The sequence below is a fragment of the Moschus berezovskii genome, chromosome 6 (genome assembly GCF_049115385.1).
Source record: "Moschus berezovskii isolate FMDL1 chromosome 6, NW_MosBer_1.0, whole genome shotgun sequence".
NCBI classification, from domain to species: domain Eukaryota; kingdom Metazoa; phylum Chordata; class Mammalia; order Artiodactyla; family Moschidae; genus Moschus; species Moschus berezovskii.
The window spans coordinates 48699859-48760806 of NC_142465.1; the positions used below are offsets into that span (position 1 = coordinate 48699859).

The 60948-nt window shown below is 40.1% G+C and overlaps 1 protein-coding gene across 2 annotated transcripts; it reads right to left on the reverse strand.

Annotated features, from left to right (window-relative positions):
• Nucleotides 1-36813: 36813 nt before the first annotated feature.
• YEATS4 (YEATS domain containing 4) lies at nucleotides 36814-60574 on the reverse strand. 2 transcript variants are annotated; one of them, XM_055395846.2, is made up of 7 exons: nucleotides 60300-60574; nucleotides 57120-57239; nucleotides 54706-54772; nucleotides 54509-54603; nucleotides 49554-49646; nucleotides 49375-49462; nucleotides 36814-37468 (listed from the first exon to the last, which is right to left on the reverse strand). In XM_055395846.2, exons 1-7 carry the CDS (start codon nucleotides 60348-60350, stop codon nucleotides 37299-37301), a joined length of 684 nt encoding a protein of 227 aa, XP_055251821.1. In that variant the 5' UTR covers nucleotides 60351-60574; the 3' UTR covers nucleotides 36814-37298. The 2 variants fall into 2 exon arrangements, with proteins under 2 accessions (XP_055251821.1, XP_088693131.1); XM_088837005.1 differs by lacking the exon at nucleotides 60300-60574 and adding an exon at nucleotides 59968-60251.
• Between the last annotated feature and the right edge of the window lie 374 nt (nucleotides 60575-60948).

The window sequence follows — 60948 nt, forward strand, 5'->3', positions numbered from 1 at the left end:
TAATGTTTAAAGTCAAGGACAGTTAAATATTTACTTATCCTAGGAGTTCATTTACTGCCCTTGAGACCTTGTTTCACCTCCTTTAAGAGTATTTAAAAAAAGAGAGGCAGATTTTTGATAAACATCCATCACAGATAATAATTTACTTAAAACAGAAAGCTTAAAAAAAATCAGGTACATCCTTGCCTATGTTTGAAAGAGAATTCAAACTCAAGTGGGATCCACAAATATATATGTATTTCAAATATACAATAAGAAAACTGATTCTGAATAATAGAATCTTTGTCTTACCCTAGAAAACTGAAGTTGAGGAAAGGGTATGTGCTAAGTGGAAAGAAGGGGATAATTCCAGAGCAGCGTGAGTGAATAAAATGGAAATTGATCAGGGATAGAGAAATAGCAAATGCAAAGTGGTCCTTTAGGGAATTGGCTCTGGTTTCCCCAGAAAACAGTGCGTTGCTTGGTCAAGCCATTTGGAATCATGGTCTATCGGGGTGGAAGGGGAAAAGGAAGGGAGTGCTGGCTTGTTTTTCTTTGATCAAACTAGACCACACAGACCTCAAAATGATTCCTGCAGCTCCAATCATTGCATCTCCACAGAGCAACATCCAGAAACAGAGGAAGGAAAGAGACAATAGAAACTTTCTTCTCAAGCATTTCCTTCTTTTCAAACAATTCTTTCTTAGAGGCTCCTTGTATGCATCCTTTTATACCCTATTAACCTAAACTGGGTTGCACGTCCCAACTTAGATCAATCAGTGAATACTGCTATGTTTAAAACAGATGACCAACAAGGTCCTATTGTATAGCACAGGGAACTCTGCTCAACGTTAGGTGGCAGCTCAGATGGGAGGGCAGTATGGGCGAGAATGGATACATGTATATGTATGGCTGAATCTCTGCCATCCACCTGAACTATCACAACACTGTTAATTGGCTGCTGTTGTTCAGTCACCAAGTTGTGTCCGACTCTCTGGTACCCCATGGACAGCAGCACACCAGGCTTCCCTCTTCCTCACCATCTTCTGGAGTTTGCCCAAGCTTATGTCAATTGAATTGTTGATGCCATCCAACCATCTGATCCTCTATCACCCTCTTCTCCTTCTGCCTTCAATCTTTCAAAGCATCAGAGTCTTTTCCAATGAGCTGGCTCTTTGCAGCAGGTGGCCAAAGTATTGGAGCTTCAGTTTCAGCATCAGTCCTTCCGATGAGTATTTAGGGTTGATTTCCTTTAGGATTAACTGGTTTGATCTCTTTGCTGTCCAAGAGACACTCAAGAATCTTCTCTAGCGCCACAGTTTGAAAGCATCAATTGGAGTAACTGGCTGTACTCTCATATAAAATAAAAAGTTTAAAAAAATCAGTGGATGGAGAGACAGAGATTGTCATTATTAACTTCATCAATCAAGATCTATCCTTCATGACTATTTTTTGCACATAATTAACTGCAGATCAAAATTGGCCTCCTTCTTGACCTTCTTGCTTCTAGCCAATATGCTCTTTCTAACAAACATGTTGATGATGTCACTGTCATGCTTGATGTTCTTCTAGGGCTTTTCCTCATCTATAGGCAAGTCCAGGTTCCATGACCATTCATATTTCTTCATGTTAACTCATCAATTTCACCTCCTCTCACTCTGCAAAGGGCACTGTGTTTCAGACACATGGAATTAGCTGGAATTCCAAGCACACATCATGCCTGTTGTTACCTCCTGTGTTTTCTGTAGTCTCTTCTGACTTTCCCCATTATCTTCATAGCAACTACAATTGAACTTTCAAACATAGACTTAAATGTGCCCTCCTCAGAGAGCCTGCCAAGACATTCCTCCTTTTTTCTCAATAGCATCACTTTTATGACATTGATAGCCTTGTGGTAATAATGTATTTCTTCCTCTACCCCCTTAATCTGACTGGAAATCCCCAGGGCTTATCTCAGCTCCCAGAATGCAGAAGCCACTTGAAACATCTTATTAAATGGAAGATTCCTGTAACTGTATGTGATCAATCTCAACCAGATCTTTATTTCTTTAATTTGTCACTTGGTGAAGCCTGACATCAGGGACTATCACAAACACTCCCCACTCTCCCAAGGCCCAAGTGTAGTCTTCACTTCCCTCATCCTCAACAGGTAATCTCTATTTCTTAGAGTCCATAGATGACATGAAGTTCAAAGTTTTTAATCTTCCCTCATTTGCCTCAACCTCCATTCCCAACATTTAACATTTCTCTGTTTTCACTCTCTTCATTGCTGTCACCTGAAAGGAAAAGGTGTCTGTTTTCCCTAAAGATCTCATGCCTCTGACCTGCTCCTTGGACTTCTTGCTCCAGAATCTTTAATCATCCCTTTGACACCAGCTAGCATTCCAGTCTCTAATTCACCCATCAGACTGGTTACTCTTGTACTGCCTTATATACAGAAGACTCCTGTCCTGTGGTCAGTGCCTTCAAACCTAGTAGAGGTTGCTAGAACTGGTGGCTCAGAAACCAGATATAATTGATAGACGAGTTCCACTTGACTCCCATGGAGTTTTTCCATTTGGGAAATTTAACTTAAAAAAAAAATAAGGATTTTGGTCTTCTCTGTAAAGATCAGACAGCTGGCTGCCCTGGGCCAGCCTTTCCACATGGCAACAATGGTCTAGGCACAGCTGCTGTGGATGGGGCATGTGATCAGTAGGTCATCTCAATCTCCTCTGACTCTCTCTGCTCACTTCAATCACCTGCCAGGGCTTACCTGGTGGCTCAGATGGTAAAGAATCCGCCTGAAATGCAGGAGACCTGGAATCGATCCCTGGGTCAAGAAGATCCCCTGGAGAAAGGAAAGGCTACCCACTCCCGTATTCTTGCCTGACGAATTCCATGGACAGAAGAGCCTGGCGGGCTACAGTTTATGGGGTTGCAGAGTCCGACATGAGTGAAGTGACTTAGTACACACAGTATATCACCTGCCAGGTCCTTATAAGCATTTGAATTTGCAGTCCCTTGCTGGAGTTTGATTTTATCCCTGTCTTTCACCTGGAAGTTCCCTCTTGAAAGGAAGGGATTTTCCTGGTGATCTGCTAGTGATGAAATACAACAGTGGATGCTCCATCCTCGTTGTCCTTGAAGTTTCTACATCTCTCTATCCTCTCAAGAGATCACATCCAGTTTGGCTTCCTTAGCACATAAGCTCCTGGTTCGATGAGCTCCATAATGCCAGTTTTGCTGGCTATTTTATTTCCACCCCCTACATGAAAGCTTTTCCTAAAATTCCTATTATTTTCTATCCAGGGTCCCATTCATCTCCAAGGGTTCATCAAGTCATGTGACTTTTGCCATCCATTCCTTTATTGTGAAGAGTTGCCAAATATCTCTGACATCTCTTTCTCATATTCTTTTCACAGATCTCCAATGATCGCTGGAAACATCCCAGGATGTATTTTCAGCATCGCAGTTTTAATCCATCTGATACACAATTCATTATCTTGCCCTCCACCTCTCCTTCCAACTACCCAGGTGCTTAATTAACTGTTGATGGAGTTTTCACTGCAATGCAGTTTGCAAATCACTCCACCCCTTTCCTTTGATATCCAAAGCATTTCTTCAGGTCCTCAAAACTCCTGGCCTCCCAACTGGCCTCCCTGCCTCCTGCCCCTCATTCCTGTCTCAATCCTTATACCCTGGCAAAATCATCCTTCTGAAACAGTGCTGTGACTATGCCTTTCTACTGCTCTGCATTCAGTAGCTGAAAGAATGAAACATGCAGTTAGTCAAGGTTCCTGTCCACATTCTTCTCAGCAATCCAGTTACATTTAAACCTCAAAGCAATGACAGTTCATCCTCCCCACACCATGCTTGGTAGATCAGAAACTTTTAGTAGTTCGCCATCTTTTGAAAAAGAAAATCTAAAACATGACTTGCAGCCATTCAAACTCAATTAGGTTTCCAACCTTTTCTCCCAACCGCTTGCTGACACCTACCTAATGTCACCTGGGCAACCTGAAATTCACCAGACAACTTGAAGATACCTCATGCTTTCTCCCTTTGCTGATGCAGGTCCATTGTTTGTAAGGTTCTCCCTACACCTTTCCAGGCCCATCTCGTCTGTTTCACTGATAATGCCACCTGTCACACACATTCTGACTTTGTATTTATGGCCAGGTCTTCTCTGAGGCACTGTCTTGCATGCTCCTTGAGAGCATCTTTCATCCCAACGGAGTATTTGGCACATGGCACCATTTCAATCACCATTTAGACAAGTCTTCTATAACAGCAGACATTGAGCCAGATGCTGGCATCCACATGTGGACAAGGCACAGCCCCAGCCCTGATGGATTTCTCAAGCATGATGACCACAGTAGAGGTACACACAAAGTAAGGAGGGATTTATTCATGGAGGGATGATTAAGAATGGGAAAGTGAAGCCTCACAGGATGCGATACTTGAATTGAGCACCAAAAAAAGAGAATAGTTAGAGAGGTAGGTGGGAGAAATGTTTGCAGTGAAACTTAATTGAGTTCAGTCACTAAGTCGTGTCCGACTCTTGAGATCCCATGGACTGTAGCCCACTAGGTTTCTCTGTTCGTGGAATTCTCCAGGCAAGAATACTGGAGTGGGTGGCCATTTCCTCCTTCCGAGGCTCTTCCTGACCCAGGGATCAAGCCCTGGTCTCCTGCATTGCAGGCAGATTCTTTACTGACTGAGCTACAAGGGAAGTGAAACTTAGGCCAGGCATATTTAAAACTTATTGGCAATGATGATGCTGATAAGGTAGCAAGGTTGAAGGGTTAGCCCAAATATATTTAGATCATGTGGGTTGTACTTTGATATAAAACAGATGAACCAGAGTTAAACGTTACTCAAGAATGGATTCTATCAAGAGAAATATGTGGAGGAAAAACCAACTGAAGTCACTCAAATTCTTGGTTGTTAACTCCCTCTAACACATACATCATTTTGTTGATAGGTATATATTTTAGATCAGCAGTTATTTATTGACACTTTAAAAAGAGGGATAGAGAATTGTCAATCAAGATTTGGTGCAGATCAGAAAACAAGTGCCTTATACAAATTGAAAGCAGAGTATCTATAGTCCAAAACTGACTTAGATTTTGGAAGTCTTCCATCCTCCAAACAGGACTAGAACAGCATTATCACCTGCCAAGGCTGAAGTCACTGCTAATATGGCTTCCTAACACAAGACAATCACCAGAAACTTTTTCAGAATGACCTTTGATTTCTTCACTAGAATACACAGCTTTATTTGACTAAGATAAACAAAAAAAGTCAGAAACTTTAAACATAACTGACTTTATTTGACCATCTTAACCGACATTTCTTTCTATATGAGAAAAGATTCCCCATCAGCACTTTTTAAAAGGGACATCTGGCTTCAAAGCTTTTACTGTTGTTGTTTGTTTTTTTTTTTCCTATTGCAAAAATATTAAGTAAAGCATTTCTGGGGAGGCATGCAACAAAAATGCCAGCATCAAACTAAGCCCTGCTGATTTGCACTGGGACTGTTTCCACAATAACAAGTGGTTGCTGTTATTTTTACAGAGACGCCAATAAATAAACAGTCCTAGAAGCACAGCCGGAGAAGGCAATGGCAAGCCACTCCAGTACTCTTGCCTAGAAAATCCCATGGATGGAGGAGCCTGGTAGGCTGCAGTCCGTGGGGTCGCTAAGGGTCGGACACGACTGAGCGACTTCACTTTCACTTTTCACTTTCACACATTGGAGAAGGAAATGGCAACCCACTCCAGTGTTCTTGCCTGGAGAATCCCAGGGACGGGGGAGCCTGGTGGGCTTCTGTCTATGGGGTCGCACAGAGTCGGATACGACTGAAGTGACTTAGCAGCAGAAGCACAGCACATGGACAATGATTGATAAAATGAAATAGTTCCCCACTTTAAAGCTAGTCCTAAAACATCACAGAATTCCTAGTGGAGAACACAGTAATTAGACTTGAAAAGCAAAGAATTTAGTCACAGAAGTTTTAGCTCCCACCCACGCAGCCTTTATGCTTTAGTAGCTGGTCATCCTTTCTCATCTGCCCCAAAGCTTCATAGGTATTCAGCCAAAATCTGATAATTCAACCATGATCAAACTAGGATCTAACCTTCCATCTCCCACCAAGTGTATTTTTACCATCAAAATTAAGCAATGGAAGTCGGTCAGTACATAGCCCTGAAAAGGGAGTGGACTGTCATAGGTCCCTTGTGATATTGAATCCAGACCTTGGTGAAGCCCGCCTAGGTCATCTGATGGTGGTGGGAAGGGTGCAGGGAGGTGGGCATGGAACGTGACCCACAGTGCATATCGAGCTGCCCTTTGAACCACATCAATGGAAATCTTTCCTTACTTGTGATAAGTGCCTTCACACACTGATAAGCACCATTTGGAAATCTTCACCACTCTGATAAACATCACAAGGCCACTGTGAGTGTTACTGCATTCTGGGTCTTTCCCTGGGATCAGAAATCACTTTGCAATAAGCCTCTCGGGCAAACTCCAGTTCCCTAGCTAGAAGACTGTAAATATAATAATCCAGAGAATTTCTTTTTTTTGTTGTTTGCTAGATAGCAAATTAAACACAGCAGAGGATTAAAAAACCTCAAAATTGTTTGTTGTTAATATTGTTTTACTGGCAGGAGAACAACTGATTACCCAGTTGAATTCTTTGTCCCTGTTTGCTCTTTGAAGCACAGCGTACAGGTGAGGGTTAGTGGGGGCATCCTTAAGAGAGCACGGAAGCTGGATGCGCTCTTCTTTCACTGAGGGGGGACTGACTGAGGGTCTGGAAGGTGCCAGGCCTGGAGGATCGGACTGCCTTTGGCTTCTAAGGCTGGTGTAATGGCTCTGTTCTCACAGAAGTGCTGACAGAACATGACAAATAGAAAACAGATGTGAACTGACCTTCCAAAAATGTATTTCAAGGCTTCTTAATCTTCACAGGAATCTTTCAGAGTGAGAGGTGCCACCTTCAGGCAGTGATGCATATGACATTGAAAGAAGGGCTGCTGTTCCCGCCTGGGGTCCCCACTCCCCTCTCTTATCCCTCCCTTCCTGCATCGACTTTCAGACATCTTTCCCCTCCCAGTCTGTTTCATCTATGGCCATCTCCCACCACCCGCGCTGTTCCCCCACTTGTCCCCCCAACACATAAGATCTTGGCTTTTATAGATGTACCACCTTTTACCAAGCATTGAGGCCAGTTCACTCTCAATTTTGCTTTGAAACCATCACTGTCACTGGGTCCATTACTAGCTCTATATATTTTTGTGACATGAAATGTTGGTTTGGAACCACTGAGTACACTGGACTTTTGTCCACTTAGAAATACTGGAATAGTGGGGTACAAAGGCCAAGCAGGGAAACAAGTTCTCCTGTTCCTCTCTTAAAGCCTTCAGGGCCCCTGGCTCTGAGGGCAAAGTACCACTCCTTGTGCACGTGATGCGGGCTTGAACCATGCATGATTCTGTGGGTTTTGAATCGGTCTGCTTATGCTCTTCATGAACATCTGTCTGCATCCTGCAGGAATCTGGGTGGGATTTCCCAAAATTTTGCCCTTCCAAGAGCTATGATACTTAGTCAAAGACCTTTTTTCCTTGACAAGTTGTTAATATCTCACAAAACAGTTTATGGCAACATTGTCCCTGAGAAAGAAAAGTCACATAAATTCATTCCAAGTGACGCTGATGAGCAATCAACTGCATCACCCTGGTTAATCCCAAGCCAGTCTGGCTTCAAAGTCTGGTCACTTCTCAGTGGCCCAAGCTAGCTCAGACCCTGGAAATCTGGGGTATTATCTGCTCAAGAAGTCAATGCATTCTCCTACTTTTGGACATCACATGCCAAGACATTCCTATCTTATTTTGAAGTAAACCAAATAGAAAGTTCTGGACAGAAGTGGATTGAGTTTGTGGAACTCAAACATTTGAATCTTTTTCTATTCCAGTATCACTTAAGACTAAATCATTTGTTCAATTTGTAGGACAATCAAAAATGCATCGTTTATCAGAACATGCCAGACTTCCGTGATGGTAGAGTGGATAGGAATTCCGGGATCACTTCACAAGTTAAAAAAAAACAAAAATTTAAACAACAATGGTATTTTCTTTTTTGGGCTTGGGGGAAGGGGTTGGTTTTGCTGTGTCGTTGCTGCACATGGGCTTTCTCTAGTTGGGGATAGCGAGGGCTTCTCTCTAGCTGCAGTGCGAGGGCTTCTAATTGCAGTGGCTTCTTTTGTTGTGGAGTATGGGCTCTAGGTGCATAGCTCCAGTAATTTGAGTTGTGAAGCGACTCTATTTGGGGGACACTCATGAGAAAAACTTCATGCTCAGATGTGAATTGGATGGAAACGAGTCCTTTTTTTATTATTCATTTATTTGGCTGTGGGTCTTAGTTGCGGCCCTTGGGATCTTCATTGCGCTGCTCAGGCTCCTCTCTTAATTACAGTGTTTCGGCTTAGCTCACTGCAGCATGTGGGATCCTAGTTCCCAGACCGGGGATTGAACCGTGTTCCTTGCACTGGAAGGTGGATTCTCAACTACTGGACCACCAGGGAAGTCTCTGAGCGCTCCTGATTTAAATGAGATAGCATAGCAGGGATCACATCTGGATAAGGTATTAAAGAAACTGTATAGATAACTTGTTTGTCAATGTGTAGGAATAGCTGGAAAAGAAGATTGATAATGGAGAACTCTATTTACCTAACTTTATAATGCATCCCACCCCTAACAGCCCTATCATTGAATGTTTTTTGACACTGAATCAGCTTCAGTGTCACTTTCTCCTTTCATCCTTTCATATGTCCCCTGTGACTCTTTTATATAACATCCCCATCATGCCCACCATCTCTAAGGGAGGCAGTCTGCAGCCCAACCCCATGAGTTTGAATTCTTACTTTGCCTGATTGTGCAAGTTCGGGCTACTCACCTACCCTCTCAGTGTTTGACTTTCCTCACCTTTAAATGGGGACAACAGTGGCACCTGAGCTCTCGAGGTATGTGCATATTAACTGAGAAAATACCTCTCAAGATCTTAGAGCCAACCTGACTTGCAGCAAGCCCTCTGTCCATGTTAACGATTACCATTAGCTGCTTATAGCAGTAGGGGAGGGACGGTTACTAGGCTGGTCACTACAGCGTTCTGGCACACAGCCAGTATCTATGAATGTTTGCTAGATAAAATAAATCTCCTGTTGCACAAGCATAGCACATCCTCAGCTCCCAAACCCAACCACCATCATCTCTTGTCTGGATTCTAAAATGAGCCCCCGATCCATGTTCCTGCTTCTCTCCTTTCTCCCCTGCAGTCCAGTCAGAGGGGTCTTTTGCAAAAATAAGTCAGATTGTGTTGCTTGTCTGGTCTTCATGTCCCTTGGAATAACAACTAAAGACCTTGTAAGGGACACCGAGACCTTACATGGCTTGGCACCCTATTATCCACCTAACCTCATCTTCCACTCCTTTCCCCTTGCTCCATCGGCTCCAGCCACAGTGACCTCTGGGGTCCCCTTGAACACACCAGGAATGTTTTTGCTTTAGGGAGTTTACCATAGCTGTTCCTTCTGCCTGGACCACTATTTCCAGAGACAGTTGCTAACTAAACCCACCCCCTCCTCTATGCCTTGGTCTAATGCCACCTTTCAACAAGGCCTACACAGATCACCTATTTAAAACGGCCACCCGACCACAGAAAGGAAGAAAAAAGGAAAGGAAAGAAAGAAGAAAGAGGGCAGGAGGAAACTTTTGGGGGTGATTAGATATGTTTTGATATTGAGAGCAGTGATGGTTTCACTTGATCTATACATGTCTCCAGACTCATCAAGTTTTATACTTAAATATGATTAGATTTTTGTATGTCAATTATACCTCAATGAAGTAGTTTTGTCAAAAGCAAAAAAATAAAATTGCCACCTTATCCATACACATCCCAATACTCCCAACCCCCTTACCTTGCCCTGATTTTTTTTAACTTAACACTTGACTTAAAGCTCTAGTTAACTTATTTATCATTACTGTGTTTAGTGTTTATTTCTGACTTTCTCTTTTAGAATGCTAATGTCACAAGCACAAGGACCTTTGTTTACTTGTTGATATATTCCCAAGTGCTTAGAACAGTATCACATGGCACACACAATAAATATTCTTGAATCAGTGGTTCCATATGCATGCATATGTACAGCTGTGTATAGTTTTAGTTTGTAGTTACTATGGGATGGTAAGGTTAATAGGAGACCAACCCTTCCAGGTGAGAAAAGCAAAGACTTCTTCACTTACAGTTCTGACATAACATCCTAGATAGATAGATTTCATCTAAACGGATTTTTTCAACAAAAGGGGCATGGTGAAAGCCCCATGTTTGTGGGAACTTGACATTATCTTTGGCAGTTTGGATGCTCTGCCATCTAGTGTGAGCCCCACATCTGGTCTTGATGGAATGTCCTGATTAGTTATCAGATATGCCCAACCGGTCTGGGGACTAGCTTTTCAGTTCAAGTCTCACCAAAGACAAATGGTTTCACACTAGCAGTTCTACTGAAATCCTCCTCAGGCTGTCTCTATCCTCCTGCGGCTCAAAAAAGCATTCTCCCTTATAGTCGGTTTTGTCAATCTTTTCCCCTATTGATTACTAAGAACAAAGCAATCATTTCTTAAGTTATGATTACAAATGCTCATTTTGACTGAGTATGTCAGTCCTAAGTGTTCTGTGGTACATGCAATAATTTTTGTCCTACTTCTATTGAAAATAAACTGTAACAGGAATACGTTATTGTATAGAGTTTACAGGGCAGATCTGGGTTCAATATAAGAAGATATAATAAACAGGTAAAGTATAGAATGGGCTGACTCTTAATATAAAGCATTTCTTAATCATTGGAGATTATTTATATGAGATGTCCAGAAAAGGCAACTCTATAGAGACAGAGAGGAAATTAGCAGTTATGTGGGGCCAAACGTGGGAATGGAGAGTGACTGCAAGTAGGGACAAGGTTTCTTTTAGGAGTGATGAAAATACTCTAATATTAGATTGCACAGCTCTGCTAATTTACTAAAAATCACTGAATTAGATACTAAAATAGGTGACTGTTATGGCATGTGTCTTAGTTTGCTAAGGAAAGAATACCACAGACTAGGTGGCTTAAACCATAGACATCTATTTTCTGAAAGTTCTGGAAGCTGGAGTTCTGACAACAAGGTGTCAGCAGAGTGGATTCCTTGGTAGGGCTGTAAGGAAAGAAGCTGCTCTGAGTCTCTCTCCTTGACTTGCAGGTGGCCGTCTTCTCCCTTTATCTTTGAACCATCTTCCCTCTATATGCCTGTATCCAACGTCCTCTTATAACGACACCAGTCATATTGGTTAGGGTCTAAGCTGGCTTTAGAAAAGGCAGAGGAAGCAGAGATCAAATTGCCAACATCCGCTGGATCATGGAGAAAGCAAGAGAGTTCCAGAAAAACATCTATTTCTGCTTTATTGACTATGCCAAAGCCTTTGACTGTCTGGATCACAGTAAACTGTAGAAAATTCTGAAAGAGATGGGAATACCAGACCACCTGACCTGCCTCTTGAGAAACCTGTATGCAGGTCAGGAAGCAACAGTTAGAACTGGACATGGAACAACAGACTGGTTCCAAATGGGAGAAGGAGTATGTCAAGGCTGTATATTGTCACCCTGCTTATTTAACTTACATGCAGAGTACATCATGAGGAACGCTGGGCTGGAAGAAGGACAAGCTGGAATCAAGATTGCTGGGAGAAATATCTGTAACCTCAGATTTGCAGATGACACCATTCTTATGGCAGAAAGTGAAGAGGAACTAAAAAGCCTCTTGATGAAAGTGTAAGAGGAGAGTGAAAAAGTTGGCTTAAAGCTCAACATTCTGAAAACGAAGATCATGGCATCTGGTCCCATCACTTCATGGGAAATAGATGGGGAAACAGTGGAAACAGTGTCAGACTTTATTTTCTTGGGCTCCAAAATCACTGCAGATGCTGATTGCACCCAGGAAATTAAAAGACGCTTACTCCTTGGAAGGAAAGTTATGACCAACCTAGATAGCATATTAAAAAGCAGAGACATTACTTTGCCAACCAAGGTCCATCTAAATATCCAATAAGAAAAGAATATGGTACCTGGGAGGTCCCAGGTGGTCCTGTGGTTAGGACTCAGTGCTTTCACTGCCAGGGCCTGGGTTCAATCCCTGGTCAGGAAACTAAGATCCCTGAAGCTGTGCAGTGTGGCCAAAAAAAGAAAAGTATGGTACAGTCAGAATGGGATAATAGTCAAGTCCTTGCTTATGGTGTTACTTTTTATTATTGTTCTAGATAAAGTTCATGCTATATAATAATAAGTGAAAAAACCAAAAAACTAAAGCCAGGTGCAAGGCAGTTCACCAAAAAAGAAACTCAAATGGCCAGTACATACATAGAAAGATATTCAGTCTCACTCAGAATTTAAAGAAATGCAGTTCGAAACAATGAAATATTTTTCACCTATGATTGGCAAAGAGTTGATCAAAGGATAGGGAAACACCCTAATACACAGTTGTTGAAAGTATAAACTGATAAACTTTGGGGAGAAATTTGGTACTATCACTAGATCTTAAAAATATTAAAATTTAAATATTAAAATGTAAAATTAATATTAAAATTTAAAAATTGGACCTAGCAATGTTACTTCTAACAATTTTACTTTGTTTATGGCAGAAAGGGAAGAGGAACTCAAAGGCCTCTTGATGAAAGTGAAAGAGGAGAGTGAAAAGTTTGGCTTGAAGCTCAACATTCAGAAAACGAAGATCATGGCATCTGGTCCCATCACTTCATGGGAAATAGATGGGGAAACAGTGGAAACAATGTCAGACTTATATTTTGGGGCTCCAAAATCACTGCAGATGCTGATTGCAGCCAGGAAATTAAAAGACGCTTACTCCCTGGAAGGAAAGTTATGACCAACCTAGATAGCATATTAAAAAGCAGAGACATTACTTTGCCAACCAAGGTCCGTCTAGTCAAGGCTATGGTTTTTCCCGTGGCCATGTATGGATGTGAGAGTTGGACTGTGAAGAAAGTTGATTGCCGAAGAATTGATGCTTTTGAACTATGGTGCTGGAGAAGACTCTTGAGAGTCCCTTGGACTGCAAGGAGGTCAAACCAGTCCATTCTAAAGGAGATCAATCCTGGGTGTTCATTGGAAGGACTGATGCTAAAGCTGAAACTCCAATACTTTGGCCACCTCCTGTGACGAGTTGACTTACTGGAAAAAGAGTCTGATGCTGGGAGAGACTGGGGGTGGGAGGAGACGGGGAGGACAGAGAATGAGATGGCTGGATGGCATCACCAACTCGATGGACATGAGTTTGAGTGAGCTCCGGGAGTTGGTGATGGACAGGGAGGCCTGGCGTGCTGTGATTCATGGGGTCGCAAAGAGTCGGACACGACTGAGCCTCTGAACTGAACTGATAGAAATACATATATATGCAAAGATGTTCATTATAGCACTAATTGTAGTAGGAAAAATATTGAACATTCAAAAAGTGAAACATAGGCAGTTCTCAAAGTAAATGATTTAGAGTTCTGTGTGCTTATTTGCAGAGACATTTACATTAGTTTCAAGGTACAGCCAGGAGCACAAAAGTCACCTTAGATAACTCAACAGAGGGAATTTAACATAGGAATTAATTGCAAAATGAAGATTCAGTTCAGTTCAGTTCAGTCGCTCAGTTACCTTTGTTGGCAAAGTAATGTCTCTGCTTTTTAATATGTTGTCTAGGTTGGTCATAGCTCTTCTTCCAAGGAGCAAGTCTTTTAATTTCATGGCTGCAGTCACCATCTGCAGTGATTTTGGCGCCCAAAAAAGGAGTCTGTCATTGTTTCCATTGTTTCCCCTTCTACTTGCCATGAAGTGATGGAACCAGATGCTATGATCTTAGTTTTCTGAATGCTGAGTTTTAAGCCAACTTTTTCACTCTCCTCTTTCACTTTCATCAAGAGACTTTTTAGTTCTTCTTCACTTTCTGCCATAAGTGTGGTGTCATCTGCATATTTGTGGTTATTGATATTTCTCCCGGCAATCTTGATTCCAGCCTGTGCTTCCTCCAGCCCAGCGTTTCTCATGATGTACTCTGCATATAAGTTAAATAAGCAGAGTGACAATATACAGCCTTGATGTACTCTTTTCCTGATTTGGAACCAGTCTGCTGTTCCATGTCCCGTTCTAACTGTTGCTTCTTGACATGCACACAGGTTTCTTAAGAGGCAGGTCAGGTGGTCTGGTATTTCCATCTCCTTCAGAATTTTCCAGTTTGTTGTGATCCACACAGTCAAAGACTTTGGCATAGTTAATAAAGCAGAAGTAGATGTTTTTCTGGAACTCTCTCACTTTTTTGATGATCCAGCAGATGTTGGCAATTTGATCTCTGGTTCCTCTGCCTTTTCTAAATCCAGTTTGGAACATATGGAATTTCACAGTTCACATACTCTTGAAGCCTGGCTTGGAGAATTTTGAGCATTACTTTACTAGCTTGTGAGATAAGTGCAATTGTGTGGTAGTTTGAGCATTCTTTGGCATTGCCTTTCTTTGGGATTGGAATGAAAACTCACCTTTTCCAGTCCTGTGACCACTGCTGAGTTTTCCAAATGTGCTGGCATATTGAGTGCAGCACTTTCACAGTATTCTTGAAAGTTTGTTTTCACTTTTAGGATTTGAAAGGGCTCAACTGGAATTCCATCACCTCCACTAGCTTTGTTTGTAGTGATGCTTCCTAAGGCCCACTTGACTGCACATTCCAGGATGTCTGGCTCTAGGTGAGTGATCACTCCATCGTGATTATCTGGGTCATGAAGAACTTTTTTGTATAGTTTTTCTGTGTATTTTTGTCATTTCTTCTTAATCTTCTGCTTCTGTTAGGTCCATACCATTTTTGTCCTTTATTGTGCCCATCTTTGTATGAAATATTCGCTTGGTATCTCTAATTTTCTTGAAGAGATCTCTAGTCTTTCCCATTCTATTGTTTTCCTCTATTTCTTAGCATTGATCACTGAGGAAGGCTTTCTTATCTCTCCTTGCTATTCTTTGGAACTCTGCATTCAAATGGGTATATCTTTCCTTTCTTTGTTTGCCTTTTGCTTCTCCTCTTTTCATAGCTATTTGTAAGGCCTCCTCAGACAACCATTTTACCTTTTTGCATTTCTTTTTCTTTGGAATGGTCTTGATCAAATCAAGATTATCTAAGCCATTTCTCCTACTCTTTCTGCTTTTCTTTGTGTATCAACTTCAACTGCTCTCTATAGACCAACTTTCAAATTCCTCTCCACGCACATAGATGCACCAGCTACAGTTCAAGCACCAGTAATGGTTGAAGATAATCCCAGGAGATAATCGGAGTCAGATAAATCCAATCATTTCTAGCCAGGGGCAAGGGCCACAGGACTCACCTCTGTGAGTAGAGATTGTAGTTCTCACCAGAGGCACCTGCCATGGGAAAAGCCTGTCTACTCTTAACAACATGGGAAACTAGACTGGCACTGATGCTATCTATCAAAGCAGGGAATTCATGATGGGGTGAAAATAGGGATGGAAGATGGTAACTTCAGTTTTGGACATGCTCAATAGAGATGCTCACAGGACACCCAAGTATACTTTAGGAAATAAGTGAATGTAAAGTCTGGAGTCCAGCATGAGAATCTGGACTAGAAATCCAGGCTTAAGACAGTCAGCACAAAAAGTGTTTGAAGCCATGGTTATGTGAGAAAAAAAAAATCGCTAGTTTAAGACAGAACCCCAGAGAACAGAAAATACAGAATAAACACAGTAAGAGGAGACACTGAGAGACTGAAGAACACTGCTGAAAGGACTGGCCAAAAGAAAAAGAAACAACACAGTAAAAATCATGGAAGGAGAAAGATGTTTCAAGGGAAATAAAGTGGTCACTTCTACTGGACAAGAAAAACTCTGAAAATCTCCCAGTTGGCTATGACCCCAAGGCTCTGATGATGGACATCAGAATGAAGGAAAACTCTAAATGACAATGAGTTTAGGAGGTCAGGAAATGAATTCCTCATGATTTAATACTTTTGTAGCCACTCATGAAGCAGCAAGGTGACAAGCATTGGTGAAATTAAATGGAAGGAATTAGTTCGTGTGCTTTTGCTTCACAGTTCTCCAGCAAATCTGTACTGTATAGAGTAACTTGGATTGACTTAGTTAACTGGGGACATTTATAAAGCCCAATCTCAGGTTTTTACTCTGAATTCGCAAAGCAAATGTTAGAGCTCCCTCTTGGGGTTGGCAACTCTTGTATATTCCTCATCTTGGAAATATTAAAAGGATCAGCAAACTGTGGCCCTGTGGCTGCATCTGGTCCTCTGCCTCTTTTCGTATGGCCTGTGAACTAAGGATGTTTTTTCACATCTTTCAATGTTTGGAAAAAGAAGAAGGAAAGAATTATTTGACATAAAACTTATATGACATTCAAATTTCAGTGTCATTAAACACATTTTTGTTGGGAGACAGTGCTCATCTGTTTCAAAATAAATGCTTTCATGCTACAACAGCAGAACTGAGCAGCAGTGACAGAGGGTATATAGCCTGCAAAGCCTAAAATAGTCTTTTTCAGAAAACATTGTGGAGCCCTATTCTAGAAGATTGGACAGGGACTTCAGATTGCTCTTTAGAGATACAAAGATAGTTTAGTTTTTGGTCACCGAATCTCAATAAAAACATTGTATAAATTTGTCTAATCTTCAGAAATTGTAAATATAGGAACAACCCTAGCATGAATGGACCCATGTAAATAAATGGCTCCATTTTAGGCCAAATCCAAGAGTACTTATTTGTGATATTATTTGTACTTATTTGTGATATCTGGAAACAGAGCTGGGCAAGACTCTGTGCCTAGCACTGGGACAGGCTAGAGTGAAAGTGAAAGTCGTTTCAGTTCAGTTCAGTTCAGTCTCTCAGTCGTGTCCGACTCTTTGCAATGCCATGAATCACAGCACGCCAGGCCTCCCTGTCTATCACCAACTCCCGGAGTTCACTCAAACTCATGTCCATCGAGTCGGTGATGCCATCCAGCCATCTCATTCTCTGTCGTCCCCATCTCCTCCCACCCCCAATCCCTCCCAGCATCAGAGTCTTTTCCAGTGAGTCAACTTGTCGCATGAGGTGGCCAAAGTATTGGAGTTTCAGCTTTAGCATTAGTTGTGTCCAAATCTTTGCAACCCCATGAACTGTCCATGGAATTCTCCAGGCCAGGATACTGGAGTGGGCAGCCGTTCCTTTCTCCAGGAGATCTTCCCAATCCAGGGATCAAACCCAGGTCTTCTGCATTGCAGGCAAATTCTTTACCAGCTGAGCCACATGGGAAGCCCAAGAATGCTGGAGTGGGTAACCTATCCCTTCTCCAGGGGATCTTCCCAACCCAGGAATTGAACCGGGGTCTCCTGCATTGCAGGCAATTCTTTACCAACTGAGCTATTAGGGAAGCACCGGGACATATTAGAATAGATGAAAGGAAAGTCAGAATCTGCAGTTAGACTTGTGCTTTCATGGGGAACAGATCCCATGCAGGCGCTGGAAATTAAATGGCAGAGAACAATAAAATGCCAGCAACCATTTATTCTATATGGTAGGCACACCAAGTGTTTTACATTCTGTTATCAAGACAAACAAAACTAACTGTCCCCACCCCGCTTTTTTTTTTTGGCCAAGAGTGAAGTCTGAAGGATGGTGATATAAGTATAGGGTTAACATGGAAATGTTAACCCTATGTATGCATGGTTAATATGCATACATATATATGCATATATATATATGTATATATATAGTCATATATATGTAGCAGGACCCAGCTGTTCATCTACTTCAGTTTTCCCTTTTCAGGGATGTGAACTACAGCACAAAAGAGAAGCGAGCAAGATGCTTATGGTAGTTCAGAGGAAGGTGAACTTACCTGAGAGTGGGAAAAGGAAATTTAAGTCTGGAAGAAAGAAAATATTTTAACAAAGAAGATGGAGAGGGTGAAAGACAGAAGAGTGCAAGGTACATTTAAGGAACAGCGTGAAGATCCTACTGGTTGAAAAAGAGGGTTTTTATAAACTAACATTTTAACTTACAACTTTATTTCCAATTTGCATACAGGCCCTTCCAACCATGCCTAACTGGTGGGGGATTGGGGGGAGCAGTCTCTTTAGGTTCAACCACACATTAACTTAGAACTCGACTGTAAACTACTCTTGGATACTCCAAAAGGTACAGTGCAGGAACCACACAGATTGCAGCCAGGGCATGGGCAAGCACCCCTGGAAGCCCTGGCTGCAGACCCCTGAGTAGTACTGCTTAGGCTCAGGGAAGCAAGCATGGAAGCTGCCTTGGTTTATAGGCCTCACTCTGTACAGGAACTAACATCTCTTCTAACAACTGCACAGGCATTGTTTCCAGGTTCCTAATTACCAGAGTCACATCACACAGGGAAATCCAAATACAGGACTTCTACTAGGGATGGAGAAGTTCTGTCACTCTGGAGGTAGTTTACCAAACAGGAGTCATTTATCCTAGGTCCAGTGTTGCCTAGCAGCATGGTCGACACATTACCCTTATCAAGTTGCCTGAGAAACAGAACTAGAAAGTTAACCAAGGGTCTAATTGTTAATCAGGAAGGGGAAAGGTTTTGTTAACCCATCTTCCCCAACACCGAATCCAAAAGTAACTCCTTTTAATAACTTTTCTAAGAATGAACATAAAATTGTGTACATATAGGTAGGCGTTTTGGGCTTTCTAGTAAAGAACCCGCCTGCCAATGCAGGAGACATAAAGAGACAAAAAGACATGAAGATCTTCCCTCGCTAGGGAAGATCCCCTGGAGATCTACTTAGCAAATAAAATGGTTTATTTGTTAATTCAAACATTGGCTACCTACTCCGGTATCCTTGCCTGGAGAATTCCATGGACAGAGGAGCCTGGTGGGCTACAGTCCAAGGGGTTGCAAAGAGTCAGACACAACTCTGCAACTAACACTTTCCTTTTTCAGGAAGGCATTTAGTTTACATCCAATTTTTCACTATTAAAAGCAATGAATATTTTTATGTACATATGACAGTTTTTTAGCAGTGAAATTATTTGCTTAAATGATAAATTTAAAATTCCTAACATTAAATTGCTGTTAATTTTACTGTATACCAAAATATCAACAATGTGTACAATGTACTTTGCCAACAAAAAGTCCATCTAGCCAAAGCTATGGTTTTTCCAGTAGTCCTGTATGGATGTGAAAGCTGGACTATAAAGAAAGCTGAGCACCAGGAGTTGGTGATGGACAGGGAGGCCTGGCGTGCTGTGATTCATGGGGTCGCGGAGAGTCGAACACGACTGAGCGACTGAACTGAACTGAACTGAGCACTGAAGAATTGATGCTTTTGAACTGTAGTGTTGGAGAAGACTCCTGAGAGTCCTTTGGACTGCAAGGAGATCCAACCAGTCCATCCTTAAGGAAATCAGTCCTGAATATTCATTGGAAGGACTGATGTTGAAGCTGAGACTCCAATACTTTGGCAACCTCATGCGAAGAGTTGACTCATTGGAAAAGACCGTAACGCTGGGAAAGAGTGAAGGCGGGAGGAGAAGGGGACGACAGAAGATGATATGGTTGTATGGCATCACCAACTTGATGGACATGAGTTTGAGTAAGCTCTGGGAGTTGGTATGGACAGGAAGGCCTGGCATGCTGCAGTCCATGGGGTCGCAAAGAGTCAGACATGACTGAGCGACTGAATGGAACTGAACTGAACTGAACAATGTATGAATACCAATTTCCCTTCACTCTCCGTGACATTGTATATTAAAAATCTTTAAATGTTGTCGTTATAATAAATAAGAACAGTCTTACATTAATCTGTATTTCTCTGAATACTACTGAGTTCACACATCTTTTCAAATGTTTGACCACCATTTGCAGTTTTCCTTTTGTGAATTACTTGATCATATTTTTTGCCCATTTTTCTATTGCATTGACTTGATTTTTTAAGATTGATTTGTGGGTAATAAATATTACATTTTTATATAACATATATACTACATATCAATATATACTTCGTATTATATAGTATAATAATAGTATACATTTATTGCATATATATACTACATCTGTATTACTACATATTTTCTATATATTGGTATGGCATATATATATTGAAGTAATGTTTATATATATGCACACATATAAATATTCCCTTTGAGTCTTATCAGATATGTAACAGGAACTATTTTTTTTTTTTTGGTGAGTCACAGATTTTATTCTTTCCTTATAATTATTTTCTTAACTTTTTATTTTGTATTGGGGTGTAGCGAATTAACAATGTTCTGATAGTTTCAGGTGGACACGAAGGGACTCAGCCACACTTACACATGTATCTATTCTCCTCCAAACTCCCTTCCCCTCCAGGCTGCCACTTGAGCAGAGTTCTGTAATGGGAACTATTAATCTTTGATCAGGGCAGCCTGGTGTTGGGAGTGATTAAACGCTGGGTCTTTGGAATTAGACCTGAGTTTCAGCTCAGATATCTCAGCACAGGTGCTTCCTTGGCAAAACACTTAATCTCGAATTTAGGTTTTCTTATTTGTTAAGTAGGAACAAAGACATGCACTCACTAGGTTGTCTTCAGCTAAGTGTGGGGCCTTGAAGCATTCAGTAAATGGTAACACTTAGCATTATTAGTTTTTTAAATTGAGATATAATTCACATATCATAAAGTGATATAATTCACATACCAAAAGTCAGTAACTTTTATTCACAAGGTCGTACAACCATCGCCATGATCTAACACCAGATCATCATCCCCAAAAGAAATCCTTACTCTGTCACTCCCCACCTCGCATACCCTTTTCCCTGGTAACCCCTAATCACTTTCTACTTCTGTAGATTTGACTATTTTGGACATTTCATATAAGTGGAATGATACAATATGTGGCCTTTGTGCTTGACATCTTTCATTTAGCATAATGTTAACAAGGTTCATCCATACTATAGAAGGTTTCAGCATATTATTCATTTTTATTCTGAATAATAACCTATTATATTGATATACCACGTTTGCTTTATTCATTCATCAACTGATAGACATTTGGGATGTTTCCACTTTTGGCTATTATGAATCATGCTTTTTGTGTGGACCTGTATTTACAATTCTTTTAGGTGTATACCAAGGAGTAGAACCGCTAGAACACTATGTTTAATTTTCTGGAACTCCCAAACTGTTTTCTTTAGCAGCTGCACCATTTAACATTCTCATCAATAGTATATGAGCATTTCAATTTCTTCACATCCTTGCAAACACTTGTTATTGCCTGATTTTTTATTACAGTGATTCTAGTGACTACGAACTGATATATCATTTTGGTTCTGATTTCGCTAATGATAAACGATTAATATATATTACCCACAAAAGCTTATTGGCCATCTTATTTTCATGTGCTTATTGGCCATCTGAGCATGACTTTACTAGTGTGTGAGAGGAGTGCAATTGTGCAGTAGTTTGAGCATTCTTTGGCATTGCTTTTCTTTGGGATTGGAATGAAGACTGACCTTTTCCAGTCCTGTGGCCACTGCTGAGTTTTCCAAATTTGCTGGCATATTGAGTGCAGCACTTTCACAGCATCATCTTTCAAGATTTGAAATAGCTCAATTGGAATTCCATCACCTCCACTAGCTTTGTTCGTAGTGATGCTTTCTAAGGCCCACTTGACTTCACATTCCAAGATGTCTGGCTCTAGGTCAGTGATCACATTATCGTGACTATCTTGGTCGTGAAGATCTTTTTTGTACAGTTCCTCTGTGTATTCTTGCCATCTCTTCTTAATATCTTCTGCTTCTGTTAGGTCCATACCATTTCTGTCCTTTATCGAGCCCATCTTTGCATGAAATGTTCCCTTGGAATCTCTAATTTTCTTGAAGAGATCTCTTGTTTTTCCTATTCTGTTGTTTTCCTCTATTTCTTTGCATTGATCACTGAGGAAGGCTTTCTTATCTCTCCTTGCTATTCTTTGGAACTCTGCATTCAGATGCTTATATCTTTCCTTTTCTCCTTTGCTTTTCGCTTCTCTTCTTTTCACAACTATTTATAAGGCCTCCTCAGACAGCCATTTTGCTTTTTTGCATTTCTTTTCCATGGGGATGGTCTTGGTCCCTGTCTCCTGTACAATGTCACGAACCTCCGTCCAGAGTTCATCAGGCACTCTATCTATCAGATCTAGTCCCTTAAATCTATTTCTCACTTCCACTGTATAATCATAAGGGATTTGATTTAGGTCATATCCGAATGGTCTAGTGGTTTCCCTACTTTCTGCAATTTAAGTCTGAATTTGGCAATAAGGAGTTCATGATCTGAGCCACAGTCAGCTCCCGGTCTTGTTTTTGCTAACTGTATAGAGCGTCTCCATCTTTGGCTGCAAAGAATATAATCAATCTGATTTCGCTGTTGACCATCTGGGGATGTCCATGTGTAGAGTCTTCTCTTGTGTTGTTGGAAGAGGGTGTTTGCCATGACCAGTGTGTTCTCTTGGCAAAACTCTATTAGCCTTTGCCCTGCTTCATTCCGTGCTCCAAGGCCACATTTGCCTGTTACTCCAGGTGTTTCTTGACTTCCTACTTTTGCATTCCAGTCCCCTATGATGAAAAGGACATCTTTTTTGGGTGTTAGTTCTAAAAGGTCTTGTAGGTCTTCATAGGACCATTCAACTTCAGCTTCTTCAGCGTTACTGGTTGGGACATAGGCCTGGATTACTGTAATATTGAATGGTTTGCCTTGGAAACGAACAGAAATCATTCTGTCATTTTTAAGATTGCATCCAAGTATTGCATTTTGGACTCTTTTGTTGACCATGATGTCTACTCCATTTCTTCTAAGGGATTCCTGCCCACAGTAGTAGATATAATGGTCATCTGCGTTAAATTCACCCATTCCAGTCCATTTTAGTTCACTGATTCCTAGAATGTCTATGTTCACTCTTGCCATCTCCTGTTTGACCACTTCCAATTTGCCTCGATTCATGGACCTAACATTCCAGGTTCCTATGCAATATTGCTCTTTACAGCACCGGACCTTGCTTCTATCATCGGTCACATCCACAACTGGGTGTTGGTTTTGCTTTTACTCCATCCCTTTATTCCTTCTAGAGTTATTTCTCCACTGATCTCCAGTAGCATACTGGGCACCTACCGACCTGGGGAATTCCTCATTCAGTATCCTATCATTTTTCCCTTTGATACTGTGAAGTCATGCTCAAAATTCTCCAAGCCAGGCTTCAGCAATATGCGAACCGTGAACTCCCAGATGTTCAAGCAGGTTTTAGAAAAGGCGGAGGAACCAGAGATCAAATTGCCAACATCCGCTGGATCATGGAGAAAGCAAGAGAGTTCCAGAAAAGCATCTATTTCTGCTTCATTGACTATGCCAAAGCCTTTGACTGTGTGGATCACAATAAACTGTTGAAAATTCTGAAAGAGATGGGAATACCAGACCACCTGACCTGCCTCTTGAGAAACCTGTATGCAGGTTAGGAAGCAACAGTCAGAACTGTACATGGAACAACAGACTGGTTCCAAATAGGAAAAGGAGTACGTCAAGGCTGTATATTGTCACCCTGCTTATTTAACTTCTATGCAGAGTACATCATGAGGAACGCTGGACTGGAAGAAGCACAAGCTGGAATCAAGTTTGCTGGGAGAAATATCAATAACCTCAGATATGCAGATGACACTACCCTTATGGCAGAAAGTGAAGAGGAACTCAAAAGCCTCTTGATGCAAGTGAAAGAGGAGAGTGAAAAGGTTGGCTTGAAGCTCAACATTCAGAAAACAAAGATCATGGCATCTGGTCCCATCACTTCATGGGAAATAGATGGAAAAACAGTGGAAACAGTGTCAGACTGTATTTTTTTGGGCTCCAAAATCACTGCAGATGCTGATTGCAGCCAGGAAATTAAAAGACGCTTACTCCTTGGAAGGAAAGTTATGACCAACCTAGATAGTATATTAAAAAGCAGAGACATTACTTTGCCAACCAAGGTCAGTCTAGTCAAGGCAATGGTTTTTCCCGTGGTCATGTATGGATGTGAGAGTTGGACTGTGAAGAAAGCTGATTGCTGAAGAATTGATGCTTTTGAACTGTGGTGCTGGAGAAGACTCTTGAGAGTCCCTTGGACTGCAAGGAGATCCAACCAGTCCATTCTAAAGGAGATCAATCCTGGGTGTTCATTGGAAGGACTGATGCTAAAGCTGAAACTGCAATACTTTGGCCACCTCATGCGACAAGTTGACTCACTGGAAAAGACTCTGATGTTGGGAAAGGTTGGGGGTGGGAGGAGAAGGGGACGACAGAGAATGTGATGGCTGGATGGCATTACCAACTCTGTGGACATGAGTTTGAGTGAACTCCGAGAATTGGTGATGGACAGGGAGGCCTGGTGTGCTGTGATTCATGGGGTCGCGGAGAGTCGGACACAACTGAGCGACTGAACTGAACTGAACTGAACTGATTGGCCATCTATATTTCTTCTTTAGAGTAATGCCTATTCAAATATTTTCCCCAATTTTTAATTGGTGTCTTTTTCAGATATATAGTTCACAAGTATTTTCTCCCAGAAAAGAGTTGTCTTTTTATTTTCTTGATAGTGTCCTTTAAAGTATAAAATTTTTAATGGTACAGTCCAATTGATCTATTTTTTTTTCTTTAGTTAGTTAAGCTTTAGGTGTCATATTCCTAAGTATTTCAATCTTTTTGATGCTATTATAAATGGAATTGTTTTCTTAATTTTATTTTCAGTTCATCATTAGTATATCGAAATATAACTGATTTTTGTATATTGATCTTGTGTCTTGCAACTTTGCTAAACCCATTTATTAGTTAAATACCGTGTGTGTATGTGTATTTCTTAGGATTTTCTAGGTACAAGAACATGTTATCTGCAAATAGAGTTAGCTTTACCTCTTCCTTTCTCATCTAGATGCCTTTTCTTTCATTTTCTCACCTAACTGTCTCAGCTAGAATCTCCAGTAGTACAATGTTGAACGGATATGTTGAAAGCAAACATCACTGTTTTGTTTCTGATCTTACAGGGAAAGTGTCCAGTCTTTCACAATAATGTATGATATTAACTGTAGGTTTTTCATAAATGCCCTTTATCAGGTTGAGGAAGTTTTCTTATATCCCTAGCTTGTTGAAAGTTTTTATCTTAGGAAGGTATTGTATTTTGTCAAATGCTCTTTCTGCATCTATAGAGATGATCATATATGGCTTTTGTCTTTTATTCTATTAATATGGTGTATATATTAGTTGGCTAGGGCTGCCATAACAAATTACCATGGACTGAGTGACTTAATAAACAGAAAATTTTCTCATACTTCTGGAGGCTAGACATCTGAGATCAAGGTGTTGACAGGGTTGGTTTCTTCTGAGGCCTCTCTCCCTGGCTTGCAGACGGTCATCTTCTCCCTGTGTCTTCACATGGTCTTCCTAATCTCTTTTTATAAGAACTCAGTCATATTGGATTAGGACCCGCTCTGATGACCTCATTTTAGTTTAATTACCCCATTCAAAGACCTGATCTCCATATTCAGTCACATACTGTCCTAGGGGTTAAGACTTCAATATATGAACTTTGACTTCATATACCATTCAGCACATAACAGTGTATTACACAGACTGACTTTTTTGGGGAAGGAGGAGGTTAAGGTTTATTTTCTTTCTTTAAACAGCCTGGTCCCTGATGGGGGTCTTTCCATCTCCCCTCTCCAGTTTGGCTACAGTTCTGAACATCGCTGAATTTTGATTAGCTCCACACAGAACACCAAGGTTGCCCCACTTGGAATCTTTGGGGGAGCTCCCCATGCTCCATAATCCAGCTCTGATGGAATCACCAGCTTCTGCTTTCCCCCTCTCACATCCCTAGCAGCCCCTGGTCCCAGTACTTGATGAGCTGGCCTGTGCCCAGAGAGAAGACAAATGGTTGGTTCTGGGGCACCGTTTCATCTTCTAGCTTCCCCGTGTAGTGCCTGTGCAGGATGTACCCTTTGTGCTATTTGATGGGACAGTGGTCTACTCGTTTCTTGACTCTGATCCGCAGCTTCCAGGAAGGTCACCTCAGCCAGGGTACGGCCCCTTTGCTCACTGCCTGCCCTTCTCACCCTCCGGGTCCCCAGCTCTGCTTGTCAATTCCCACCCATCCCCTTCCACAAAGTCCAGACCCTATCTGGCTGCAGAGCAGCTGCCCCAACCGGGGGTGGGGGGACTCCCATTCACACCACATCCAGTTGCTTCCCGCCCAGCACACCCACATATCTGCGGCTGTTGCAGGGGATTGGCCCCGAGGCACCCACATGTCATCACTAGGTGGTTCCTGGGAGCCCCAGTCCTTCAGGGGTACTCTCCAGGTACCTGTGTCTCCTCCCCAATTGTGGCCCCAACTTTCCACCCTCTGGGGACCTGCGGGACACTCAGACTGGTCCCCTGTCGGCCACAGATTGATTTTTATATGCTGAGCCAACTTTGTATTCCTGGAATAAATTCCACTTGATCATGAGATCACTTAATTCTTTCTATATGTTACGGGATTTAGTTTGCTAGTATTTTGTTGAGGATTTCTATGAGCAGCTACTAACATTATTATAGTCTTTATTCCCACCATTCAAAGTATGTTTATATGTGCTATTTCACTTAAATAGAATAGCATGAGGTGAGTAGTCCAGTCATAATCACACTAAAGTAAACTGAGGCTCAGGAAAGTGAAGTGATTTTCCCCTAATTATAAATTTGCAGTAGTACATAGTATAAATTGAAACCAAAACTACAGATGAGAAGAACATTAGGGAGATGAGAGAAAGGAGGGTTTGGTGATAACAAAGAGAAATTTTGTATGGCTAGAAGTTTATGGGGTCAGTTTGAAAGGCATCCATGATCTCGATGACAGAAGAATTGAGGTCATCTGCGGATGTGCACAATAAAAGTAAATAGACTTGTGTTTTCAATCATGCATATTATTAAACCAATTAGGGGTGACAGTTCTCATTAATTTTGAGATCATGATTTGACTAGAAAAACTGGAAGGGGAATAAACCAAAAATTTGATGATACGGCTTTGACTGTATCAGTATGAGTGTATACTGCAACTTAGATTCCTTCTTTCTTGAAAAGCTTTTCTCCAAGTAATCAATTTATACCCTCTCCTCTAAGCCTCAGTGGAGCTGTACAGTGATGTACCATGACTCCTCAGTCAATGGATACTGAGTTCAAATTCTACCTCTGGCCCCGGTGGATTGTGTGACTTTGCAAGTCATTTAATATCTGTAAGACTTTCAGTTCAGCTCAGTTGCTCAGTAGTGTCTGACTCTTTGAGACTCCCTGGACTGCAATACACCAGGCTTCCCTGTCCATCACCAACACCCAGAGCTTACTCAAACTCATGTCCATTGAGGCAGTGATGCCATCCAACCATCTTATCCTCTGTCGTCCCCTTCTCCTCCTGCCTTCATTCTTTCCCAGCATCAGGATCTTTTCCAAGAAGTCAGCTCTTTGCATCAGGTGGCCAAAGTATTGGAGTCTCAACTTCAGCATCAGTCCTTCCAATAAATATTCAGGACTGATTTCCTTTAGGATGGACTGGTTGGATCTTCTTGCTGTCCAAGGGACTCTCAAGAGTCTTCTCCAGCACTACAGTTCAAAAGCATCAATTCTTCAGTGCTCAGCTTTCTTTATAGTCCAACTCTCACATCCATACAGGACTATTGGAAAAACCATAGCTTTGATTAGACAGACCTTCGTTGGCAAAGTAATGTCTCAGTTTTTTAATATGCTGTCTAGGTTAGTCACAGCCTTTCTTCCAAGGAGCGTCTTTTAATTTCATGGCTGCAATCACCATCTGCAGTGATTTTGAAGCCCAAAAAAATAGTCTGTCACTGTTTCCATTGTTTCCCCATCTATTTCTCATGAAGTGATGGGACTAGATGCCATGAGCTTCTTTTTTTGAATGTTGAGTTTTAAGCCAGTTTTTCTCTTTCATCAAATGAGGGAATTGAATTAGATGTTCTCTAAGCTACATTTCCAGTTTTATGACTCTATTAATTTAGTGAATAAGGGGAGTGGTGATTCAGTTGACTGAAAATTTTCAAACAGCATGGATGAGGAATTCACTAGGGGTTGATAAGGAATTACTGAAGAGCAATGATACCTGGTGGAGAACAGAGAGCAGGTAAGCTAGGGAGGGTAGACAGTGAAAGTGAGAAAGTAAACATATTGGGGTGGGGGAGGCTACCCAGAGTTGGGGATGTCATGGGGCATATTACACAGCTACTGGAATCTAGATAGTTAATTCATTAAAAATTATTTTAATTAAAAATAACTTAAAGAAGGACTTCCCTGGTGGTCCAGTGGCTAAGACTCCAAGCTCTCAATGCAGGGGGACTGGGTTCAATCCCTGGTCAGGGAACTAGATTCCACAAGCCACAGCTAAGAGTTTGCATGCTGCAATGAAGACCCTATGGGGTTGCACAGAGTTGGACAAGACTGAAGCGACTTGGCAGCAGCAGCAGAACCAAATAAATTAAATAAATAAATACATTTTAAATACAACTAAAGAAATTAAAAATCCAGATCAGAGAGTCCAGGCTGGGACAGAAGACAGATAAACCCCACCACCTAGTTTTACATCAGGATCACAATGTTATTCATCTCATTTACTGGATGATGTACTGAAGAGCAAGGACCTTACCCATAAGCTCCTTCAGCAAAGTTCCAGAAGAAGCCCTGCCCCAAGAGCTTCTTGCTTCATTCACAGGTCACATTTCATTTCTCTGACTGTCACATGATGCTTCATAATAATCTGGTTCATAGGAAGTAATGTTCTGATAATGAAAAGATAATGGTTTCTGTACAGCAGAAAGTAACACATTATAAATCAACTATACTCCAACAAAAATTTTAAAAACATAAATTTTTCCTTTTCATATAACTTTTGAGCTATTTTAAAATTCTCTTTAATGCAAATAAAATGCACTGTTATTGTAAAAAATTCTAACATGCACACACATAATGTAGTGACAATCCCATTCCTTTTCCTATTGTCTCCTCCAAGTCACGGAGAAGGCAATGGCACCCCATTCCAGTACTCTTGCCTGACAAATCCCATAGATGGAGGAGCCTGGTAGGCTGCAGTCCATGGAATCTCAAAGAGTTGGAAACGACTGAGCGACTTCACTTTCACTTTTCACTTTCATGCATTGTAGAAGGAAATGGCAACCCACTCCAGTGTTCTTGCCTGGGGAATCCCAGGGACGGGGGTGACTGGTAGGCTGCCATCTATAGGATGCCGTCGCACAGAGTCAGACACGACTGAGGTGACTTAGCAGCATCAGCAGCCTTCAAGTCAAACTTTCTCTCTATACACTAATGTAACATTATTTACAAAAAATGGAATCATGAACACTGTTTTGCAAATTGTCTTTTCTTTTTTCTTTTAAATTATTTTAATTGGAGGCTAATTACTTTACAATATTGTGGCGGTTTTTGCCATACATCAACATGAGTTTTTGCTAACCAACCATTATAATCCAGTTATTTTTTCATGTCACAGCATACACACGTGCTTTACCCATTTTGACAGCTACAGGGGAGTCCATCATATCACGATATCATAATTTATGCCGCTCCTATTAATGGGCATTTACCTTGTTTCCAATTTTTTGATATGTAAACAATACTGCAGTGAACATCCTTGTATATATCTTGCATATTTGGGTAAATGTTTCTAAATAATACATTCTTAAAACTAACTGCTTCAATAAAAAGTTAAGTGTACAAATGTAAATTTTAAAAGTGAGGTTGCTGGCTCAAAGAGTATTTTAGTAGACACTGCCAAATTATCCTCCAAAATGTCGAACCAATTTATAATCTCACCAGAGTATGAAAGCAGATGTTTCCTCACTCTCTAGCTAGCACTGGGCAGTCTTTTTGCTTTTTTAAAAAATCTTTCTCATCTTATGTAGATGGAGAATTGTCAGATTTAGCAAGTAAAATGTAGAATGTCTAGATAAATTTGAATTCAGATAAAAAGATCAACCATCTTCATCTGCGAACTGGCTTCCTTGTCTGGTCTCTCCTTTGGTATCATCAGTGATCATCTTCTCTGATTATCAACACATTTTGTAGACATTTTTTTCATCCTAATGAGAAATACTTGCTATTTAAATTTGCATATTCTTAAGACTTAGTGGGATCAAGGGAACTTCCCTGGCAGTCCAGCAATTAAAACTGTGCTTTTCAATGCACGGGACTTAGGTTTGATCGCTGGCCTTGGAACAAAGATCCCATGCCACTTGGTGCGGCCAAAAAAGAAAAAAAAAACAAACCCAGTAAGACTTAGTGAGAGCAGGTATAAGTATAGGACACTTTCCTGTCCTCTTTAGTGCACTACCTGTTTTTATATTTGCTCCTTTTGCCAGTGGTTTATTTGTCTTCCTTAATGATTTTTAAGAATGTTTTTTATCATTAAGGAATTAGACACATATATAACTCAGTTTTCCTTTTAACTATTTTTGTTTTATCCCCCATCTAAAAGTACTGTGTGTACCAGTTTCTCAAGCCATATCACTATGAATGAATGTGTGTGCTCAGCTGTGTCCAACTCTTTGAGGCTCTGTGGACTAGCCCGCCAGGCTCCTTTGTCCATGAGATTTCCCAGGCGAGAATACTGGAGTGGGTTGCCATTTCCTCCTCCAGGGGATCTTCCTGACCCAGAGTCTTCTGTGTTCCCTGCATTGGCAGGTGGATTCTTTACCACTGAGCCACCTGGGAAGCTATACTACCATGACAGCTTCTCAAATCACTTGGATGTTTTGTATAAATACAAATCCCTGGACCCCATGCTAGATGTAGTCAATCAAATTTCTGGGGATAAAACTTGGGACTCTGTACTTAAAAATCTCTGTTGGGGGGTTTCTTTCTATCTCCATCTTTTATTTTTTCCTTCTTCCTTACTTCCTACCCATCCTTCCAGACTTTTATTTAGTGATCAAGAGTAAAAAATTTGCTAGAATTATTAAAATTATAGAGATAAACATGCAAACAATGTGACTGGAAGCTATATTTTTTGAGAGAGTACACTGTGATTAAAATGACTATTCTTTATCAGTTCTTGACTTTAGGGAGAAGAAAAAGATTTTTCAACTTTTTTCCTCCTAACATTAAAGAAGTCCCCTTTATTATGGAAAAATTTAAGGACTTATAAAAGTAGAGAGAGTAATTCCCACGTACCATTGCCCAACCTCAGAAATGATCAACATATGGTCTATCTTGCTTAATCTATGTTCCCTATTTCCCTCTGCTGCTGCTGCTACTGCTGCTGCTAAGTCACTTCAGTCGTGTCTGACTCTGTGTGACCCCGTAGACGGCAGCCTACCAGGATCCCCCATCCCTGGGATTCTCCAGGCAAGAATACTGGAGTGGGTTGCCATTTCCTTCTCCAATGTGTGAAAGTGAAAAGTGAAAGCAAAGTTGCTCAGTCGTGTCTAACTCTTAGCAACCTGTGGACCGCAGCCTACCAGGCTCCTCCATCCATGGGATTTTCTAGGCAAGAGTACTGGAGTGGCTTGCCATTGCCTTCTCCACTATTTCCCTCTACCATCTCCCATTTCCCCAGATTCAAAGCACATCCTAGGAGATTCCTAAACTCATTTGAGATCCTGAACTTTAGGATTTCGGGTTTCCGATTGTGTTTTACAAGTTCTTTACAGAAAAATATTTACTCATGTCTTTTCTAGCTAGTCCCTGTATAATCTCATTTTCTCTGGTTTCACCTTAAGAATTTGAAGTCTATAACTATCTTTTTTTTTTTTTTAAACCAAAGACAAAAATCAGCTGGGGACATTTAGGGTAATGCTAAGGAGTAAGCACCTGAAACGTCCTCTATCGGAGATTTCAAATACCTCTTCAATATTCCATCAAACAGGACTTAACACCATAATTTTCTTACGTTACTAATTTTAAACACCAGAATTTTCTTACTTGTTTCTCATCTCAGATTCACATTCATGCCACCTGATGTTCATAAAGTCTTAAATTACTCCATTTAGTTAAAGAAAGGAGATTTGAGGAATATTTAGGCATGAGCATCAGACAATTAAAAATGATGAGACTTTGAATATGAGAAGTACTATTGAGGCAGAAAGATGGTCTGAGTCACATTGTTAGTTGACTCAGCATCTAGCTACAGTCTCTTAATCTCCTACCTATAAAATATGGATAGCAGCACCTACCACACTGCTTAGAAAAATGAGACTTATACTTTGATCTTTAAAGAAGTGAGCTGCCTAATTAGATGAGTTTCCTTTAATTATTCTTCATGTTTATCTCAATGAATTAATCTTTGGTGGGCTTCCCTGATAGCTCAGTTGGTAAAGAATCTGCTTGTAAGGCAGGAGACACTGGTTTGATTCCTGGGTTGGGAAGATCCCCTGGAGAAGGGATAGGCTACACACTCCAGTATTTTTGGGCTTCCCCTGTGGCTCAGTTGGTAAAGAATCCTGCAATGTGGGAGACCTGGGTTTGATCCCTGGGTTGGGAAGATCCCCTGGAGAAGGGAAAGGCTACCCACTCCGGTATTCTGGCCTGGAGAATTCCATGGACTGTATAGTTCATGGGGTTGCAAAGAGTCTGACACGACTGAGACTTTCACTTTAATCTTGGTAAATATTTTCTTCTATTTGTAGAAGAATAGGGAAATAGAAATCAAGACATGGTAGAATATTTTTAAAGTTTTTATCATTCTAAACAGAATTCACCACTTAAATGTTTTTGAAATAAAATTCACATAGTACTCACCAAAATCAATGTAAAAATGTACAATTGAGTGTTTTTAATATAAGATTGTGCAATCATCATCACTAATTCCAGAAAACGTCATCATCCCAAATTGGAAATCCCCTTCGCATCACCTGGCAACAACGAATCAACTGTTTTTTGTTTGTTTAACAGATTTGCCTATTCTGGACATTTCACATCAATGGAATCATACAGTATGTGTCTTCTGTGCCTGGCTTCTTTCACTTGGCATATGTTTTCAAGATTCGTTCATTCTATAGCACAATCAGTACTTATTTCCTTCTTCTGAATGAATACTATTCCATTGTTTAGATATACTATTTTTACTCATTCATCAGTTGATGAATATATGGGTTGTTTCCTTTTTGACTATCATAAATAATTCTGCCATGAATATACATGTACATTCAAGTTTTCATGTGAATGTTTTCATTTCTCTTTGGTACACATCTAGGGTCATTGTAATTGCTGGGTCATTAGTGTAACCAATCTTAACTCTTTGAGGTATAGCCACACTATTTTTCAAAGTGGCTGCACCATTTTATATTACTGTCAGCAATGTATGAGGTTCACGATTTCTTCATATCCTCACCAACTTACTTTTGGTTTTGTTTAAAATTATAGGCATCCTGGTGGGTGTAAAATGGTATCCTGTTGCGGTTCTGCTTTGCATTTACGTAATTGCCAACAAAGGTCTGTCTAGTCAAGGCTATGGTTTTTCCCGTGGTCATGTATGGATGTGAGAGTTGGACTGTGAAGAAAGCTGATCGCCGAAGAATTGATGCTTTTGAATTGTGGTGTTGGAGAAGACTCTTGAGAGTCCCTTGTACCGCAAGGAGGTCCAACCAGTCCATTCTAAGGGAGATCGATCCTGGGTGTTCATTGGAAGGACTGATGCTAAAGCTGAAACTGCAATACTTTGGCCACCTCACGCGACGAGTTGACTCACTGGAAAAGACTCTGATGCTGGGAAAGGTTGGGGGCGGGAGGAGAAGGGGACGACCAAGAATGAGATGGCTGGATGGCATCACCGACTCTGTGGACATGAGTTTGAGTGAACTCCGGGAGTTGGTGATGGACAGGGAGGCCTGGCGTGCTGTGATTCATGGGGTCGCAGAGAGTCGGACACGACTGAGCGACTGAATTGAACTGAACTGAATGACTAATGATGTTGGGCATCCCTTCATGTACTTTCTGGCCATTTGTACTTCTTTGGATAAATGTCAACTCAATCCTTTGTTCATTCAAAAACTGGGTTGTTGTTGTTATTTTGATTATAAGGATTCTTTGCATACTTATGGGAGATCTTACTTAAAGCCACCACAGAAATAAGACCTGACGAAGGTCTAGATTAACTCATGATTATGTATTTTAAACTCTTGTATTCATCCATGCATAAAGTCAGAATTACCTCTATGAACTTTAGCTTTATGAATAAATTCTTAGGGGCTAATCTAATGGAATAATGGAGGGATGATCTCCCATGTCAGGGTTCAAGTAGAATGGGACTTTCACCCCATTCTTTTCTCTGATCTATCCCCAAGCCTACTCCACACTGTGGGCATTGGGCTAGAGGTAGGGTAAAGCTGAATGATGCCTGGCATAACTAGAAGTGCCATCTCCAACACCCCCAATCAGATCCCCTGGCAGAAATTTCAGACCACAGAGAATTTTGCATACCTCCATAATGAAACAACAGACTGGTTCCAAATAGGAAAAGGAGTACGTCAAGGCTATATACTGTCACCTTGCTTATTTAACTTATATGCCGAGTACATCATGAGAAACGCTTGGCTGGAGGAAGCACAAGCTGGAATCAAGATTGTCGGGAGAAATATCAATAACCTCAGATATGCAGATGACACCACCCTTATAGTAGAAAGTGAAGAATAACTAAAGAGCCTCTTGATGAAGGTGAAAGAGGAGAGTGAAAAAGTTGGCTTAAAGCTCAACATTCAGAAAATTAAGATCATGGCATCTGGTCCAATCACTTCATGGCAAACAGATGGGGAAACAGTGGAAACAATGTCTGACTTTACTTTTTGGGGCTCTAAAATCACTGCAGATGGTGATTGCAGCCATGAAATTACGACGCTTACTCCTTGGAAAGTTATGACCAACCTAGATAGCATATTAAAAAGCAGAGACATTACTTTGCTGACAAAGGTCCATCTAGTCAAGGCTATGGTTTTTCCAGTGGTCATGTATGGATGTGAGAGTTGGACTATAAAGAAGGCTGAGCGCCAAAGAATTGATGCTTTTGAACTGTGGTGTTGGAGAAGACACTTGAGAGTCCCTTGGACTGCAAGGAGATCCAACCAGTACATCCTAAAGGAAATCAGTCCTGGGTATTCATTGGAAGGACTGATGTTGAAGCTGAAACTCCAATACTTTGGCCACCTGATGCAAAGAGCTGATTCATTTGAAAAGACCCTGATGCTGGGAAAGATTGAGGGCAGGAGGAGAAGGGAATGACAGAGGATGAGATGGTTGGATGGCATCACCGACTCGATGGACATTAGTTTGGGGGAGGCCTGGCGTGCTGTGGTTCATGGGGTTGCAGAATCGGACATGACTGAGTGACTGAACTGAACTAATAATGTTTATAAATGTCACAACCCCCAAAAATAAAGCAACAAAGTAAGAATTAACCAATCCACCAGGGGAGATAGATTAAAAGTATCTGCAACCAGTTCATTCTAAAGGAGATCAATCCTGGTTGTTCATTGGAAGGACTGATGCTAAAGCTGAAACTCCAATACTTTGGCCACCTCATGCGACGAGTTGACTCACTGGAAAAGAGTCTGATGCTAGGAGGGATTGGGGGTGGGAGGAGACGGGGACGACAGAGAATGAGATGGCTGGATGGCATCACCAACTCGATGGACATGAGTTTGAGTGAGCTCTGGGAGTTGGTGATGGACAGGGAGGCCTGGCGTGCTGTGATTCATGGGGTTGCAAAATGTCGGACACGACTGAGCGACTGAACTGAACTGAAAGTACTAGTGGCTAGTTATCACTCTTCAGAAGGTACAGAATCTGCATAAGGCACAGGCATGGTTTCCATTTTTAGAAACTTGTAACATATTAGTATTATGTTTTCCAAAATACTTTCCTACTTACTGTTGTTCCTAGGTTGCCAAGATGGGTTAGCCAACAAGGCCTTAAAAATTAAGTACCACTAGTGTTCAAATTCAGAGGCACTGGCGACCCACTCCAGTACTCTTGCCTGGAAACTCCCAAGGACGGAGGAGCCCGGTAGGCTGCAGTCCATGGGGTCGCTAAGAGTCGGACATGACTGAGCGACTTCACTTTCACTTTTCACTTTCATTCATTGGAGAAGGAAATGGTAACCCACTCCAGTGTTCTTGCCTGGAGAATCCCAGGGGCGGGGGAGCCTGGTGGGCTGGTGTCTATGGGGCCGCACAGAGTCGGACATGAGTGACGTGACTTAGCAGCAGTAGCAGCAGTGTTCAGATTAGATGACTCAAAAGTAGAGGGCTGGTATGTCCCTGGTGGTCCAGAGGCTAATGCTCTGTGGTTCCAATGTAGGGGCCTTAGGTTTGATCTGTGGTCAGGAAACTAGATCCCTTATGCTAAAACTAAGACCCAGCACAGTCAGGAAAAAAAAAAAAATGTAGAGGGCTCACCATGTGGATTTGAACAAGACAGCCTGAGGGAGAAGGTAGAGAAATCAGGAGTAGTGAGAAAAATTGCTCATAGATGCATCGTATGTGTCTTTGAAACATGCACAAGGGATTGAATATTGTTCTCTGTGAAAACTAATGACACTGTGGTAGTTAGGCAGAACAATACTTCATATATGATCTTGGCCATCTGAGAGCTTTGGTATGTTACAATGACTGCAAATCAGAGATATATGGTCACAATACTATGGAGATACTTAAATCGTAATGAGAGAGTTCCAGGGGCTTCAAGACAAAGAAACCCATCAAGAGACAGAAACAGCATATGCAGACTACATTTATTCAGTGCTTACTGGACACTGGGCACATCAGATACAAAAGAGCTGGGATGGGGGAGGTAAAAATTTAATATACACATTAACTTTACAACTAATTCTAACTACTAGGGGAAGTACAAAATTTCTACAAGTTATACTTTATAATGAAATTTCAATGCCTGTCAAAAGGATAAGCTATACATACAATGCAATAAAAATGTTTTAAAATTGTGCTTAACATCACAGAACTACTCCGAAATGGGTTGGTAAAATACCTATACACCATTCATTCTTATTATACACATATATTTCACATTAAAGATTGCTGGTAAAGTACAAATACTTTGACCCCATTGCTGAAAAATCTATGGTCGACAACTATATACAAAATTCCTCTTAGAAACACTGCAGCATTTGTAGTCCATCTCTCCTTTAAAGTCCACCTTATTTTTAGCTTAGCTTACTATCAAGTTGTCTTCAGAACTGTTTATATTTCCTTTGTCTGATCATCTTCTTCCAGTTTCCTGATTTCATTTTTTAAACAATTTATAGTTTCACGACTTGCTTTTAATCTCTCTTTAAGCTCTGCAATTTCAAAGCTTGTTTTTTTTTTTGCAGCTTCTAATTTTTCTCTGGTTTTCACTTCAAGTTCTGCAACTAAAGAAAACAGACTGTTACTAATTTATTGCATTTTTCTCATATGTCCGAGATATGTCACAGAGTAATAAATGTGACATTTCGTTAGGTCAATGTTTCCATGATGAAATGCAAACAACTTAAGATATATAACTTTAAACACAAGAGGGTGGGTGAGAAAGTTTGAACTCTCAAGAGAGGATCTAAGACGTTTCCTATCACAAAGAATAAAATTTGGGCCACTAGTATTTTAATTCACACTTAAGATTTTAAGACATAATGTCTGTGTTTTTCTCCATTTACATATTAATTTGGAAATTACGGAGCATATAGTCCAAGAGACTTCCAACTAATAAGACTTCACTAAAAAGAGTATTCTTAAATTTATGTACAGGTAAAGCTTACGTAAACAAAATCACACTGGTAAACCCGTATCTTTTTTCAAAACAGAGTAGTAACTGTCTAGGTTTGAATTCTAGCTCTACTAGTTGTGCCACTCTGAATAAGCTATTTTTTTTAATCTCCATGCTCATTTTCTCATTTCTAAAATACAGATTATAATTGCAAACACCTTGTGATGTTATTTGCTTTAAAGATTTAAAATGAGTATCATCTGGCACATAAAAAACATATTAAATACTATTTTGACAGAGGAACATTAAATATTTAAAACATTATAGCTGGCTATGTAACAAATTACTAAAGAAAAATATCATTACTGCAAAATAGACTATATTTATTTAAATATTCCACTTGGATAGTGTAGTACCATGTTTTATAGAGAAAAAAACGTCTACTATCACCCACCATTTCCACCTTGTAGACAGTTCAGTTAACTGCTGCTGATGACTGTGTTAAGGCACAATTGTACTTGTGTTAATGTAAAATGATCACTAGTTGGAAGCAGCATGGATTGAAGGAAAAAAAACCAAAACTCTTTGAAATCAAAAAGACTTGAGTTCAAAAACACATTTGGTCCCTTACTAGCTGAATGCTGATATCTCTCTCACTCAATTTCTTCTTTCTATATAATACAGTTAAAACTCTGTATTTCACAGAGGATTTAGGATTAAGTATTTGAAAAGACCCTGATGCTGGGAAAGATTGAGGGCAGGAGGAGAAGGGGACGACAGAGGATAAGATGGTTGGATGGCATCACTGACTCGATGACATGGGTTTGGGTGGACTCTGGGAGTTGGTGATGGACAGGGAGGCCTGGCGTGCTGCGGTTCATGGGGTAGCAAAGAGTTGGAAATGACTGAGCGACTGAACTGAACTGAATACATGTAAAAGGCAACCAGCACGTTAAAAACACCGCATGTTCTTATTTTGCTCACTGCTGGTGACTTTCTTTTTGTGATACATTTCGCAACAGAGCTAAACTTTTACATTGCCAAAACAATCCACATTTTTCTTTGTAATTTTACATTGCATTTATTTTTAAAATTATTTTTGAAAATAGGCAGTACATACAAAATTAAAAGGCTGAAAATTGTGTGATAAATTCCTATAAATAGTAATTGTTAGGTTGAAGAATAATTGTGTTTGTAATTTTTGAAGAATGCTAAGTGATTCTTAGAGGTTCTATTATTAATTTATAATCTCACTAGCATAGTATGTCTGTTCCCCTACTGCATCAATTTTTTGGTCTTAAATAATCTGGAAGGTTAAAAATTATATTTCAGAATAGTTTTAATTTGTACTTCTATTACTTCTGAAATTGATATTCTTTTAATATGTCTAGGGGATATTTCTCCCTTTCTTTTTATGAACTGCCTATTTATCCTTTCCTCTGTTTTCTATTAGGTTACTGGCCCCTGCCTTTTTAAAAACTGAGGTATAATTGACATACAACATATTAGTTTCAGGTGTACAACATGAGTCAATACTTGTATATATTGCAAAATGATCATCACAGTAAGTCTGAAGTTAACATCTGTTACCATATATACAAAACAGATCTTCATGACCCAGGTAATTGCAATGGTGTGATCACTCACCTAGGGCCAAACATCCTGGAATGTGAAGTCAAGTGGGCCTTAGGAAGCATCACTACGAACAAAGCTAGTGGAGGTGATGGAATTCCAGTTGAGCTATTTAAAATCCTGAAAGATGATGCTGTGAAAGTGCCGCACTCAATATGTCAGCAAATCTGGAAAACTCAGCAGTGGCCACAGGACTGGAAAAGGTCAGTCTTCATTCCAATCCCAAAGAAAGGCAGTGCCAAAGAATGCTCAAACTACCGCACAATTACACTCATCTCACACGTTAGTAAAGTCATGCTCAAATTCTCCAAGCCAGGCTTCAATAATACGTGAACTGTGAATGTCCAGATGTTCAAGCTAGTTTTAGAAAAGGCAGAGGAACCAGAGATCAAATTGCCAACAGAGATCAAATTGCCAACATCCGCTGGATCATCGAAAAAGCAAGAGAGTTCCACAAAAACATCTATTTCTGCTTTACTGACTATGCCCAAAGCCTTTGACTGTGTGGATCACAATAAACTGGAAAATTCTGAAAGAGATGGGAATACCAGACCACCTGACCTGCCTCTTGAGAAACCTGTATGCAGGTCAGGAAGCAACAGTTAGAACTGGACATGGAACAACAGACTGGTTCCAAATGGGAGAAGGAGTACGTCAAGGCTGTATATTGTCACCTTGCTTATTTAACTTATATGCAGAGTACATCATGAGAAACGCTGGGCTGGAAGAAACACAGGCTGGAATCAAGATTGCTGGGAGAAATATCGATAACCTCAGATATGCAGATAACACCACCCTTATGGCAGAAAGTGAAGAGGAACTAAAGAGCCTCGTGATGAAAGTGAAAGAGGAGAGTGAAAAAGTTGGCTTAAAGCTCAACATTCAGAAAACAGATCATGGCAAATGCCTATCACTTCATGGCAAACAGATGGGGAAACGGTGGAAACAGTGGCTGACTTTATTTTTTTGGGCTTCAAAATCACTGCAGATGGTGATTGCAGCCAGGAAATTTAAAAGACGCTTACTCCTTGGAAGGAAAGTTATGACCAACTTAGCCAGCATATTGAAAAGCAGAGACATTAATTTGCTGACAAAGGTCCGTCTAGTCAAGGCTATGGTTTCTCCAGTGGTCATGTATGGATGTGAGAGTTTGACTATAAAGAAAGCTGAGCGCCAAGAATTGATGCTTTTGAACTGTGGCGTTGGAGAAGACTCTTGAGAGTCCCTTGGACTGCAAGGAGATCCAATCAGTTCATCCTAAAGGAAATCAGTCCTGGGTGTTCAATGGAAGGACTAATGTTGAACCTGAAACTCCAATATTTTGGCCACCTGATGCAAAGAGCTTACTCATTTGAAAAGACCCTGATGTTGGGAAAGATGAAAGCAGGAGGAGATGGGGACAACAGAGGATGAGATGGTTGGAGAGCATCACCAACTCAAGGGACATGAGTTTGGGTAGACTCTGGGAGTTGGTAATAGACAGGGAGGCCTGGCGTGCCGCGGTTCATGGGTTCGTGGGAGTCGGACATGACTGAGCGACTGAACTGAACTGAACCATATGTAATTAAGAATATTTTTTCTGTAAGGAGATATTTTAAAATTTACTCTCAGCAACTTTGAAACAGACAACATAATATTATTAACTACAGTCACCATGCTGTAAATCACATAATCACTTAATTTATTTTATAACTAGAAATTTGCACCTTTTTGACCATGCCCCCCCAACCCCATCCTCTGGCAACCACTAATCTGTTCTCTGTTATTTTTGAGCTTTTTTTTTTTTAGTCTACATATAAATAAGATTATACTGTATTTGTTTTTCTCTGATTTATTTCACTTAGCATAATGCCCTTGAGGTCCATCCATGTTGATGCAAATGGAAAGATTTCTTTTTAATGGCTGAATATTATTCCATTATGTGTGTGTGTGCATGTGTATATATGTATGTACGTACGTATGTGTGTGTATAAAAAAACACTTCTTTATCCAGTCATCTATTGATGAATACTTATGTTGTTTTCCTAATTTGGTTATTGTAAATAAAGCCGTAATGAACATGGGGTGTATATATCTTTTCTAGTGTTTTTTTTCTTTAGAGCCATATCCAGAAGTGGAATTGTTGGATCATATGGTAGTTCTATTTTTATTTTTTTGAGGTCCGTCCATACTGTTTTCCATTAATGGCTGCACCAATCAACATTGAATAAGGGTTTCCTTTTCTCCACATCTTTGCCAACACTTGTTATTTCTAGTCTTCTTGATAATAGCCATTCTAACAGACATGAAGTAATATCTTTGTGGTTTTGATTTGCATTTCCCAGATGATAAGTGATATTGAGCATATTTTTGGTATTTGTTGGCCATGTGCATGTCTTCTTTGAAAAAATATCTACTTAGCTCTTCTGTCCAGTTTTAATTGAATTGTATGCTTTTTTTGACCACTGAGCTGTATGAGTTGTGTATATATTTTGGAAATTTACTCTTTATCAGAGACATGATTTGCAAATATTTTGTCCCATTCAGTAGGTCTCCTTTTAATTTTGTTGATGGTTTCTTTTGCTCTGAAGCTTGATGTGCAGGAGCTCTTTACACAGAAAAGAAACAAGTCATCTGTGATAGAAGTACAATATTTCTTTTCATGGCTTGTCTGTCTTTAGACTTGGTTGATAATGCAGAAATTTTTACCCTTTTGCTCCCCTACTCTCTTCATATCAATTAAAAGACATACACAGAATGAAAGCAGGCTCCCCGGGTGGCTCAGTGGTAAAGCTCTGTCTGCAATGCAGCAGACGTAAGACAGGTAGTTTCAATCCCTGGGTTGGGAAGATCCCTCGGAGAAGGAAATGGCAACCCACTCCAATATTCTTGCCTGTGAAATCCCATGGACTTTTGGGCTTCCCTGGTGGCTCAGATGGCAAAGAATTTGCCTGCAATGAGGGAGACCTGGGTTCTATCCCTGTGTTGGGAAGATCCCCTGGAGGAGGGCATGGCAACTCACTCCAGTATTCCTGTCTAGAGAAACCCCATGGACAGAAAAGCCTAGTGGAACAGTCCATGGGGTTGCAAAGAATCAGACACATCTGAAGTGACTGAGCACACACATGCATTTCCAGAGAAGCCTGATGGACTACAGTCCATGGAGCCACGAAGAGTTGGACACAACTGAGTGACTAAACAACAGCAGAGTGAAAGGTACATTGACAGAGGCTGGGACACACATAGGAGATAGACAAGAAAGAAAAATGCATTACAGTGCCATGAGGTAATTAGGGAGCTATATACCGTGAACTCCCAGATGTTCAAGCAGGTTTTAGAAAAGGCAGAGGCACAGAGATCAAATTGCCAACATCCGCTGGATCATGGAGAAAGCAAGAGAGTTCCAGAAAAACATCTATTTCTGCTTCACTGACTATGCCAAAGCCTTTGACTGTGTGGATCACAATAAACTGTGGAACATTCTGAAAGAGATGGGAATACCAGACCACCTGACCTGCCTCTTGAGAAACCTGTATGCAGGTCAGGAAGCAACAGTCAGAACTGTACATGGAACAACAGACTGGTTCCAAATAGGAAAAGGAGTACGTCAAGGCTGTATATTGTCACCTTGCTTATTTAACTTATATGCAGAGTACATCATGAGGAACGCTGGGCCGGAAGAAGCACAAGCTGGAATCAAGATTGCTGGGAGAAATATCAATAACCTCAGATATGCAGATGATACCACCCTTATGGCAGAAAGTGAAGAGGAACTCAAAAGCCTCTTGATGCAAGTGAAAGAGGAAGTGAAAAGGTTGGCTTGAAGCTCAACATTCAGAAAACCAAGATCATGGCATCTGGTCCCATCACTTCATGGGAAATAGATGGAAAAACAGTGGAAACAGTGTCAGACTTTATTTTTTTGGGCTCCAAAATCACTGCAGATGCTGATTGCAGCCATGAAATTAAAAGACGCTTGCTCCTTGGAAGGAAAGTTATGACCAACCTTGATAGTATATTAAAAAGCAGAGACATTACTTTGCCAACCAAGGTCTGTCTAGTCAAGGCTATGGTTTTTCCCGTGGTCATGTATGGATGTGAGAGTTGGACTGTGAAGAAAGCTGATCGCCGAAGAATTGATGCTTTTGAACTGTGGTGTTTGAGAAGAATCTTGAGAGTTCCTTGGACTGCAAGGAGATCCAGCCAGTCCATTCTAAAGGAGATCAATCCTGGGTGTTCATTGGAAGGACTGATGCTAAAGCTGAAACTGCAATACTTTGGCCACCTCATGCAACGAGTTGACTCACTGGAAAAGACTCTGATGCTAGGAAAGGTTGGGGGCGGGAGAAGGGGACAGCAGAGAATGAGATGGCTGGATGGCATCACCTACTCTGTGGACATAAGTTTGAGTGAACTCCGGGAGTTGGTGATGGACAGGGAGGCCTGGCGTGCTGTGATTCATGGGGTCGCGCGCGGAGAGTCGGACACGACTGAGTGACTGAACTGAACTGAACTGAAAGCAGACAGGATTCATACCAAGGGGAAAGAATGTATATATATACATCAAGGAATGCTTCTTGGCAGAAGTAAAATCTGAACTGAGTTTTAAAGAATAAGATAGGAATTAGACAAAGTGGGACACAGCAGGCCTTGGAGACAGTACAGAAAGATTTGGGAAACAACAAGGACTTTATGACTGTAACAGGTAGTTTTAAATCTAGTCAGGAAGACTTAATTTAACTCATCTGTCAGAGGACAGCATTCATTGTAGATATAGATCTTTGTTCTTTGATTTAGTCACCATATTCTATTTTTGAAAAATCATAAAACTGCCAAGGGTACCACATATTGGAGAAATGGGTTAATTAATGATGAGATCCTAAAAGAAAACATTTAAATGTTTTAGCCTGTTCTAGTTTTCTACTTCCTGTATATTAAATGTTTACACATACATTTAAGATACATATATGTGCATATAGATGTGTGTCCGTGTGTATATGTATGTATGTACACATGTGTATGTATGCAAGTATGCATGTATGTGTGTGTGTGTTCGTGTCCGACTCTGAAATTCCATGAGCTGTAGCATATATAAATATATATAAAATTTCTATTTTAAATTCCAAATGAAGCCTCAGTTTATAGTAATTCAATCCAAAGAAGCATTATTAGTTTTGCAAAGTGAATGTCACTCACTGGTTAGAAGCAGACTGTAAGGCTTTTTACAAAGAGAAATAACAGCTTATTGGTTAAGGGTACAGACTCTGTGTGGGTTTAAATCCTGGCTCTGCTGAGTGATTTGGGGCAAGATCAAAACTCTCTATGCAAAATGGGGTTAACAGTAGTACTTCTGTCTCAGGGCTATTAAGGGAATTCCTAAGGGCTTCCCTTGTGGCTCAGCTGGTAAAGAATCTGCCTGCAATGCAGGAGACCTGGGTTCAATCCCTGGGTTGGGAAGATCTCCCGGAGAAGGGAAAGGCTACCCACTCCATTATTCTGGCCTGGAGAATTCCATGGACTGTACAGTCCATGGGGTTGCAAAGAGTCAGACACACTGAGCAACTTTCACTTCACTTAAGAAATGTAAAGCACTTATAAGCTCTATTCAATATCAGTTTAGTCATTCCTTGTAGAAGCAACTTCTATTAAAAGCTAGACCATTAGTGCTTAAGTAAATTTCTGCAGGTTTACCAGTATAAATATCTTTATAAACTTTTAATGTGCTTTATAATGAGCAACTTCTATCCTTTTACTTTATCTACAAATATTACAATGCTTTTAGACCCTAAGTTCTGAGGACTGCATAGGAGACTGGGCTGTACCACTAACTCATATTAATGTGGGCAAGTTTCTTACCAATGTGTACTTCAGTTTGCTTTTCTAAATGGATTACATAAAAAAGTTATTATAGATATAAATGAGCTAATACTTGTACAGATTAGAAAAGTACAAATGGTAAATACTCAACAAATCTGATATTATTACCAAATATTGAGTATAATGTTCTCAAACTGGTAAAAGTGCACCTTTTTTTTACACCTGATTAATATTCCCAAATTGCTTTCCTAAAAGGCCTATTCACATAAACAATTCATGAGAACACAGTGTTCACCACATCCTTGCTAGGTACAACTGTGAAAGATTTCTTTTGCATATTTGATAAAAATATAGCCATCCATTATTACTGATTTGCATTTTAAAAATTACTAGCAGGGTCAAAAATTTTTCTTTTTATTTACTAATGATCTTTTTTCTGTCTGTCCACTCCTTTGTCCATTTATCAACTAAAGTTTAAAACTATATTCTATTTTTTTATTTTAGAGTTTTACAGATATTTAATCCTTTGTCATATTTTCCAAAAATCGACTTTTTCTTTTTTTGCCCTTTTGAAATGCATAAGTTACGTATCTTTTACAAAAAAATTTTTTGTCTTTCAATGTAATTTCTTCTAACATCTCAAATTTAGAAAGTCTTCCCTAGCCAGGATAGACAGTCATTTCTCTAACTTTTTAAACAGGCTAAATGATATAAAAAAAAATTTAGGGACTTCCTGGGTGGTCCAATTGTTAAGACTCTGCACTTCCAATGTAAGAGGCACAGGTTCGATCCTTGCTTGGCCATATGCCACATGGTATGGCAAAAAAACTCAAAGACAATTAACTATCATTAATTAAACTGGAACTGATTAAGTGCCATGAAGCAATGATCTAAATTAAGTTTTCTTCTCAAAAGTTATCAACTGTGCCAATAGCATTTACAGAATTATCTTTTTTTTCCTTATAGATTTGATGCTGTTAAGAAAATAACCTCAAGATAATACAAAAAATGCAGTTTACTAATAAAAACCTCCCAAGGTTGGGGATTCCCTGGTGGCCCAGTGGTTAAGAATTCAGCTGCCAATGCAGGGGACACATGCAGACCCCTAGTATGGGAAGATTCCACATGCAGTGGGGCAACTAAGCGCATGCTCCACAACCACTAAGGCTGTGCTCTAGAGCCTCTGCTCCCCAACAGGAGACGCCACTGCAATGAGAAGTCCATGCACTGCAAGGAAAAGTAACCTCCACTTGCTGGAATTAGAGAAGGACTTCCTGCAGCAACAAAGACCCAGTGCAGCCAAAAATAAATTTGAAACACAGACCAAGGAGTCTAACACGTGTGCGAGTCAGGACTCTGTACAAAAGCTAGGCGTGGGGGGAGGTAGGGGTTGGAGCAGATCGTGCCTGGGGCCTGGGGGGTCTTAGTCACGCCAGTTGGCGAAGCGAGCACACAGGGTGAGCGGTGATAATGTCGGCCACCCACCCACCTTGAAAAAATAAACTAAATAAATTAAAAAAAAAAAAAAAGCTTTCCAAGGTTATAAAGCTCCACATATAAGCTTTAATATAGCAAAAGTAGTTTGTGGAAAAGTCTTTTTATAAAACACATTTGTTTTTACTATTACACATATATGAATTAATGATATTAGTCTTGTTGAAAACATAGAAATGCAGGCACTTGAATTTTAAGAGAATTTTCCTCTATGAATATGAAATGGCAGAAAGATTTATAATGAAGAGAAAATGACCAGTAACTAATTAAAACACCACATTACTAGTGCTTTTTACCTTCTTGAAGTGATCATACACATTTCCGTTTTATGTTCACAACAAAGTAGGCCATATTTTCAGATGTAGAAAATGCAACATAAATCCTTTTAATAAGTGTGATTTGAAATTTTAAATGACTACCAAGTGGCAATTTTAATCAGTATTCAGATCATTTAACTCTTAGTCTTGGGTTTCATGAAAACACAAACAAAACACTACTATAACCATTAATGGTTAAACAGCAATCTTTTTCCCACCTGCGTTCTCATCCCCTCACCCTTTTCTTTTACTGGATCACTTCTTTCAGCCTACACCTACACTCACTGGTCTACTTCCCCCGGAAAACACTGGCCTATGGACCCCAAATCCTGGTTTTCCTACTGCTTCAAGAGCTACTTTCCCTTTACAGGTCAAACTCCAAGACAGGCTTATCCATAGCACCTGTCTCCAGCCTCTCATCTCATTCTCTCTGGATCCACCTCAACTGATGTTCTGTCCTTACTATTCTCCTTCAACTGCCCCATTAAGGTCACCAAGGAATTTCATGTTGCTGTCGCCTATTTCTTGGCTCTTATCTTACTTGCCCTATAAGAGGTACTGGACACAGCTAACGACTATTTCCTGATGAACCTTCTTCACTTGGCTCCAGGGTATTAAGTGCACCTAGCTTTACTCCCTCCATACTCACGTTTATCTTTTTTTTTTTTTTACTAATTTCCTTAGCCGGTCATCTCCTTAATCTCTATATTTTAGGAAAGCCCAGGGCTCAATCCTTGAACCTCTGGTTATCTTCACTTACTCTATTGATGATATCATATGGCCTCACAATTTATAAATCCATCTATATGCCCAGACCCCTCCTTGAATACCAGACTTTGAGTACAATTCCCTTCTCAACATCTCCACTTACATGTCTTACAGGCATTTCACACCCATCATGTCCAAACTTTACTCCTAATCTTTCCCCTCAAAGCTGCCCCTACCAGACTTCCCATCTCTATGAAATTTTTTTTTGTCTGTTTCCTTCTTCGGGCTCCAAACCTTAAGAGTCATGCTTTGTATTAATACACCTCCTTCTCTCACATCTTATTAAACCATCAGCCATCCTATTGTACCTATCTTTAAAACAGAACCTCCATTGCTGTCCCATTGGTACTACTCACAACTCTATCACATCTGGACAATTGCAACAGCCTCCTAACTGCTCTTCTACTCTTTCTGGTTTATAGTCTGCTCTCAAAATAGCAACCAGGGTGACTGATCTTTTGAAAATGTTATTCTTATAATGTCACTCTGCTGCTCAAAACCCACAAAAAAACTTCACATCTCCTTCAGTTTAAAAATCTAAAGTCCTTATAGTTACCCATAAGATTTGACCTGGTCCTCTATTAACTTCTTATTTCTTTGGCCTTGTCTCCCACTCCGTGTTCCCTCTACTCCAGTCACACTGGCCTTCTTGGTGTTCCTCGGATATGCCAAGCCTGCTCTTTCCTCAGGGCTCCTGCCCTTGCCGCCCGTCTACACATAACATTCCTCCCTCAAGCAGCTGCATGGCTCATTTCCCCACTCCTTTTGGTATCTGCTCAAACGCCACAATTTCAGGAAGCATTCTCTGACCTGATATTTAAAACTCTAACAATCTCCTTGCACCAGAAGCACTCCCTCACCTGCTCTAGGTTTTTCCATGCCATCCAATCACTACCTAACATTTTATTGTTCTCTTTATTGAATATTTTTCTTCCTTCCACTAGAATGTAAGTTCCACGAGGACAGGGCTTTTGTCTGGTTTAGACACTGCTTTATCTTCTGAACCTAGAACAATGCTTGGCATAGTACTGATGCTCAATATATATTGTAAGCAAATAAATGAAAGATCAAAGGAACAACTAAATAAATGGTGACATAAATGTCAACATGGGGTTGGTAAATAGGTTTCATCTTGAATGACAAAAGCAAATGATTAATACAGCTGCATGAAATGTGTAGAGAGAGATGCTAATCACAGTACTCTAAAGTATAATGTTCCGCAAGGTTCTTCACACCAACCGGTAGCAAAGACTAGTACACACAGAAAATGATTGAGTGACAGGTTAAGTGAGATTAATAATGACAAGCTACACTTAATTAATAAAAGACAAACAGTATTTCAGAGTGTGTGAACAGCTGTCTTTTACATTTCTCAAAGTTCGCCTATTCTGAGAGCTATTTAAAGTATCCTTTTTACTTGTTCTTTAGTAATACATATTTTGTTTTTAACTTCTAAAAATTTTACCTATACATAAAAAAACAATTTAATAGTCACTTATCATACAATCCTTTCACCATCACTGAATACATTATTACTCAGGATTAATTATAAACTCATGGCACTTACATTCTGTTTCATGCTTATAGGCTCCTAAGGTAAGCTGACGAGATGTTGTCAATAATTGTTGCATCATTGCTGTTGGGTCTTGAAATATCTAATGGGATACAATGGAAAAAGCAGCCCTGTAACTTCAAAATATACAAATTGAAAATGCTTTAAAAACTCTCATTATAAAATCTTCTTACCATTTCATCATAAAACTCTGAAACCACTGTTTTTTTCCCCAGCATTGCATTGGTGTCTGACTGAAACAGCTTTAATAAATGATACAGTGTTACCTGTGAAATAAAAACAGACACAACATCCGTGGATGGTTTTATCATCATCATGTGAGATTATCATTTCTCTAACTGATTTACAGTTACAGAAGTAACTACTAAAGTAAAGTAGTTCAGTTCAGTTCAGTCGCTCAGTCGTGTCCGACTCTCCGCGACCCCATGAGTCACAGCACGCCAGGCCTCCCTGTCCATCACCAACTCCCGGAGTTCACTCAAACTCATGTCCACAGAGTCGGTGATGCCATCCAGCCATCTCATTCTCCGTCGTCCCCTTCTCCTCCCGCCCCCAACCTTTCCCAGCATCAGAGTCTTTTCCAGTGAGTCAACTCATCGCATGAGGTGGCCAAAGTATTGGAGTTTCAGCTTCAGCATCAGTCCTTCCAATGAACACCCAGGATTGATCTCCTTCAGAATGGACTGGCTGGATCTCCTTGCAGTATAAGGGACTCTCAAGAGTGTTCTCCAACACCACAGTTCAAAAGCATCGATTCTTCGGCGATCAGCTTTCTTCACAGTCCAACTCTCACATCCATACACGACCACGGGAAAAACCATTGCCTTGACTAGACGGACCTTGGTTGGCAAAGTAATGTCTCTGCTTTTTAATATACTATCTAGGTTGGTCATAACTTTCCTTCCAAGGAGTAAGCGTCTTTTAATTTCATGGCTGCAATCAGCATCTGCAGTGATTTTGGAGCCCGAAAAAATAAAGTCTGACATTGTTTCCACTGTTTTTCTATCTATTTCCCATGAAGTGATGGGACCAGATGCCATGATCTTCGTTTTCTGAATGTTGAGCTTCAAGCCAACCTTTTCAGTCTCCTCTTTCACTTTCATCAAGAGGTTTTTGAGTTCCTCTTCACTTTCTGCCATAAGGGTAGTGTCATCTGCATATCTGAGGTTATTGATTAAACCTAGCAAATTCAGGATCTTGTCACAACTACAGCTTACAAGTGGCAGATCATCCGAACTCTGACTGTACTTTTATTTTCCTATTAGGTATTAACATCTATCCATATCTATTCAATATGTATGCTACAAAGAGGATAAGTAAAGACTGGCTACAAAGCATTCCAGAGAGGGACTACAACACAAGATACGGCTATGCAAATTAAACTGGGAAATCACTAAGACAAAAAGTCTTTTACTCATACAAATGAAATTTGCTTAACTGTGACAGATAAAATTTACAAATTTACTGTGAGGAAAAAAGATTTGATTTCAAAAGGAATGATCAATACTAAAATACTCAAGTTTTAGAGGACAAGTTAATTTCTCTGGTTTAGAGGACAAGTTAATATAATCCTAATAATAAGATTATAACATAAGTAGCATAATAAGCCACTGATAATTCACTTCAGCAAGAGCAATCTCTCTTCAAAATACTTGGAAACAGATAAAATAAGACATCAATGGAAAAGCTTTGCAGCACGATTGTTTGAACAAAACAAAATCTAGCAGGTAAAAAATCAGGAGTTCATGATGAAGTTGGAGAAGCAACTAAGAGGGATTGAAGAATTTTCCAAAAAGTCAGCTAAAATCATCATAAAAAGCAGGCATCATATTTAAACAGATAATTTGACAAATTTCTAGGGTGACAGAAAGCAGATGAGACTACACCAATAGATAAACCTTAATGGGGAAATCCATAACCTAAAAACTTAGGGAAGGAAACTGCATCAGAGGTGAGAGACAGTGGCCCCAGTGAGCCCAAGAGAGACTGGAAGCTCAAAGTTGGCAGGGGTAGAAATCAAGAATGCTTTGGGTGGCTGGGTTGGTTAATCTTCCTTCTTCTCCTTTTACTCACAGCCAAGACAGCATATCCTCCTGTGGATCCTAGAATTCTTCATTCAATCAATCAAGTATGAAGTAAAAATAAAGATATTTTCAGAGAGCACTGACTTTGAAAATTTATTTCTTAGGCATCCTTTCTGAAGAAATTCCTCCAATAAAATGAAAAAAGAAAGAAACATGAAGATAAAGGATCATGTGTCATCCTCAGGAGTTGAGAGGCACTATCTAAAATAGAAAAATCCAAACTTAGGGATTTAAATACATCAGATGCATGGGAGTTAATTCCAAGAGGAACTGAAAACCGTAACTGTCGCTTTCTTGAAGAAGGGGTCAGAAATGGGGTAACTTCTATGTTATGGGGTTAAATTATATCCCCCCAAAGATAGTGAAGTATCTATACTTATCCTCAGTACCTGTGAATGTATTTGCAAAGAGAGTCTTTGTAGATGTAATCAAGTTAAGATGAAGTCACGGGGGGGCCCTAGCCCAATATGACTGGCATGTTCATAAAAAGGGAAGAGACGCAGAGATGGGGAGGCAAGAGACTGGAGTTATGCCGCCACAGCCAAGGAGCGCCTGGGGCTACCACAAACTAGAGGAGGCAAGAAAAGATCGTCCCCTAGAGGCTTTGGAGACAGCATGGCCAACACCTTGAAACTGGACTTCTAGTCTCCAGAACCAAGAGAATGAACTGTTGTTTCACCCATTCAGTTTGTGATACTGTTACGGCAGCCACAGGAACCTAATACAGGAAGCTTGTACATTTTATTTTTTAATTTTTTAAAAAACTATATGTTTTATAATTTGAGCAGTATTGAAAACTACATCATAAAACTGTCCTTTCCCAAACTTATCCAGATTTTCGAGGCATTCATGCAGATAAAGACAATGAAAAATTTCAAGACATATGTCTCTAATTTACACTGATACTTGAAGATTCTTAGAGCAATGAAAATGCCTATACCTGCTGGCAATACTTCTAGGAATAAAACCCTAATATTAGTATTTTGCTTTAAGAAACAACCATTCATTTTACATAGTGTCTTGACCTGTAATAGGTTACCGGATAAGGGAAGCAAATCACAAGTTACCCATGTCTTTCTTTTATAATTTAAATAAATCTTCATATGACTTATTTTCTATAAGAGTCAACTGAAAAACTATAATAGTTTCACTGCACTGAAAGAACAAGAGAACAGTTTGTAGTGGATAAAATTCAGGTCCATGTAGATCTACATGAAAACCTATCAATAAATTAATCACTGCAGAAGTGCAAAAAAATGTATTACCTTCCTTTCCCAAGAGTAGACTTTGAGAGCTGTCTCATAATGAGTTTACATGATACAATGATTTCTTTCAGAGATGTATTTTCCAAGGAGGGGTAGAGAGGTGAGATGGAGGAGACAGATGAGGAGGCAGATAGGTAAAGCAGCACATTCTCCAAGTAAAATGAATTCAAAGCAACCTTACAAAGTTAACAAGAACCTCACCTCTAATAACATTTCTAACAACATTAACAATTTCTCCCTCTCCCTTCTCTCAATATCAGCCATAGTCTGTGCTCTATATTCCCAAATAGACTATTTTGATCAAGAATAGGTGTAGTGTCTGATCTTTGTATCCTGCTCACTGAGAAGTATCTTGCAAATACATTTAATAATTTTTTGCCAGAGTATCTGTGAGAGTATCTCAGAAAGACAAGAATGGTAGGAGATACCAAAATGTTACCACATGGAAGATATTTAAATAACCATTTAGATGGATCTTCAGGAGGAAAATAAACTAATCTATGAATAGTTATCAGGAAAAAGTTCAAAGAAGCTTATATAAAGTAGAACTTTCTGAAAACTAGAACTTCTCCAAGTCTGAACAGGATGTTTCACTTCATGATGGAAGTCAGTCTTCTTTTCTTACTATACTGAAGGGGCTAAAGGAAACGTCTATGTAGTGGCCTACGTCAACCGGTCCTAAATCTTACTGTGCATCAAAATTACCTGGGGGTGCTGGCCCCTCTCCAAACTTATGAATCACCATCCAGAGAATGGGGACTAGATGTCTAAACTTCTAAAAAATACCTCAGGCATTTCTGACATAGTTAGTTAGGAACTAATTCTCTGTATCACTGGTCCAGGTGCTATTTCAACTCCTTTAAAAGCACACAGTTTTACAAATGTAATCAGATAATTAAAGTGTAAATGTTTGGGGCTGAAGGAATGAACTCAGTCTATCAAGATGAAAATTGATGATGATGAATATTAAAACCCTGAAAGTGAAGTTAAACACTGGCCATACAAATGTGCAATGAAATAGCCTGAGTTGTAACTCTTTGTGTTTAACAATAAAACAAGCTTAGTGGTTTTAGTCAAAAGAGTAAAGAGTATGACACATGAATGCAAATATACAGGTTCAAAAACTAGCTCAACAACAATTAACTGCATTTTTGAGCACAAGACTTTATCTTTGAGCCTTAGTATCCTCATTTCTAAAACGAGGATCTCACCAACCTTACCAAGTTGCTGAGGGCTCAAAGTGAAAACTTTCGGGACTTTTTTACATTAGATAGCAACAATCGGAAGAAGAGAGCAAATTATGAAAAAGTCAGTAGTTATAATAAGGCATCATGAATAAGATAAAGCTGCTAGTACTGATGACAGTATGAAAAAGTAAAAAGGCATTCTAGTGTTTTTAACTAAAAAAACTAGACACTCCCAATTCAGAGAGTGTATGGACTCAACTTGTTTATTACTAATAACCAAAAAATAGTAATGAATTTTAGACTTTTTTTGCTATAGTAATCATATAATTTCCATGATTTCTTTCAAATAACTGTTCTTACTATATTCCTTCTTTTTATATGTGGAAATAAAAGATTTTTGAAAGGCACTTCATTTAAAAAAGAAAAACCTTAATGCATGGCAAGATATAGCAAGACATAAACTTATATAAAGTATACCTGATTAAAAAAATGTCAACATACATACAGCTTGTATATGTTGTCTAATGTACTACTACATTTTCACAATTACTAAAAAATCCATTTTATATCTACAAAGAGTAACATTACTCACGGGTCTTTCATTAGGATCAATGAAAAATATTTTGATGATTATTTCGAATTCACCCCATCCTGTTTCAGTAATCTCATACGGAGGCTTAGTAACAACTAAAAGAAAGAAAAAAGAAAACAATTAGGAATTTTAAACTGCTGATACAGTTTCCTCGTTCTTTTATATTTTGTATGTTATGAATCACAGAACTACTGTACCTCTTAAAGGATTGCCATAGCTTTCATGTAATTTAAATTGGATTTTCTTCACATATGCTGACATATCCTAAAATACAGAGGAATTAATTAGTTCTGCCATCTACCTATAAAAATTAGGAGGGAAATACATTGAGCATATGTACTAATTTTATAGACAAGAAATGCCTAAGAAATATGAATTACAACCTGAAGCTTTTATTTTTATTTTAAACAAAGGAAGCCTGTGGCAGATTCTTTCATAATTCATCACATATATAAATATATATGTCTCTATTCACTTGTGTTGCAAATCCTATGTTTATGTACCTTTGAGTATTGTTTGATATATCCCTGTTGACAATATTCAAAATCTATTCTGATTTTTCTATAAAAACAAATACATTTCTTCCATGTGGTAGTAGAATGTATCATTACTTCATTTTATTGCTTAATAATATCTCACTATATGACTACACCGTATTTTATTTATCCACTTATCAGTTTGGAGACACTTGGGCAATTATGAGTAATGTCACTGAATATTTACATACAAGTTTTTGTGTGGACTTTGAAAGTTTTTTGTCTTTTAATTTTGTTTAATACAGGATAGTATAAATGCTGAAGAAGAAACATTATCAAGCTTAGTTAGTTTCACTATTTTAATTCAGTCTTTTGCTGAAATATACTAAGAAAAGATAAACAGAAATCAAAGGTCAACTAGAATCTTCTTTGCCCTTGAAATTAAGATAACTTTGGGTTGCATCACTACTTGCTGTGCTGTATTTTGCTCAATTTCAGCTCCAAAGGCCTACATTCAACTAGTCACCTTTAAGTTGTGGCTAGACTGAGTTCTATGTGGGTGTCCCTGGTGGCACTAGTGGTTAAAGGACCTGCCTGCCAGTGCGGGAGACAAGAGATGTGGGTTCGATCTTTGTGTGGAAGATCCCTTGGAGAAGGACATGGCAACCCACTGTAGTATTCTTGCCTGAAGAATCCCAGACAGAGGAGCCTAGAGGGCTACAGTCCATAGGGCTGCAAAAAGTCGGACACGACAGAAGCAAGTTAGCATGCACGTGCTGAGCTGAGTCATTATAAACTGTCCTACATGGCAGTTTAATGTGTGGCATATGACCTCTAAACTGATCATCTCTTAATTTATTAAACATGACTGAACACAGTGTGGGGTTACACGGGAAGACAACCCTTAAAACTGACATTATAAAGTTATTTTGAATAGATACTAGATTCCTTCACAAAATGTGCCCACTCCTTGATAAAGTATAAGTCCAAAATTCTTCTCTTACATGTGGTAAAAGTATTTGAAGCAGGATATCTTTATCATTATCAAGCTATGAATCTATCCTGTGGTATTTGGCACCATTTTCAACTTTTCAGAAGTTAACATCTCTTCATGACGCCTCTAAAGGCTTTTTCAGATGTTTCCAGACGGTGACAAATGATTACAATGATAATATAAATTCTCACTTGCCTTATTGCTTCCACTATATTGGATCAATAACAGCTGACATACAAAATGAAGAGTTTTAAACAGAGGAATATTTATTCATTCAGTATCTACTGAATACCTACTATGTACTGACTACATTCCAGGCATTAGAGATTCAGCCACAAAACCAAACTACCAGCAGCCAGATTATGTAGCAGTTTTGTCTTTCATCTTCTCTGATTATCAAATTAAAACTTAAACTTATCATTCCTGAAACATGTGATTATACACTAGGCTACCTTAAGAGGTGGTGATTAGAAGACATACTATGTATACAGGATAGCTCTTGTTACCATTGTTGTTGCTGTTTAGTCGCTAAGTTGCATCCAGCTCTTTTGCGACCCCACAGACCATAGCCTGCCAGGCTCCTCTGTCCATGGGCTCTCCTAAGCAAGAATATTGGAGTGGGTTGCCAATTCTTTCCCAGGGAATCTTCCTGATCCAGGGACCGAACCTACCTCTTCTGCACTAGCAGGTGAATTTTTAACCACTGAGACAGTAGGGAAGCTTATAACTTAATTTTAATTATAAAACAGTTTTGGAAGATTGATTTCTACTAACAAGTATACAAAGATGACAGCTCTTACTTTATTCTTTCAACTTTTGGGGTAACATTTCTACAATGGGCAATTTTTTTTACTTTTTAAAAAAAACTTTTTATTCTGTACTGCAGTAAAGCTGATTAACAATGTTATGACCGTTTCAGGTGAACAGTGAAAGGACTCAGCCATACATACACATGTACCCATTCTCCCCAAACTCCCCTCCCAATAACATTCAGCAGAGTTCCATGAACTACACAGTAGGACCTTGGTTATCCTACAATGGGACAATTTTATTATCAGTTACTATAAAATGATGTTACAATTTATCTTCAAGCAAAACAAACCACAGCTTCAAAAAGGTTTTAGGAAAAAGAAATATTTACCTCATTTCTATATGGTTTTACATATACTGTCCACTGATGGGTGTGCCCATCTTCTTCTCTTTTCTTTCCAAAATATCGAGCAACATTACCATAAACTATTGGTTTAACGATAGTAACACCCTAAAAGAAAAACAATTTCAACATAAATTAACAACCTAGGTTTGCATTTACCATGGATTTCCCTTAAAAATCAATTCCAGACAATTAGCCTCATTTTATATTACCACCGCAGAAGGCAATGGCAAGCCACTCCAGTACTATTGCCTAGAAAATCCCATGGATGGAGGAGCCTGGTAGGCTGCAGTCCGTGGGGTCGCTAAGGGTCGGACACGACTGAGCGACTTCACTTTCACTCTTCACTTTCACACATTGGAGAAGGAAATGGCAACCCACTCCAGTGTTCTTGCCTGGAGAATCCCAGGGACGGGGGAGCCTGGTGGGCTTCCGTCTATGGGGTCACACAGAGTCGGACACGACTGAAGTGACGCAGCAGCAGCATATTACCACAAATAACTAAACATCACAGTAATTACAATGTTCCCACTTTGAAAACATCTATTTAAATCATATAAAGTACTTTGAGTGTTTCTATTTTTGCTTTGGTTTTTTTTAAATACAGAAATAGAAAAGGTTCTTTATTTACAAACTTTAAAGAACAACAAGGAATTAATAGTCACTAACTTTGATTGTCATCACCTGACGGTAATGTCCTTATTAATCAGCTTACAGCAGGGTTTTCCAAAGTACAGTAGAAAAATTAAAGGCAGTTTGGAAGAGAATTTTTTGGTAGAATAAGGGAAGCATTTTCTTTTTATTACTAGTACTTACTTTAATCTGTATTAGAAAAACCACAACTACAACAAGCAATTCAAATCACAATTTCAAGAATAGTAATGCTTAGGAAGGGACTTTAAAAATTAGATTTAAACAAACAAGTTAAATATTACATTTGAATTCAGATAATGGCAGAGGCACTTGGAGGACTCAAGCTTGATAAACACTTGACTAATGACATGTTTGCTACATTTGTGCTCAGTTCTGTGATGCATGTACATGTTTCTGTGCACATCTCAGAACTGTAAAGGCAGATTATGATGAAAAGGAGAGAGAAAAAAATTCAGGAGAAAATGCTGAATGTTGCATGTGAATTTGAGACTAACTGTTGAATAGTAGGAATGTACCTGAAGACCAAGATATATCATATGTACAAAGTGTTGGGCCAATGTAATCAATAAGTAATAATAATAAGAAAAGCGGTGAACAAACAGAAAAACTTTTTCTTTCCTTTTTTTTAAAACTTGTTATTCTGTATTGGGGTATAGCTGATTAACAATGTTGTGACAGTTTCAGGTGAACAGCAAAGGGACTCAGCCATACAACACATGTATCCATTCTCCCCCAAACTCCCCTTCCATCCAGGCTGCGAGAGATGCACCTGCTATACAGTAGGTTGGTCATAAAGGGAAAAACTTCATTGTGACTAGGTAATCCTCAAATAACTTCAATAGCTACTAGCCTAGAGTTAATTCAGAAGAAGGCAAGCAGTCTGTATGGGAATTTAAAAAACATCACAGCAAGTGCACTTGTGGGGCACACAAAGCGGGGCCTCACCTTTAAGGATTGAATGAATAAACACAAAGGAGCATGGCAAGGTGAGGAGATAAGAGAGTGCACAGCGCCAGTGCTGACGGGAGCCTGCAGAGCTCTTCGGATATGTGAAGGGCATTCGTTTGCCAGTGGACTTTCTACTAGGATGAAACTTATCTAAATTGGAAAAAGGTGCTTACAAGCTCAGGTAACAATCAGCAAGGAGAAGAAATAGGTCCCTAATTTTAAGTTTTAAATGACGAACTCACATCCATTTTTGGTGGAAAAGCATTTGAGGACTACAAGCCTAATCTCCTCACTTCACTTTGGACTTAAAAGACTTTTAGAACCTAACATGATTACAAACTGAGAAAGTTCTGTAAATTCTTCTCTGAAAGCTAATCTTATAATCCTCTTTTCTGTTTTCTCTTTTTTCCCTTATTTATTATTATTATTTTTCGATCATTTTTATAATCCTCTTTTCTGTAGTACTTTCTTATCATTCCAAAATCTGTCCCCAAAGCAGAGAGAAAATATGTTTATGAAACTCCTGCTACTATGAATTTTACCTGGCCATCTCTTTCCCCTTCCATTTAATTTCAGTAGCTTTTGAAACTTTCAAAGAGCTCTCACGTTATAAGAAGCATTAAAGCACTGTGTAGGACAACTGCATATACAGCATAAATTTATGTGAACAATATGATATGGAGAAGGATTCTTAAAACCGAGAGCAACTAGACTGGTGCAAAAATTGGGTGATTTCTTTTTGAAAAGATTTTTCTTTCTGTGGCACAAAAAAAATCTGAAGGGAGTAAAAATCAATGTTATATCAGGAACCAGCTGGTCGTGACATAAAAAATTAATGTGCCAGGTAACGTATTTAAGTGGGAGGGAAATTTGTCACGGTGACAAACATCACGTTAGGCTCGATTAGAACTTTAATTACAAACTAAGAAACTTGACGTGTACTGAATGTTGCCTGTGTGCCAGGCATCTTCTTTGCCTTGATTAATCAGTATCCTGGCCGTAGCCTTGAGGCTTTATGAACACTACGAACTTGGGGAAGTCTTCGGAACTTCTCTATTCGCCAGCTCTATAGTTACCACATTTGTAAATATTGGGAGTAACGCTGCCTTTGTAAGGCTGCAATAGAGGCTGAGAGAATCCGGTAAAACATTCACCCACGTGCTTCCTTCGCATGGAATCGGCAATTGTTATCCTACAATAGGTGGGTGCCCCCCGACCCCGATTTACAGGTGACCTGGGTTGGCAGCGGATGAACACCAAGCCAGGATCTGCCAGTCCTCCAAGTGGCTTCTTCCCTGGCGACGAAGTCCATCTCTCCCTCAGGCACCAAGGATTACGTCAGTTTATTTTGGCTGGGATGGAAGGGAGGGGGTTTCACCTGAAGTTGGGGCCCAATGAAACCACGATTTTCCCTTTGGGGCTCTGAGTCGCCGTCCTCCTAGAAACCCCGCTTTCAGTCTGAGGCAAGAAGGAGCGAGAGGGAACAAGCTGACCCTCCCCAGGCCGCGCTAGAAAGAGCCGGGACTAAAAGATACTCCGTGAGGGGAGCACCGGCCGCGCACTGACCTTCACTCTCCCGCCGGAGTCAGGCCCAAATTCGGCCATTCTCTTGAACATATTGTCTTACGGTAGAAGCCGCCGCCGCCAGGGAAAGAGACCGGGGCCGGCGGGCTCGCCGCTCCCTCAGAGACCCGACTCCTCCCGCGCGGGCCCAGGAGGAGGGTTTCTGGTCGAAGGAGGACGAGTCAGCGGGGCTCCGGTCGCCTAGGAAGCGCCAACTCCTCGCCGCGGACGGCGTCGCGGAAGCCCATTCACCTCCGCGCCGGGGGAGGTCGGCTCTGGAGTGGGCGGCAGCGGCGACGTCGTGCGCAGGCGCGACGCGCTCTCTCACACTGCGCACGCGCGGGGCTGCGGCGGAGGGTGTCGCCGGACCAATCTCTGCTGCTGGGGTCCGAGGAACCCGGGAGTTTCCAGTCAGCGTGTCGCCGCCCCAGACCACCTGGCTTCGCAATGACAGAGAAACTGGCTGTTGGAGGTGATACATTCCCATCGCCAAAGCGTTACAGTTGTGAAATTATGTTCATGAAATCTCGTCTACTCACCGCTTTTCTTTGCGTTCACCTAGCCGTCTCAGGGGACGACCGAGGATGAGATGGTTGGATGGCATCACCGACTCAATGGATGTGAGTTTGAGTAAACTCCGGGAGTTGGTGAT

Excerpts from the sequence above, each read along its gene's own strand:
- YEATS4 (XM_088837005.1), bottom strand. The coding sequence starts at position 60,045 with ATGGACTTCGTCGCCAGGGAAGAAGCCACTTGGAGGACTGGCAGATCC. Across the intron at positions 49,647-54,508 it reads TTGATCCTAATGAAAGACCC|GTAACACTGTATCATTTATT; the intron begins GTGAGTAATGTT and ends TTTATTTCACAG. Across the intron at positions 49,463-49,553 it reads CAGAGTTTTATGATGAAATG|ATATTTCAAGACCCAACAGC; the intron begins GTAAGAAGATTT and ends GTATCCCATTAG.